The sequence below is a fragment of the Achroia grisella genome, unplaced genomic scaffold (genome assembly GCF_030625045.1).
Source record: "Achroia grisella isolate CSIRO2021 unplaced genomic scaffold, CSIRO_AGI_Agris_v1 utg780, whole genome shotgun sequence".
NCBI lineage: Eukaryota > Metazoa > Arthropoda > Insecta > Lepidoptera > Pyralidae > Achroia > Achroia grisella.
In genome coordinates this window covers 5,233,303-5,305,391 of record NW_026713020.1, presented here as the reverse complement: position 1 = coordinate 5,305,391, position 72,089 = coordinate 5,233,303, and the positions used below count along the sequence as shown (strand labels likewise).

Sequence of the window (72,089 nt, the reverse complement as noted above, 5' to 3'; positions counted from 1 at the left end):
TGTAATTACCAATTGAAGCTTCTTTACATAGTACATATAACATGAAGTCGCTACCGCTGTCTGTTCGCTTAGACCTTTTAAACTATATATTCAACGGATAAGAAAGAATATATGGGGATGTATATGTATTAGTTTATATAATACATATACATACATATAATACATATACATACATCCGGAAGAAGCCGGAGCGAGTAGCTAGTTTATTATAAAACAATTTTACGGTCATTCTAATATCAAAGATAAAATAACGTCATTACTGTTTTCGGCAAAACGAAAAAATGTTTTCTGTTATATCAAGTCTACGTTACCTACTTTTAATTTATTACTGCAATAATGATCCTTATTCACGTACATTACAGCAGTATTCTCCCACGTGAATTCCTTTAAAATTTCATAGCGCATCCACCTCGTTTCACTAATCTGAATATTACAGTTCGGTCAGCTTAGAATATTCTAGACGTAGTTGGAAACTGCTACAAGTTCCTCCATAAATTAAATCAAGATGGCAACTCGTGCTACTCCTGACACATGCTATGTTTCAACAAATTCTCACAACTTGTACAACTAACCACTGAAATGCAAATCCCATTTGCTTTCTGCGCTGCGTTGGTGTCAATCTTTAAACTTAATAATTAATACTATAAATTGTTTTAAAATAAGTTTAATACGAACATTTCATAAAATTTACTTGTACAATCTTTACTAATATGCGAAAGTAACTCTGTCTGACTTTCGCGCTTTCACGCTTAGCTATTTGAACTAGACTAGTCTAGACTATCTAGAAGGTCTAGATCCTGATAAAGGAAATAGGCTACATTTTAGTGCGAAAAAGGGTTGTAAGGAGTTGAAAGGGGAGATAAGAGGTTGTATGGGAATATCGTTACAAAGCTATATATAAATTTATATGACATTCAAAGTTTGTAAAAATTTTACCCTTAAGGAGTAAAATAAATTAGGGCATGAAAGTTTGTATGGAAATTCGGCCTTTTTAAACCTAGAATGATGTCATGCATGTACTATTTCTAAAATAATTGGCTTAACTAATTAAAAATTCCAACCAAGGACACTATTCCATGTGGAAGAAGTCGCGGACACTCTAGTTTAATAGTCGTAATCATAATTGTCACAATCATCTGGTTAAAACCTGGTTGACAACATCAAATTTATGTGTATTCTTACTGTTGTCAGACGTTCTAGTGATGGAAACATCGTACAAAACAACATCATTACATAGTACAAAACAAAGTCGCTGTCGCTGTCTGTCCGTCCCTATGTATACCTTTAAATCTATGCAACGGATTTTAAAGCGGTTTTTTTTAATAGATAGATTGATTCTGGAAGAAGGTTTATATGTATAATACATGTATATGCCCCGAAGACGGGCGAGTAGATAGTTTGTAATAAAACAAACTAATCCAAGCCAAACTACTATTAGTTTGGCTTGGATTTGACGAATTATTATAGTAAACTACTAGTACTATTACTAGTAGTTTACTATAATAATTCGTCAAATTTAGAGTAATAGTCAAATTATTACTTTAAATTTAAATACTGAAGCTAACATAACCAAGTCCATCTCTATAGAGCTAGTGCGGTTATCTCGTCTCACTTTATATTCTGCAATAACGATCTCGGCCAGCATACCTCGTAAACACGATAAATGAAGCTAGTGTATCAGACTTAGTAAGTCGGTTTGTTCGAGTCCATTCCACAGTACGTGCCCTCGAATTGTTTCAAATACTTAACTCAAGTAACCACAATACATTGCGTCTAAAGTTTAGTTGAAAGCTCCAGCTTAAATGTATTTTTCTTTATAAAATCCTTGACTAAGTTTGAAACGGGAATGTTATGGAGTCGCGTTATTGTTAGTGGTTAATCGACTATTGAAAAACGTTAGTAAAAGGTTTTTATGTAACGAAATGGTCAAGAAATCGATGGTCCTTATGATGGTAGGTGGTAACGGTAGCCTAAATACATGAATAGCATTACGATCATCACGTCATGTGACGCTCACTGTATTTGTTATAAGTTGAGGTTCTGAAGATCTAAAATTTTAAGTGTATACAATATTACAATTTTTATAGCGGCGCGCGGCGGCAACGCTGTTCTAGCTAGGTTTAACACACCGCTTTACTTATGATGGTAGCGGGTTCGATTCCTCGTACGGAACAAGCACTTGTACTAATTAGTATGACTATTTATATTGATCTGGGTGTATTCTATGTACAATATAAGTTGTTTTAATACTATAACACAAGCTCTACTTAGTTACTTTAGCACTAGATGGCGTTGGCTATTATTATTATATCCATATTACACTGAGCCGTCGTACCCCTCATGCGTGCTGAGGAAGAGAATTGCTAGGAATATACCATGATGACCTCCACGTGGCCACCCCTGAAAAGCATCGTGCTTAATTTCTGGTGAATTTGACACAATATGCTACCTAACAAACCTCTTATATATATTAAACTATAACTCATAGATATTAAACTCCACTGATGTCTATATCTCTAGCTTAATTGTTTGTTATCGATATTTCCATCACCGGAGAGTCAGTTAGTAACATAAATTATAACACATCCTTTTTTTATTTGTACTAAAAACTTTTTTATTTAAATTTATAAAACAAAGTCCACGACGCTATCCATTCATTAATGAAAAAAACTACTGTATTGTAAAGCTTACAAACATTATGGCAACATAAGGCCACTTAGAAACAGTTCAAAACCAGGTACGTATCACATTTCTGTTGCGTTCAGTTTCAACAACAGTGTCACGCTGAACGCACCAAGTGACATAGGGTTGCTAGCAGTCCTTCAGGCTGTAACATAAAATTTCAATATTTAACTTTCTTTATAGCATCGCGGAGATAAAAGAGCTTACAGTTCACCTGATGAGAAGTGATTACCGATGCCCATGAGCATCCACAATGCTAGAGAAATTGCAAGTGCTTATCCGGCAATAAGGAATAACATATTTTCTTGTCAATATCATTTCGGATAGGAAATACCATTGCTTGAAGGTGATTCCACATGTCAAATGGAAACGAAAATACGAATATTTTTATGTGTATATTTAAAATATTTATTATATTTATACAACATAAATTAAATATGTACATTGATTTTGTTTAGTTATTTATATATTATAGTATTATTATCACAAATTTTCGCCATCACTGCCCTACAATGCTTTCTAGTTCTACCCAAAGGTTATCTGGTAGACAATGCCATATGGCATTAAGCTTACCTCTTGTACACTCTTTATAGTGCAATAAAGAATTTAAAAAAACGAATCTGGCACCAGGGGCGACACATAATGACGTAATATCCATGGTACTGTTTACGTATATTTATTTATTTCAGGTTACTAATGTCCCATATTATAAATAATAATACCTATAATAATATATATAAATACCTTATAGACTAACACATATGAACAAATAATATTAATATAAATATAAATTGTCTACGTGGTGGTGGTACAGATGACGGCAATCTATGTCTGCCACATATATAGACGACGATTGTCTCTTACCATCTAGAGATCCAAGTGCATGTTTTCCTCTCCAGTAATAATAATGAAGTCCTTTATTCTGAAATTTACTATTCTTTTTAACTAAAATATATATTTTTATAGCAGATCTGCAATTTCAATATGCCTTTTGGCATATGCCTCCATCAGCGACTTTTATTGGATTCTATCTACATGCAACTCTTCTCCATATTGTGCTCACAGTTGACTTCAACTCGTCTTACCTCTTCCATTACGTAAATAGAAATCCATCTGATGGCTGCTCCCATAATAAAATATTCCTAATAATAAAATATCAATACTTCTTCAGAAGCACATCACAAAATCTCTTTACTTGTAAAATATTTGTGATTGAAACACATAAAAAAGTTCATAAGAAAGATTTTGCGATCCCGAGTAGGATCAGAAAGATTTGATGACCGGGGTATTCCAAGCTTCATATACTGCTCATAAAAGTAGCCTTTCGTTTTGAGAGATCTATATATCCACATTCATCTTATTTTTTATAGCTATTCATATATCAATATGTAATTTATTTGATAAAATAATCTGAAACGCTATTTTAACACATTGACCTTGTAAGAATAATGTAAACATTTAATAGCAATAGAAATAATCTTTATTCAAATAAACTTAGTATAAGCGTTTTTGAATAGTAATATATTTTTTTATTTTATCACTCATTCGAAACGCACATCTATCACAAGAAGAATGAGCATAACAAGAAGAACTTGTGAGTTGCTCTTTTAAGTAATATTGATAATTACCATATCTAAGCTGATGTTATCTATGATCTATGATTTTTAATTATCCCCGACAAATAGTAAATCTAAAAAAAGTAAATATGAATTAAATGAAAAACACACTAGAATCTCTCACAAAAGAGACTTAGTGACGTTAACAAACTATTCTATAGATATTTCCGAGCTAGACTATGTACAAAGTCGTTTGATACCTCTTACTCACTTATTCTCCTGTCTCACTTATTTCTACTGCCAAACTTGGCTTTGTAATCTGTAGTTTGGAAGAGTGAAATTACAGGATAAGAGACTTAACATCTTAGTCATCCGGAGTACAACACATGAGTGGTATCAAGGGCGTCACATATTAACGTGATGCCTGTAGTAGTGTTCATGTATGTGTGACGAGTACCAGTTACCATCAGAAATACAGTCATTTTGCTTGAAATTGCAAGTCTCTATTGTAATCTCATTATAGACTAACATACCTATGAATTAATATTATAAAACTAATTTGTTTATATATTTAAATTGTCTAGTTAGTCACGGCACTGATGTCGTTAATTTGCGACGGTAGCGCCAATACACCACACCCTTCGGCCAGTAGTCCTCCTTCCACACGGACCACAAACGCCTTGAAACTCGCGTTGTGACTTGACTCCAATGCGTCACCCTCATAGTTAATGCAAGCAGGTGCACCATTCCAATATCATTAATAAAAAAAATGTATTTGAATACTTTTTTAATTTCTACAGATTGTACATTTCATACATATCCTTTTTTATATAAATCGACGAGATAAGAGAAGCAATTCTCTTATTTCAAGCTGTATTACGTCCCTGAAACGTGACGCTCCAAGCAAGGCAACCCTACCAATACCTGGGGCGAACTAAATGGCTTTTGTTTTCCGAATAAATTCCACTTTGCCTGCTTAGTTTTCCCAACTTCCTGGTGTACATTTCAACAGTATTGTAGAGACAGATTAAATATTTCCGACCAATGTTGTTTCATATTATGCTTCTCTTTTTTAAGTTAAATATTATTCAATCTCATTATTGCCGAGTATGTAAAATATAAAAGTGAGGTAAAGTTTTTATGTTAACATGTAAAATTGTACTTTAACATCCTAATTATTAAATTCAGAGTATCACAAATTCAAAAATATAAATTCGTTTCAGATTACTAGACTGATATTTACATAAAAAAATTATACTTAACTTCTTGGACTTTTCAAATGTATATCAGAACTTTGCCATATATCCTTTACTAATTACTGGGTCAAATCTTTTTTGTATGTAGGTATTATATTAATATATAGCATATACGTATCTAGAATATAAGTTTATACTAAATGTATAACGGGACTGTCTATTATACATAATTACATTAAACAATTGAAGTTGCAAATTAAAAGAAACAATATTTAAATTTTAACGTTGTATACAACCTTGGTGGTCTAACGCGCACCGCCTTTTCTTCAGATGGTCCCGGCTTCGATTCCTTACATGATACAAATATTTGTATTCATGAGAATTGTTTGTATAGATCTGAGTGTTTCTGTATTACGTATATACTTACAAATAAAATGTATCGATTGTCTAGAAGCCATAATACAAGAACTACTTACCTTGAAACTAGCGCTACGCGAATTATACTCCAATATAATTTTATTATACACGCTTATTGGCTAATTGAGTCATATGTCCTTTCATTGTTCAATTAATAATAAATATTAAATTCAAATCCTTAAACCATATTGACAATAACTACCGTCTAACCCAAGTAAGCTTAACAACTAGTCGTTTAGCTTATAAGCTTTAGTCATTAATTGCGATTGCAGAGCTTAAATAGAATTGCGTCACACTGATGGCAGTTAAATAAATGTGTACTAACTATTTACATAGGCGAACCGTGCTGAGCCCAGCTAATCTATACAAATGAATAAAAGTGTCTGCTTTTAATTTTAAATTACCAGCCTTTCATTAAATAAAAGTATATACGGTACTCACATAAAAAAAAAACAATAAAAATGTTTGTCTGCTTGTTTTTGGTAATCTCTAAAACGGCGGGGAACGTTTTTTATGCGTCTTTCTCTTGCAGGTAATGAAATACTGATGTTGTAAGAAGTAACAGTAGAAGTACATAATTAAATTTTGCTATGTAAATAGACTCACGAAGACGGACATAGGCTATATTCTATACAAAAAAAGCAGACGAAGTCACGGATAATAGCTAGTATACTACTAATAAGGTTAATACAAAAATACATGCAGATAGACATACAACCAATCATTCATTTAAACTTGCATTATCGATTTTTTTTATGTAATAATAATAATACCTCTGGACAATTCACACAACGTCATCTAGTCCCAAAGTCTACTACCCATAGTCCTGTCTAGTACCCATAGCTTGCGTTATGACTAGTATGGTACTAGACAATTGATATAAATACTTAGATATTTTTTAAATAAATACATATTTCACATAGGAAACACTCAGACTAATACAAACAATCAAACTCATGAACTGTACGAGGAATCGAACCCGCGACCATCGGAAATAAAGCGGTGTTAAACCGCTAGACCAACGAGGCTTCGCACTCGAATTTATTACTTAATTGGTTTGCAACGTTTTTATTACAGGAGACCGGCAGCTACGAGTTTAAGATTAAGATCTGTATCGGAACTACTTTTACGATTCTTCGCTCAGCTCTTTTTCCGCTCTCGTCCAAATTGCTTATGTTTAGAACTAGACCCAGTTTTATTGCCTTTTTTCTGTGATTAAGCACGTGGATAAGAAAACTTTTAGGTATAATAGGTATTTATTTGTAATTCTTTCTTGCTATTTGAATAACATTAGTTTAATTATTTTAATATCAGTCAAGTATGTCCACAACTGCTTCCAGATACGTAATATTAAAAAAAAGTTAAACTAAACTAAAGTACATTCTGTATTGTGTAGTAATCTGTATCCCAATTGTGCATAATTTCAACATGTTAATGCATACGGTTTGATTTACGACAAAAGGATTGTGAAGGGCTTTGCACATATAATAAAATTATTTTATGAGAATTAAATTATGCAACCACCTAATAATTTAATGATTACAAAAAGAAAGTATTCAAAACAATTGTACAATAAATGTTTTGATCTAAGAGAGATGCAGTTGCACAAAAATCCTGCTCTATGGTCCTGAGCCTTTACCTTTTTACTTGTGATTAAAAAATACTAAGTACTGAAATATTAATCTGTGACCGAAAATTGGAATTCGAAATTCGAATAATTCAAATGAACTGCTCTACGTCGACCGAAACAAAATGAGTAGATACCGTCATATAAGTACAGTCTCAAGGAAATCCCGTAGAATTCTCTCGACTTACTGGCGAAATTACAGTCATTGGCCAAACAAAAGAAGTTCACTCAGAAGCTGCTTAAACTACAAAGGGCAAGGAAGACAAACGTCCGCTCTAATGAGATATGCCCGTGGTTTTTTTTTTTCTTTTTTTATTTCCAATTTGCGCTCCCACCGACAAAAACGTTTGAAGGTCGGAAGCAAATTTCCGTTAATTGAAATACGAGATTAAGGAGTTTAATCAGATTGACAGTAGGTTGAAAACTCAGGTGCAAATAATCCTGTGTTATCAGTTGTTACATTGATTTTTCGCATGAAGGAAAGATTTTGACGCAAATAGAAATAGACAAATCTTAAATTTATATGTTTTATGACGTTTTTATAATTTTAGCGCCCTCTAATTTAAAAACGTACCTGAACTTGTACCGGTACCAGTTAGTACTAATAGTATAAAAAAACTCATAAATACAATTAACGGTGTTGTTTGGGAATCGAACCACTACCATGGACTAGATATAGCGTTAGATCACCGAGGTCGTAAGATTAGGTAGAGACTATTTTCTTCGTGATATGATCCATTAATGTCTGTTTTGTGCACGACTGTATTTCAGAGACTCTCTGCAATGTATCTTAGATTTTATACTTTATATAATAGTGTATATATTTAAGATAAATATAGAAAATAATTCAGAAAGTAGTACAATCACATATATAAATAAACTATGGAAGTGTGAAGCCTTCTGACACAGACATATTTATGTTTAAAAAAACAACAGTATTAATTAAGTAAGAAAATTTAATACATAGTAAAAATGCTTCTTATCACTTCTCTAATGGTTTAAACACCCGCTATTTTCTCGATTACTTCTAAATTATGCAAAGGATTTTGGCGCAACTATAATTTCAAAGATTTCTTTCAAAAGGGTTTTTGTGTACAATATATGACTATAGTTATATGAGCTCTAACATATATAACTGTACAAATCCAATGTATGTTGCTAGTTACGAATAAAGCAACAGACATACGAGTAAATCCGGCACATATGTATAGTAGATATAAAGTCATTGCTTCACGCAAATGAGAACTTAATTTCCCTTGGTGTTTGAGTTTCTCAGTACAAATTTAATCACAATCACCTTTGGGGTTTGTGACACTTTGTTATTGCGTAATTATTTGACTATAATGTACATCATTACATAGTATAAAACAAAATCGCTGTGGCTGTCTGTCCATCCCTATGTATGTTTAAATCTTTAAAACTACAAAACGGATTTTAAAGAGGTTCTTTTAATAGATAGAGTTATTCAAGAGGAAGGTTTATATGTACATGTATAATACGTGTACACCCGAGCGAAGCCGGGTTGGGTAGCTAGAAACGTAATAAAATAATATATTATTGCTCACTTAAAACAAATTAAAAAAGCAATTTTCAATATGTGAGTATAACCAATCCATATTAATAACATAAATGTCAAAGTGTGAATCCATATAACAAACAACACGTTTTCCACACTGAAAACTAATTTTAAAAAGCTGTGATGAAGCTATTGACAATAAAAAAATCGCTATACGAGTACATACTAATGTAATAAATGCCAAAGTGTGTTCATTAAGGGATGATAATGGAATAGTGCACTCACTAACAGCTCTAACGGTATCCGCTGGCGGGGCACCAGTAGAAGATGACAAGGTGATTATGAGGTCAGGTCAGGTTTGCCCATCGTGGCAAATTCACCAGGAATTTAACATGATGGTACATTGCTGGCAATGGGGTTATTGATTATATTACTGACAATCCTCTTACCCTGCCTGTGTTTTTATATTAAGACTAAACCGCTGAAGAGAACATAATGAAAATTATCATAAAGAGAGATTGCTATCAATTAAAATAACAGGCTATGTAATAAATATTTTTAACATAACCTAAGCTGTCTCGGACAGTCAGTACAGTTTCAGAGGAGCTTCCTCCCGCGTACACTCAGATTGTGGAATGAACTACCTGCCGGAGTTTTCTCTAGTGACTACAGCATGGGATTTTTCAAGAAGTGTAAATAATATAATATTTCTTAAGGGCAGTAAAGCGTACAAGGCACCCCTGGTGTTTCAGGCGTCCATAGGTTATGATAACCTATTACCATCAGATGGGCCGTATGCTTCATGCCACCATAGTGGTATAAAAAAAAACTTCGGCTTTGATCGCTTGTAAATTAAGTTAATTACCATTTTATTTAAAAAACATCAAATTTTAAATAGGTATGAATACAGAGTTGTATTTTTATATTATATGTTTAAAATTATTCAGACCAGCTTATTTCCGCCATAATATTCCATTACTATATTACATAAACTTGTTTATATGTAGATACGAATATGAAGTACTATACTGTAGGTATGTGGTATCAATAACATATAGACCCTAGTAAAAATTGTATTACCTGAATAAACAATTTTGAATTTTTGAATTTGAATGGTTATCATTGACTGCTAGAAAAACAGCATGTTGTTAATATCACCAAATGTATGTACAAATGTACCTTTAGAAGTATGTACAACAAACTTGTATGAATAAAATATGTTTGCAAACTTCAGCGTAACCCAACAACAGCGAGGCTTGAAAAATGGATCACAAATGAACCGGAAATACCGACGCGACGGACGGTAAGACGTTCGCAGCACGTAAAATAAGGGTCTAAAAATCGATAAATTCATACATGCATCAACAAGATTACGTGGGTATTTCAGTTATATGAAGAAAAATTTGCGTCATTTAATGTTACAGTGTTTTGGAACTGAACAGCCTTTCATAGCTACCTATATATAATTGTAAAATTAATGTTACTAATTACCTAACTACATTAACCTATTATATATTGAAATAGAAAAAAATGTAAATATACTGTCTGATATAATGAAAACTATATAAATTAAAAACAAAAATACTTAGATGTACATCAGTTATACATTACACACATCCACACAAATAGACGCGCGCACACACACACAACTATAAATATACAAACAAATTCATCAGATGTCATATAAGATAGTAAAAATTAAAGTACGTCAAAGCTACGTAAAAATTGTGTAATTGAACCAACCATTGCGGAAGGAAATAACATCTGTAACATAGGGATTCCCTAGCACAGATGTTACGGCCTATATATTAGTGACATTGTGTAAAAATGAATAAATATATTATTATTATTATTTTTACTAAAACAAATTCTCAAGAATAGTTCAATAAATGATATATTGTATATGTACGACCTATGTGTCATAAATAAATAACTAAAACGCGATCTTTTAATTTTTTGTGAAAAGTTTAAAATTTATTTTTATATTTTCACTTTGTTTCCTGAAAATAATTGAGTTTTGTGTTGTACGTGAATAATTATAAGTTTGAAATAAAAATATTCATACATAATTCGAATCCATTAAATATAGGAGGTTGTTTTTATGGAAGATAATGGAATGGTGCCCATCGTGACAAATTCACCACGAATTTATAGCTATGGTTATTTAAAAATTCTTGGTGAATTTGTCACGATCCAGGGGAAAAGGTGGAGGTCAACCTGGCATGGTACATTGCTAGTAATGGGGTCATCGGTCCACATTACTAACAATCCCATGTCCCGTCTAGAGGGGGTTGTTAGTAATAGGGGCTAGTGACACCATTGATAACAATATACCATATTATATCGACCTACACGCGGTCCCCCTGTTAACTGTTATTCTCAACAGTTCTCAACATTCCTGGACTAATTGAAATTCGACTTTATCCTCATCCTGTCTTTGACTATAGAGCCCCGCCAGCACGGCAACATTTCGTTATCACCCATTAAAAATATACCTATATAGGTACCTAGTATAACAACTTATCACACGGTAATGTATTCACAACGATCGGAAGTAACAATCCGGATATATCCGGCTCGAGACCTCAAAATTAAGGGGTCTTATCAATGGACCCGAGACCGGATTTATTGGTACCCGGGTACCGATGCGTAATATCTTAATTACTTTATGACTCGCACTAGGTTAGGTTAGGGATTTCTGAACTGATTTATAAACCCATGGTCAAAATAGTTGACCTTGGGAATTAAATGCTGTAAACTGAACCGAGTTTCTCGTCAAACTTGGAATAGATTATAATACATAGCTAACTAATATACTTAGTTAATATTTAAATATAACTTATATATTAACACTTGTAACTATAATTATACACATAATCATACATTATTTCTAACACACAGACACACACATAAAGCTCTAATTCAGATAAAATTATCGTATTCTCATAACTCTTAAAATAATTGTTCTGTTATTTCTATATATTATGTCATTTATATTATATCATTTGTACTTCCTAAGTTTATCTCTGATGTTAATTTTGTTTGCTACAACATTTTTTTTCTTTAGCCAAGTCTCCGTAAACCCGTTAATAGGTTTCTATAGAAATGTACTATTGAATTAATGTATTGGATTATAAGCAGTTGGTTATCTAATAATTAAATATATAATGCTATCAAATAATATTATAAATAAGAAAATGTATCTTTCTGTACGTTACATTGTTACAACTTTGCAGAGCCTGTAGAAATAATATATAATAAAAATATAAATAAATAGCTAATTAAAAAAAACAAATAACCCTGCCACGCATATCTATATGTTCGCGATAGTCTCTAAAGCTACTAAATGTATTTTCGTACGGTATCTTTCCATAAACCGAGATTTCAGTGGAAGGTTTAGATGTTTAATTTATTAATATTTTGTATAAATTAGTAACAATATATGTATAGTATATGTAAATAGAAAACACCAGCAGAAGTCAGGTTATGTTAAACAGACCCACGAACCATGTAATATATGAATGAGTAATGAAAAGGGAGACAAATTAGATAAGTTTATTTACTCAAAAACTAAATGTTGCTCAAAAATTGAAGACAAACTGCCAAAGTCGAGAATTCTAATTTTGCAACATTACGTTTCACCAAGAAATTTATATACTTCCCAGCTATGTATGTATGTAGTAATATAAATTCCTTGGTTTTAAGATACTGCTGAAATACTGAGAAGTGGAGTAATATCGGGAACTCAGAATGTTAATAAATCTTCATAAGATCTTGAATTCTTTGAGGTTACATCTTATATATAAAATTCTCGTATCACAATCTTAGTTACCATACTCTCCTCTGAAACGGCTTGATCGGTCAATCTATTATATCTACATCTATACTTATATCTATACAATGTCGGCGATCTATTTTCCCTAAGTGATTTGCGTTGTCCACCCGTAACTTATTTTTTATTATTTGAACATCTTTTATTTTTATTTAATATGCCATTGAAAATACATACAACAACAACAAAATACAACCCAAAAATTTCACCCCTCTATCGCCAACCCTTATTTTTAAATAGCGATTTTTATTTTATATGGCAAATCAACGTTAAGATATAAAATAATCTACTTGGTTTTAAGCTGTCCTTAATTAAGTTTTATTATAATAAAAGTAAAGTATCTAAGTTAGGTATACTGAAAATGTTATTATTGGAGCATAAATCGTAATTTGATATTATACAGCCTATAGCCTTTCCCGATGAATGGGCTATACAAGAATAAAATACTTTTTCAATTGGAACCAGTAGGCCTTTAGATTATCTCGTTAAACCAAACAAACTCTTCAGCATTATCCATATTTAATTAAATATAATATAGCTTTAACAATAATTAAGATTGTTAAATTCTATAATAAAGTAGGTCATAAAACACGAACCCGTATAGATGTACATTCTGTAGAGTCAGAACTATGTTATTTAAATATTAATGTAATACTTTAATTTTTAATCTACATAAATATTATTGTTATATAAATATTTTCAAATAATAATTCATTTTTTAAACAAAGAGGCCATACGAAACATCATACATACGGCCCTATCTATTCAACATCATAAGCAAACCAAGTTATAATCTTTAGCTGTAAATTCTACGAGAACACAATACACGTATACCCGATACTATCATCCCTTTATGTGCTTAATGAAATATAAACACAGCACAATGGAATAGAAATACAATAGATGAACGCATCGTTAGTGGAGCGAGATTTATCCGAGAATTATTAGGGATTGGGAATCTAGCCGTAACTTACGATGTTCATCCTGCTGTCTGCAGCATATGTGAAGTGGGAGGGTAAAATGTTGCTCGCTGCATTTCGCCACTTTATACGGCAATTATGTTATCTACTTCATCTAAACAACCTACAAAATTTAGTAGAGGGCACATTAGTGCATAATACATTGGGTTTTTGGATTTATATCGTAGGATACTTTAACTACACAATGGAATTCTAATATGGAATAGCATCGCAATTTCATAACTAACACTTATACGATTATTCTTATTAGGTAAATTAACAAGTACATATAATTTCGCTGGAATGTAAATAATGAAATAATTAAAACTAGTTTAGCTAGTATTCTAACATATTCCTCTGATACTTATTCGTTTTTTAGTTCTAATAGTTATTATTTTAGTATGAGAACTTAAATAAGTACTTATCGGAGGACTAAGGAGTCTGGTAATAAACTGTAATACAGTTTGGGGGCAGAAATAGGTGAGACTGAGATACGCAGACAACTCTGTACAAAGTCAACATTAGCCATCTACTGTATTGGATACACAATGTGATAAGTGGATTCCTTAATCACATTGTGTATCTAATAATAAAATATATATTAAAAAATAATATCTCTGCTAGTATACTCATACTTAGTAATATCACAGATAACATAATGTAATATATTAACATTGCATACAGCTATGACGCGCTCGTCATCCTGCTGCGGCTACGCGCCGTGCATTATTGTGTATCTGTGGCGCTTTACATTTGAGCGGGAAAATTAAAAAGACTTCTTCTGCAGACATTACCGATTTTTTTCATTGTTGTTTCATTCTATTCTATATACTTTTTAATGTCTGTTACAAACTTAAATACTGTTTTTTTTTTCTTAGCTGAAATGTTAGTAGGTGTGAGATGTTACCTACTAAGAAAACAAAAACATCTCAGATATTTAGTGGTCCTTTTCTATAAGAACAAATGCTATATCTGCTATTGTCTCTGGTATGTGTATGTAAGTGTATATACAAGACATAGTGAAAACAATTACAAATGGTATTACACGCCATTTTAGCACCGCACCTTAGCCGCACATGTGTGCAGTCTTTATTAGTGCGGTGCCAACAAATAGCCCAGTTTACTAGTCTGCACTCGTACACGCGGTATGCCACTGTTACATTTCGAACCAACTCGGTGATTATCTTATCACATAAAAGAAATATATTTCCTTTCAGTTATACGTTTTGATGTATAACAACTACAAAAATAATATCTAAGCATAGAATTATAGGTTTAGTTTAAAAATATATTTTTCTAACAGCATAGCTGTGTGTTATGAACATACCTATTGGACTGGCGTATACTTTTAATTTGCACAAATGTCCTTAAATAAAAAAATTATATACATATATAAATAGTAATTACAAAACAAATTATATTTTTATAGGTTTAATACGTAACTTGTAAATTTAAACTATTAAATTAAAAAAGCAAATAATAATCATTTAACCTTTTTTTCTCGACTGAATTCGACTTCAATTTGTTTGTTTGTACTGGATAACATTATTTTTAATAGACATAGGATAATTCAATATGACCAGTAAAAAAATACACCGTTAATCTACCTAAAATAAATAAATATATAAAATAATACTTGACTTTGTTTTAAATATTTGACCGCAATATCTCTTATTATTCAATGAAAATATTTATTTAAGGTAATATACGCAATACTAAACAGTAAAAATCAGTTTTCTTTTCAGGCTTCAAATACTCTATGTTATAGTATTAAGAGGCGGAAAACACTAACATATTAGTTAGCTTCTAGTAGAACTAGTAGAGTTCCTTTGCTGTCTGTATAAGAAAAAGAACTTCAAAGTGCAAGTATATCAATCTAGATTATATTATATACATGCTATTTTTATACATGGACTATCTTTATATATATATAATATTGTGGAATAAAGCTAGTATGAATATATTGTTTATAGCATATAATAGCCCATCTACATCATATAGCTGGTAAGTCAAAATGAAAACTAAAGCTATTGAGTCAAAACAATATATGATTGTCCTATCCCTATCCTGACTAGAGCCCTCAGTGGTCACTGCAAATTATAACGCATAAACACAGTGCAAATCTAGGCATAAAGAAAGTATCATTTAGAAAGTACATACTCCATCCTGAGGAGATAAAAACTATCGGTCTTAAGAATATTCTTCAAATATTTTACCATAACGGGCCCAGATAGTGAACACTAAAAAAGCAATACTAAGTTCTCTTTAGCACCCAACCCTGTAATAAAAATTAAAAAAGCTAAGATTTCCATAATGACCAAATACAACACGGCCTTCTAGCTTCATGTGAAGTATTGTTACTCTACGACAAGGAATGTACAGACTCATAATATCCTTAGCAATTTGAGTGATAAACGCGTTAGCGGGTGTTGCCACCTCATCACCCATCGGCCATTTTGTTAATGCATAGCTCAAGGAACGTTCGAAACGACGTGAGCCCCTTTGTCTGCAAAACGATGGCAATTCGCGACATGCTCCATTTATGGTGGTTTACAAAACTATGTGTGTTATTCGAATGCCAACGAAAAGAGGATATTATTTTTAACATATTTCTATATTCTTTGTATATACACACACGTTTCTGTATCTGTACTTACTGTTAAAAAAAATATATAAGAAAGTTTTAGTGTCTGAAATAAGCTGAGTTTATTCCCATGTGTACGAATATATGTACGTATGTATATACATATATTATTATTGGCGACGCAAATCACGTTTAGTGTAGAGGCCATTGTAAAAATGTACACAACAATATTATTATTGAAAGGTTCCATTACTGTATGATAAAGATTTTTGATTAAATATTGTCTAATTTGGAAATGATTAATTAGTTATTTTTAAACAAATATTATTGTTATTAATTACCACTTACTGATACGTCACTATTAATTTTTCATTATGGAGTACTCAATTTACAAAAATTATTAGGAAGAAAATGCGTTAGTAACGAAACTGCTATTTCTTTTTCGTCGTTTGTACGTACATACTTACTTTTATTTACAGTCTTTTCTCTTCTATGTTTATTTTGACAATTTTGATTGAGAGAGATTAATAAAAAAGAACTATCAATATATTGTTTAAATTTAAAAATATTACAGGCAGTAGTGCGATAAAATAATAAATTGTTTACATTTTAATGCACGTAACTGTACCAGACTAGACTATTGGCGGTCAAAAGGTGACAAATAATAATTTAAGCTCCGTCTGCGAATTGTAGTAATCAATAAATAAAAGTGCTTAAACAAACAATTATATTAAGCACTTCAACAGCCAGCGGCAGATAGTTTATTTTTGAAAGTATCGTGTTTTAGTAATTTATTACCACTGACATATTGACCCTAAAGGTCACGAGATCGATAAAATGAACTTTGCGACTATATATTTATATTTCAAACTAACTACTCTTCGATGGTAAACGTTGTTAACAAACCAAATTATCTGAGAGACGCTGGGTGGCTCGATTCACAATCCGAAACCTTTACTGAAATTTAAAACATTTACCACATAAATTAATTATTTATGTATTTATATATTTACAATATTAATGTAATTATGTGTACAACTGATGATTAATGGCATTATCTACGTAGTTTCCATTTACTATATAATTGGAATTTCAAACAAGCTAACAGCTCACCTGATGGTAAATGGTAATCGTCACCTATGTACATGAACAGCACCAGCACTCATGTTAAATCATTCTAGAGGACTTATATGTTATATCATAATCTTACCCTTCAACCAAAAAACATCTTATAAAGCAATCTGGTTGGCGGCTGAAATACGTACAATGTGGGTAATTGTATTATGAATATTATGTGGGTACTGTATTGCATGTTCCTTTATTAAACAGTCTCAATCAAAACGTCTTTCTGTTAGCACCTTGGTCCTGCACCTTGACATGGCGCAGCCGGTATTAAAATAAATATATATATAAATAAAATTGGTAAAAGTGTATTTTGAAAGTATATACATACAATTGGAGAAGAAGAAAAAAGATAATAATTACGTGCAAAATGGAATCTGTTTTACAACCACCACAACCGTTTCTTTTTGAAAATGACCTTGTAAATGTCACATCTGGAAATTTAAGCAGAGAATGGGAGAAGTGGAAAAAATCATTTTTAATATACTTCGAAGCTTGTGAATTATCGAAAAAAGAAAAAAAGGTACAGATTAATATTTTGTTGCATATAATTGGAGAAAAATGTCGTGAGATATACGACCAGTTCACAGAAACATTCAAGACTATTGAGGAGGTGATTCAAAAATTTGATGATTTCTTTTTACCTAAGAAGAATCTAACAATAGAGCGACATAGATTTTTCACTCGGAACCAGCAAGATACGGAGACGGTTACGCAATATGTTTTTGAATTGAATAAAATGGCGGCTAAGTGTGAATTCAAAGATTTATGTAGCGATCTTGTACGCGATAGATTAATATGTGGAATAAAAGATGCAGCAATGAGAGAAAGATTATTGCGTGAATATAATTTAACATTAGAAAAGGCGGTAGACATATGTAGATTGGCGGAAGTTTCACATGCGCAAGCTGAGCATATTGAAACGAAAAATCCTGAATATCATGTACATGATGTGAAGAATAATAATAACGAACATTGGAGGGAACGGACTGATATTCACTGGATAAATCGTGGATCTTCAAGAACCAGAGCCAACCGGGGTGTACGGCGGATTCCTTCAGATCGTAGGTCGGGTCACGTACCGACTTCATCTCATGGCGTGAAAACGAATCGGTTTTCGTCGAACAGTGAGTGTAATAGATGTGGTCGCATCCATAATAGGTACAAATGCCCTGCATATGGACAGAAGTGTAACAAGTGTAGCCGCATGAATCATTTCTCAAGAATGTGTAGAATATTTGAGGTGCTGGAGGAGGATTCCACCGATCAGGTAATTCATAACCTTAAAACAAGTTCATTTAGTAGTGATTGGTTAGTAAAATTATATATCAGAGGTCAGCTGGTTGATTTTAAGTTAGATACAGGTGCAGACGTAAACGTTATTCCGTTAAAATTATTATCCAAATTAAGTACAAACAAAAGCGATTTGACGAGTACGAAAATTAAATTACAGGCATATTCTGGTGACAGCATTAAAGTTATTGGTAAATGTTATTATAAAGTAACTCATAAACAGAATAACTATATTTTAAAGTTCATTATTGTTGATGTTGATTCTTCGGCTATTTTAGGCAGGAATTCATGTGAGGAATTACAATTAATAAAACGAATTATGTCCGTAAGTACAGAGGATAGTAATAACAAAATTTTAAATAAATATTTGGATGTATTCACTGGATTGGGCTGTTTACCCGGTAAATACAAAATAAAATTACATAAAAATATTAGTCCTGTGGTACATGCGCCTAGAAAATTACCAATAGCCCTCAAAGAAAATGTTAAAAATACTTTATTAGAAATGGTGAACGATGGTATAATAGCGAAGGTGGAGGGGCCCACTGATTGGGTCAACAGTATGACTGTTGTCAAAAAAGCCAGTGGAGATCTACGCATCTGTTTAGATCCCCGAGATTTAAATAAGGCGATTAGGCGGGAGCATTTTAAGTTACCCACGTTTGAGGAAATTACGTCAAATTTATGTGGTGCAAAATTTTTTACCACTTTGGATGCTAAGCAAAGTTTTTGGCAAGTCATGTTACACGAGGACAGTACCGATCTATGCACGTTTAATACACCATTCGGTAGGTATAAGTTCTTACGGATGCCGTTTGGTATCTCTTCAGCGAGTGAGATATTCCACAATAGACTTTATAATCACTTTGATGATATAGAAGGTGTTATTTTGTTCGTTGACGATTTATTAGTTTATGGGGAAACCAAGGAAGTTCATGATATACGTTTAGAAAAGGTATTGCAGCGGTGTCGTGATATAAACATAAAATTAAATAGAAAAAAATGTAAAATAGGACTAACAGAAATAAAATATTTGGGACATAAAATAGCTAAAAATGGTGTGTATCCTGATGATGATCATATTAAGGCGATAAAAAATATGCCTACTCCTAAAAATAGAAAAGACATTGAGCGATTTTTGGGGTTGGTCACTTATGTAGGTAATTTTATCCCTAATTTATCGGAGAAAACGTCACTGTTACGCGAATTACTGAAGAAAGAAATTGTGTGGCACTGGGACGACAGACATGAACAGTGTTTCAGCAATATTAAACAGTGTTTAATTCGACCACCTGTACTACAATATTATAATTTAAATAAGCCAGTCACTATATCTGTAGACGCCAGTAAAAATGGTTTGGGCGCGTGTCTATTGCAAAACAATTTACCGGTATGTTATGCATCAAAATCTCTAACCAAAGCGGAACAATCATACGCACAAATAGAAAAAGAGTTGTATGCTTGTTTGTTTGCTTGCGAAAAATTCTATACATATATATACGGTAGATCAGATGTAACTATAGAAACAGATCACAAGCCGCTAGTAAGCATAATTAATAAACCTCTGTATAGTACCCCCGCACGTTTGCAACGGATGTTGTTACGTTTACAACCTTATTCATTCAATCTTGTCTATAAGCCGGGTAAGTATCTATATATAGCGGATACACTATCGCGTGCAGTAGCACCGAGTGACGGGGCGCGCGTTACACAGCGCTGTGATTACTTGGACTTGCAAGCGCAAGTGTGTGCAGTGTCTGCCAGCAACCCATTGACAGACACTCATTTTTTGCAAATACAAAAATGCACTAAATCTGATAATGAACTACAAGAATTAATAAAACTAATAAGAGAGGGATGGCCAGAACATAAACATCAGGTACAGAGTAACGTGTTAAAACCTTATTGGGATATTCGATTTGAGCTTACTGTATCATTTGGTATTATTTGGAAAGAAAATAAAGTCGTAATTCCAAAATGTATGCGTAGGGAGATGATAAAAAAAATTCATGTCGGTCACATGGGTGTAGCAAAATGTAAAATGCGTGCACGAGAAATAATGTATTGGCCTAACATGAGTGCTCAATTAGCAGATTATTTATCAAATTGCCAATCCTGTTTGACGTATAAAAAACAGAACGCCAAACAACCTTTAATTCCGCATGAATTGCCCTCCAGAGCGTGGAGTAAAGTAGGTGTCGATGTATTCCATTTCAATTCAAAATTATATTTATTAGTAGTAGATTATTATAGTAAATTTATAGAAGTGGCGAAGTTGAATTCTCTGAAGTCAAATGATGTTATTGAAAATTTAAAATTAATATTTTGTAGGCATGGTATTCCGGAGATTGTAATGTCCGACAACGGTCCTGAGTTTTCATCTAGTATTTTTAAAATTTTTTCTCGTAATTGGAATTTTCAGCATGTCACTTCGTCGCCAAGATATCCACAGTCTAATGGCCAAGTTGAAAGGTCCATTCAAACTATTAAAAATATGATGAAAAAGACAAGTCATGATCACGCTGATTTTAAATTAGCATTGTTAGAATATTTAAATACGCCTATAAGTTTCGAAATTCCTTCGCCGGCTGAGTTACTGTATAATAGAAAATTACGTAGTATATTACCTAGTTCACCAGAATTGCTGAGGCCTAAAATACATAGAAATATAGATACTAAGTTGAGAGCCCGTCAAAATATGCAAAAAATGTATTATGATCGTCAAGGATGTAGGAATTTAAAACCTTTAAGTGTAGGTCAAAAGGTTAAAATTAGAATGCAGAAACAATGGGAACCGGGCACAATAATAGATATTGCAGGTATACGTTCCTACGTTGTGCGAATGTTATCAGGGGATATTGTTAGACGCAATAGAAGACATATTATTAGCGACAGTGATCAGCGAGTCGATGACTCATTACCCTTGTGCTCGTCAAATCGTTATGATGATAGTTACAGTTCGCACACTCCAGCAACCACGTTATCAAATCAAGCCAGTGACTACAACAATGAAAATAATTCCAATGTAAATATTAATGGTCATTTTACACGTTATGGCAGGGAAGTGAGACGCCCTGATTGGTGGATAATTCCTGACAGCTGAGCAGGTGCATAGACCTACTACACAACAAACTACATACATACTATGAACCTGAATGAAAAACTGTAATTTCAAATAAAATATAATAAATTGCATGCTAGTGAAATGATATTTTGTTTTTGTATAAATGATTTTTAAGACTAATAAAATGTAAATTGATATAAAATGAATGCAATTAAATGGCAATATAAATAAATAATGTAGAATGTAATGACATTTAAATATATATGTATAACTAAGCAACATTGTTTACTAATCAATGTCATAACATTAAATTCAATTAAAACAAAATTATAAGCATCAAGTAGAGATTCTAATTGTATATGTATTCATCAATGTTGAAAATTTAAATAGCCAATGGCACTAATATGTGTTAATTAATTTATAAAGATTGTATATTATTAATATTTAATTTCTTCCATCAGTTGTGTTTATGTAATTGTGATTGGTAAGAATAAAGATGAATTTAAAAATAAATTTATATAGTAATAAAAAATAAAATATATATATATGTAGTGAAATATGGATATAAACTACTCTATTACTACTACTACTACTACTATATTACATTGTAAATACAAAATTACAAATATAAATATGTCTTAATTTTATTATGTTGAAATAATTATTAATATAATATATAAGTAAGCGTCAAAAGGTATAGATATAGATATAAATATATATGTAAATATAGATTGTGTAAATTTTTATACATACATACTTCATTTATTTTGATAAGGGGGATGTGGGTAATTGTATTATGAATATTATGTGGGTACTGTATTGCATGTTCCTTTATTAAACAGTCTCAATCAAAACGTCTTTCTGTTAGCACCTTGGTCCTGCACCTTGACATACAACAATGGTACCTGCGCTAATTACTCTGTACAAATTCTCCGTCGATATATAAATTCATAGATCATAAATTCATAGCGGTGACAATATTATCTAAGAATGTGTGCGTAGCGCTTTCCATGTTGATTATTACATGCCTCTTACTTGTTATCGTGTAATTATTTATTTAAAGTTACATTTATTCAAAAGAGCAACACACAATTTTCCTGCCTATTCTTCTTGTGATGAGTCTACGTTCCGAATGAGTGGTAGAATAAAATAAAAAATATAACTATTTAAATGTGCTTGTATTGAGTTTTTTTAATAACGATTAATTCTATTTCTATTAATGGGATAATGAAAGTAACTATGAAGAATACAACAACACACTACCCGTTGGAAATACCATAGCCAAGTACTATCCGCTTTGTTAACAAATTCATATATACTGCGAAATGGATGTAACAAGATTCCGGCATGTATTTTATAGTGTTATTGCTGCCAAGTTGCAATTACGCCAGACACCCGCCATTTTACAGCTCTATATGAATGTTTGTCGGTATTTTAGCAACTTTATGGAACACATAGAGTTCAATGCTACCCTGAAAATGAGTTCTTTTACTTTTTTAGTTGAAAAATGTAATGTGCATAAAAGAACAAACGATTCATTGGATGAGCACAGATTCTTTTACTAGCTAGCTAAAAACCTCAATATAAACATTATATAAAACCATATAAAATTCTATTTAACTATATAGTATCCGTATTGCTCTTTTATATAACTTCAATTTCAAATTCAAATTTTATATAAATTCAATCGAAATGAAAAAGTTATATTTTTTTTTTTTTTGTATAGAAAAATTCAATTTAAATAAATTGTTATCATTATTTGCATGCAATACGAGTCTTGGTTTCAATTTTAACTCAAATAAAGTTGATATTTATTGTATTAATTTATTTAATTAATTTTTAAATTACAAATAGGCATTGTTATTTTGTCTTTCTCTTAAAATTGTTTGTCATTTAGACCTTAATTAAATTACGAATATTTTGATACCCTGATCCATTCCTGTCATAAAAACTTTTTAATTTTATAATGTCTTCGAACTCAAAAGAAATCTTACATTAAGTCATACAAGTCAAAACTATTAAAATTACGCTATTATTGTTAATAAAAGTATTGAAATACACTGTATTAAATAAATTTGTTTATAAATTTACAATAATACATTTTTTTACACAAAATTTATAGCCTATGTGTTATTCTAATGTATAAGCTATATTATTGTTAAGTTTCAATAAAATCCGTTCAACAGTTTTTCATGAAAGAGTAACAAACAACCATCGATCTGTACTCACAAACTTTCGCGTTTGTAATATTAGTAAGATATGTGAACTCATAAGAAATCTTACATTAGTCTTACAAGTCAAAGCCAGCAGTAGGCAGAAATTATGCTATAAAAATAAACAAATTCGTTATATCACAGCATTATTTTTTTTAATTCTTACAGGTTAGTACACACAGGTAATAATAAATTTGTTTTCATCTCATTTTAGTTGAATTATCCTCATGATAATTCAACTAAAATGAGATGAAAACTGCTTTTATCTAAAACTATAGCATATTTAATTAACGTTTAATACGCTTAATTAATCTTGAATTGATTAATTAATCAGTATAACAATAGTACATTGCCATCAATAATCTATATTGCACAGCTTGTTATTGCGTCCTTATTCATAAGGATCCTATCCTAAACTAACAAACCCCTAGTAGAGAACCCTCTCCTTGTTATCGTTGGTTTAATTGCTGCTACCATGTGTCTAAGCAACCCTAATGTAAAGTCAGTGCTATCATAATAGACCCGTATTGGTATACTAGTTGTAGCCTACGGACCTGAATGCGTTTACAATGAGAAGTTAAATGGACGAGTGAGTTATGTTTACTTGTACAACACATAAGATAATATTACATTATTGTATATCCTAATATTATAAATGTTAAAAGGAATTTAATTAATTTAGTTACTGTTTCAAATCTAAACAGCTTAACTAAACATTATTAATAGTATCGGTGGTATAGCAATTTAACACACTGCCTCACTTCCGATGATCGCGGCTTCGATTCCTCGCATAGTGCAAACATTTGTATACATGAGTATGATCGTTTGTATTGGTCTGGATCTTTCCAATGTATAGTATTTATAATAATAATAATAATAATAATCTCAGGACAATTCACACAGCGCCATCTAGACGCAAGTTAAGCTAGCTAAAGCTTGTGTTATGGGTCCTAGACAACTGATACAAATACATAGATAATTTTTTTTTCGTAAATACTTATATATTATACATAGAAAATACCCAGACCGATACAAACAATCATACTCATGAATACAAATGTTTGTGCCGTGCGAGGAATCGAACCCGCGACCATCGGACGTAAAGCGGTGTGCTAGACCGCTAGACCACCGAGGTCGTCAAATTTATGTATTTGTATCAGTTGACTAGTACTTATAATATAGTATCTGCTTAGCTCTGGACTAGATGGCGCTATGTTAATTGTCCTGGGTTTAAACAAAAGCGGACCTACAATGGGATTCACTGATCGTTTTATATAATCACTAGCTACCCACCCCGGCTTCCCACATGTTATACATATAATGGTATTTATTATACATATAAACCTACCAATTGGATCACTCTATCTATTGCTAATTGCTTTAAAGTCCATTGCGTACTTTAAAAGATCTAAGTGAACAGACAGTGGACTACATTGGAGTACAGTTTAGATACACATATAGAAGAGGTGTTTTTTTAATATTATTGTTTTATATACACTTCTGTCACTGCACTCTATACTGCATATGTCATACAAGCATCTCTCTTATCATAAACTATAACATCTTTATTATACCAATTTATTATAACTAAAGTATAAAATGTTTCATGTTCACTGCAATATAAAATACAGTAATAAAAATATTCAGTGTAATTTTAAAATATTCACAACCGTTAGTATTGAATAGCAACGACTTAAAAATATATGAAGAATTGTATTCGTTCTCGTATATCATTATACATTACGTTACCAACGAGAGGACCAAGACATCATTTTTATGCAGCTCTCGTTCAAAAAATATGTATATTTATAAGAAATGCTCATTATTTAAACAGGATACAATCTCATCAGTGAGGCAAAAATTCCGAGCTTACTTGAGCCCAAAGTATTCGCTTAAAAATGCACCTCCGTAGCATCTTCGTAGCGCTATCGTAGCGGATTTCTACGACTTGCTACACTGATATAAATAAAGTGGTAAGACTACAATAGCGTAGACTTTAAAGTACGGCCACTGACTAGACTTTTTTTGACAAAATTGCAATAATATATACTCTATTTTCCTAAATTTTGAATTTAAAAATGATATTGTATTATTGACTTTACGGAAGTTTTATATCATAAGAGCCTGAATAGACCTATATGAATAAAAATATTTTGATTTGATTAATTTTACTATTTTTATATATGTACTAGCTGACTTAGTTCGCACTAAATTTCTGAGTGCACTACTATATACTAACCCTATTTGACAGGTACGAACAGTTTGTATGGGAAAATAAAATTGTTGTTTTTACTATTTTTCATGCCATTTCTTCATATTTTCTCAACACTTAAATCTTCCTTGTTTTAGAAATATTTTAAAACCAAAATTAGCAAAAAAGGTCCAGCTGTTCTGAAGTTATAGCGGGACTAACAAGCGTCATTTCATTTTTCTATATAAAATTAAAAATATACATATCACTTTATATGTATATAGAGCTGTAAACGAACCGAGTTCCCCAACTGATAGAAAGTGTCTGCCATTACTTATAATAACATAAATATAATAATATCCATGGACAATTCAGACAGCACCATCTAGTATCAAACTACGCAGCTTGTGTTGTGGGTATACAATAGTAGCAGTAGTACATAGCAAACACCTAGACCGATAACAAACATACTCATGAATACAAATATAGGTAAGGTAGGTAAAGTATAACCTTGCAAGGAATCGGATGCGCAACCGTCAGTAGTAAAGCAGTACGGTAAAACGCTAGACCACCAAAGTCGTCTTATATATATAAAACAATGAGCTAATGCTCATCATCCTCCACTGGCGCTCGCTAGCATACAGCGTTAGCGCTGATGCGTGCACCATTCTGTTATCAACCATAAAAACTATAAATTCTACATCGTTATTTGCAGTATTTCCACATCGATTATATCAATGTTGCCCCTCTATAGTATACTGTGTTTTGTTCTTTTGTGCCTATTGTTGCTTGCATTTCGAAAGCTCACCTAACTTGCCTTTGTAAAAACCAAGTATTATTTCTTTTACCAACTTTGTAGCCGGATACCTTTTCATTTCGTTAAAATATTTTTCATTCTTAACCCACTTCTATTTTAATTCATAATTGATATTACATCTGTAAAACGATTTTGAACTGGAAGTCTACAGCAATTTTCATGGTTTATTACTGGTTATTTAATACTTTATTTTTCCCTGAAAACTTACCAGCAGATTTCATGATTACGTTATCTAGTACTCTAAGAAATTACATATTTAATTCTATTTATGTACTAGCCAGTTTTATACTAATGTATGTAATGTAATGTAATAATATTTGTATATATGTATAATAATAATTATATCATGTATGGCAAAACTTTGACGGTTTTAAAAAAGTTGGTGATTACACTAATAAAAGCTAACGTAATATCAACAAACTAGTTTTACCAAACTGCCATTTGACGAAAGTTAGTAATTCGTTTTACGGAAATTGCGTAAGGTTTTACACCAAACTGCCAGAGTCTGTACTCAATTTGCCAGAAAAAAATACAAATGTCTTATAAAATATTTTCTTCGTAAAAAAACTTATTACAAAATTGAAGAAATTATGATAAATAAATGATAATAATGTTTTTGTAGAAAATATCTAACTTAAAATTCATAGCGCTGACAATATTATTTGATTGAACATAGATTAAATGCGTAGCGGTTTCTATGTTGATTATGGCATGCCTAATCTTTGTTAAAGTAAATATAATTGAAACAATATTTATTTAAAGAGCAGTACACAAGTTTCTTGCTCATTCTTCTTGTGATGAAACTTGACTATTCAGAAGTACTTATATTAAGTTTATTTGAATAAATATTATTTATATTTCTATGCTACAGAGGGAGAGCACAGCAACATAATTATGTAACTCAAAACCTGACGCGTACCCATAAACTGCTATATTCTAAAATTGGAATAGTTTTTTTTATTTGACTAAAAAAGCAAACAAGGTGGCGACCTACATTATGGGAACCGTCAAATATTATATACAAAAACGACACTAGGAAAACATGTCGCAGTTATTAACTTTACATTAATTTCTTTTTTTGTCATTATCTGAATTCAAATTCAGTACAAATCAGACTTTTAAAAACTTTTTATTATTCAGTAATTATTATTGATTCATATTTAATTTGATTATTTTTACTTTTATATTTAATTATTTAGATGCTTTTATACACGATAGACATATGTGTTGCACGATATTTTACATGTATGATAGAACGAATCCCCCACCATCCAGGTGCAGACAATAGCTGTGTAAACTACGAGAGTATGTAACACCTATATTGTTGTCATTAAATTCCAATACCTGTCTCCGAAATATAAAATAAATAAATTTTATATATTGCTAGCTATATATTTCAAGCTATATTACTGTAAAGTTTCATCAAAATCAATTCAGTAGTTTTTGCGTAAAATAATAACAAACATCCGTCCATACTAACAACCTTCGCATTTATAACTATATTAAAATTAGTTGTTATTATATTTCTGCATTCTGTTGATTTAAAGTACATTTTTAATTATATATTGAAGTGGTTCAAAACTTTATATACTATTTTTAGAACCTGTCTAATTATATATATATTAGTTTACAGCGTCATACAGTAAAGTTTTTATTTATACACATATATTTATAAGTAATATAATATAAGTAAGATAATTTTTAAGAATAACATATTTGGATATTTTTAAGGAGCCAAAGATTATAGATATTTGTCTATGTGTGCCGAAGGCATGGTAAGGTGTGTAATTTGTTTTCTGTTAATTCAATTTATTTTTAAGCATTGTTTAAACTTATATTAAACTTCTACACTTCTGCTTCTTATAAACTTTAGCTAAGACAAAAAATTACGTAGTAGTAAGTATTAAGTAATTTTAAAAATATCTACCTTTTAAGTTATTCCTTTATATACATAACTATACGTAGTAGTAGTATACATAATATATAGTATATAGTAATTGTATACGTTGATTAAAAATGTGTATTATTTAGGGAAAGCTGTACACAACACAATTTAGAAAATTTTATATTGAACCTCTATTTTTGCATTCAGTTACTGTATAACTATTTTCAATACGGAACCAGAAACCTAGTAAAGTGTGGAACATTAACGATATTGCGTGCCGGCAGACGCATAAAGAACAATGTAAAGGGGATTTTCTTTATTACTGGGCTGCTGCGGCCGCGTTTGCTATCTATTGAGGACCCTTGTTTAGTGTTGCCTGACCTTTACTATTTATTTGTTGGAACAAGAATGTAATACGTTTATCAACCAACATACTAAAATGTATGGTTCCTAATTCAAGTATATTTATTTACTCATATCTAGGTAATGTATGGAGTTAGTAGCCGAAACTGAAGAACTTTTCCAAAAAATCCAAGAGGAAATATGAAAATATATTTTTTTAATATTACACTTATATTCTTAGTAAAAGGGCTTATTTTCCTTATTACTCTACTTGGCTTTTAAATTGATGTAGTCTATTAGTAATCTTGTATAAAGTTGCTTTTTAACTTTTCGGAATTGATGAATATATTATAATTTACGTATGAGATAAAGCTGTGAAGTTAAACGGAATAATAATAATAATAAATAATAAACCTGTACAATTGACACAGCGCCGTCTAGTGATCTAGTCGCAGGCTAGAGCTGGTGTTATAGGTACTATACATGTAGTATGTATACTGACATAAATGTAGATACATAGAAAACATCTAGACCGATTAAAACTATCATACTTATAAAAACTTATAAATACAAATGGGAGGAATCGAACCCGCGACCATCGGAGGTTAAGGTATGCTAGCTAGCAGCTAGGCCACCGTGGCGGTCAAAGGGAAGTCGAGAAAAAAGAAAAGAGAAGAGAGGAATGGAAAGATTATACCTCTCAGGAATGTAAACGTAATGTAAGCGTCAAAATGTAGTAATATCCGTATATATTTATTTATTTTGTACACATTACATCAATGGTTGTAGACAAGACAATTAACAGCAATATGTTTATGTATATAGACCACGGTTGCTATTTATCATCTCATAGTCTGTCAGTATGTTTGTCATTCATAATATTCCAAATGGCATTTCCTTGTCTACCTATCGATAAGGATATGTAGAGACAACGGACAGACAGGTGTGTCAATATGTATATTTATTATTACTGTGGTAAACAAACAGAGATTTTAATATATCAAAATTGTTTAGAAAATGAAATATCAAATTATGTTGTTTGTTTCCCGTTCATAAATAATACTTGTTTGTTGCTAAAATAGACAAAATGTACTCTAAATTATACTGTTTTATTCAAATTAAATCTGTAAACAAACGGGACTTTTGGTTGAAATTTGTATGACAAAAAATATTATCTAATTATTCCCGGAGGAAAACATTGTTCACATACGTATGAAATAATTGGTATTGTAACGAAGGTACCTACTTAATAGGTTTTCAATATGAATTTGAATACATTATGCTCATTACAAGGGATTCATCTCAATAATTTCCCTGGACCCTGTGAGTTTTACCTGACAATACTGTTACCATTGCTAACAATGGATAAGAGGGAAGGGGGGGGGCGTACCAAAAAAATACCCCATTATCACGCATTGCCAAATCTACTTACATTTGAGACTAAAAGAAGCTATATGCACGAATTATCTACTTTATTTAAACTTACACGTGACTTCCCTGGAAACCATAATAATAATAACCCAGGACTGTTCATAGCGCTACCTAGCTCCAAGCTAAGCTAAGCAAAGCTAAAATAACGAATAGAAATTCTTGTGTACATTTTTTTTTGTAAATTTGTATAGAAAACATCCAGATTAAAAGATTGCGAATCCGTTATATTGTCGAGTTCGTCACAAAACATTCTTGCTGAATTTAAATCGATACTGTTATACTACACTTATTCTCATCCTAATGTAAGGATACTAGTTAGCGGACACCCTGGCATATTCATCTAAAAAATGCATTCTTAAACAAAAGACTTGATCTGATCGTATAGAGTGTTTGTTTAACAACATATAGATCACTTGTTCACACTTGTTTAACACCGTAGGTACTAACTAGACTCTGTAAAGCGTAACTAATCTGGAGCTTAGTTTTGCCAAGTCAATGAATATGTGGGTTAACCATAGCAATATGTCGAAACAAACCATATGTGACAGTGAATGAAGCAGGTTTCATGTCCATAAAAAAAGGTCTGTAACACCCTCCACTGTGTCCTGTTCTTTTACCAAAAATATTATATACTAGCTGACCCGCGCAACTTCGTCTGCATTACACTTACTTGGCATTTATCATTATTTCGCGCAAATTACATAATATATATTAAATTATAGCGTATGTGTTAGAAAACTTTAGACTAATATAGCTTGTACATAAGCTACATTATTGTAAAGTTTTATAAAATCCATTCAGTAGCTTTTGCATGAAAATCCATGCATCTATCCATTGATACTCAGAAACTTTTGAGTTAATAATATTAGTAAGATTATTAATATAATGCAAAACTTTGTTGAAACAAGGTCCATTTAAAAAAATGTATATACTACTAATTAATTTTATAGTTACTTAATAATTTTGTATACAAACATGTGAATTTCAACGTCACTCCTATAATGTTAATGACACTATATAATAATGTACTCTGTGGTTTTTTTAATTGGTCATAATGGAAAGGACCTCGTCTACGATTAAAGTATATACTGGCGAATCACCAGTGGAGGATGATTGGATGAGCATGTAGTCAGATCAGTTAGCCGTTTATGACAAATTTATGAGATGTACGCGTGGAAATCGACCAGCAGTGAAGCCACCAGTGTCCATTACATCCATCTTCTGCCTCCTTATACTCTATGGTAGACAACATGACCAGTCTTTATTTTTTTTAAACTGACTTTTGAGTCATCAGACAAAAATGTTACGGAAACCGTATATATGATACAGTATATTTTACAAGACCAGAGACTATATTTTGTGGTGTAAATAGTCTCTGCCATGTAAATATCAATAATAATAAAGGAAAGTAGAGAGATGCTTATAGAGACGTTTATGTAGCAAAGTGCAGTTACAGAAGTAATATAAAAAAAAAGTATATAAAGAACTCTTATATTTTAATTCTCAATATGGATAAACGAATATAAAAACTACCAGTGACTCTCATTGTACATCTAACAATATCTACTCTTATAAATCCAAAATATGATGGTATGATGAAGTCACGCAACGTACATAGTCATAGATGCTTATAGTTAGTAAATAGCACTTATACGGGACATCAAAGACTCATCATTTACCTATTAAGACGGCACAGCATTGCAATTACCATAATTATTACCTACCACTCACTGACTTATAGCTATAATTAGTAGGAATAAGTACCTATATACTAGATATAGGCTTATCCATAGAACAACTATGTACTAATAGTTCCATGGTCTGTCGCTTTTCTATAGATAACTTGTCTGTATTTACACAAAAATGTATTTAAAGATTTGAATAAGTTGTTTAGTAGGTACCTATTTGGAATTAAAACGCATAAAAACTTAAGACATTGTTTTTTAAAATATGAACATCAGTACAATATGTTTATAAATAATGTATCGTATGTCGTTGCAATAGAGCTCTTTTTCAACTTATGAGTATTATCCCTTCAATGATTATAACTAGAAAATAAGTAAAGAGATAAATACATATACTGGTTTTATTTCGATATAAATATTTTGCATGTACTCTATAAAAAATCTATAATTATTTAATCTACTTCATTTATCCAAAAGTAAACTTTACTACTTTATGTAATGATCTCTAAATTAATAAAATAAATAAATTGTGATAACGTGATGACTATTTATTTATTTTATGTAAGTATTTATTTAGTTTATTTAGTATAAGTGCTTCCATTTCCATGTTTTTCAAATTGTTTGTTGAATTTCCTTGCAAAAAGTAGCACCAAAGTTAAATTACGGCTTACAGCTATCTCGATATAAAACTACCAGCAATTTCTCCCAATTTCACCGGTTACACGCACAATTTGCAAGAGATCCCACCGAACGTAATCTCCTAATCTAAGCCAGCGAGACGGTTTAATTTTCTCCCAGAATATTCAGGAAAATGTGTACTTACCACAGACATATAGAAATAAACGATGCATTAATATAAATAATAATAATAAATAATCCTGGACAAATAACACAGCGCCATCAAGTCCCACGGTAAGCAGACTTGTGTTATGGGTACTAGACAACTGATTTAAATACTTAGATACTTCGTTTTATAAATACATACATAATATACATAAACACCCAGACCGATACAGAGAAACATATTCATGAATACAATGTTTGCACCGTGTAAGGAATCGAACCCGCGACCATCGCGATCGGAAGTAATGCGGTGTGCTAAAGCGCTAGACCCCCGAGGACGAAATATACATATACATATATACACACTAACTTCCTATTCCGCCTATGCATAGATTTTTTAAACTGTATGCGAGAAACCATCTGATACCCTATTTGATGGTAAGTGGTAAATATCTCCTCTTTTCATGAAAAGCACCAATGATATCACGTTATCATTGGTCACCCTCAGTACCCTTCTTGCGTTGCCATTCCAGAGAACTTCGGTTATGGCTTCGTACTTGTATGCTTGAATTTTTCCTGCAATACGAAGATTCAAACGATATACAAAGCAAGCTGGTAGATGAAGTAGGTAAATAAGAGGAGCCCATGCAAACGACTTTGGTCAAAGTATACTTTAGTAAAAAACAGATGCAATTAATATCTATTCACTACTACGTTAGGTTTAATAAAGTTATATTAAACCAAATGAGATAAATTCTCTAAATTATACTGAAACACATAACAAAAGTCTTTTATTTCTATTTTTTTCCACAGACAGCAGATATGTACGTGCCCTTGGTCGTTTCATCTATTCTTATTAATTTATAATATTCTATAGTATTCTGCACTATACAAATTACAACCATGACAAAATTCATTGTGTGCTTTGGAAAATAAACGAAAATAGCATTTGTTATTTAGCAACTAAGCAATGTCAATTTTATAATTACTACAATTTGATTTACATTTTGCAAATTTATGTCCGATACTAAGACCAGCTCGGAGTAATCTTGTTTTTATCAATCCTGTAATCTTTCGTAATATAATTGTTCTTATTCGAAATTCAAATTAGAATTGAATTCAAGCCAATTAGACTATACTTACTATTTTCTTATCTATGGACTCTGCAAAATACATTCGGCTGCAGCATCCATTATTTTATTTTATATCTGTGGTATTTAGCATAACAAGGAATTTATTTATAAATTAGACACAAACTTGTATGTAATACCTACGTGCAATCCACAAACGAATGTATTTTTTACTTTTTAAGTTCATCGCGATTAATATATGAATCTAAGATTATAGAACATTTACATATTAGTATTTTCGAGTTACCGATATTTCAGTAGAATTTCATTTCATGATAATTGGTAAACTTTTTACCACTGATCATAAATGAAATTGAAATAATGTGAACAATAATTTTATGAAATATCGACAACTCAAAAGTACCTATGAATAACACGTGACAATATTCCGTTTTTATTTCATATCCTAATTTATTTATTTACTTTATAACTAATATAATCAAATCTCTGTGGTTTAGAGTTAACAAGTTAGCAAAAATAAGAATTCTCTCTTCGACATCCTCAGTAGTCTAGCGGTTCCAAACACCGTTTTACTTTCTATAGCTCGATTCCTCGCACGGTGTTATCATTAATATAAGCAGGTATGTATGTATTGGTCTGGATGTTTTCTATGTATATTACGTATGCATTTAAAAAAGAATATGTATCGAAGTATTTATATTAGTTGTCTTATAATAATAAGTACTACCATCTAGTCCCAAACTAAGCACAGTTTTTTTTTATGAGTATAAAAAAAAACAAAACTGTGCTTAGTTTGGGACTAGATGGTGCACAGTATTAGTAAACTACCTTGTGTTATTCTTACATTGTTATTATTCTCTAATTTGAGACCTTTTTCAAGTATGTTGAAAAATGTTAGAAACAATGTACCTACAAACAGCTATAAATGGAAGTGTCACACATTTTGTCTTTTACTACACTCACGGTCGGCAACAAATAGAAGATTTGTATTCTAAAGACAGTTACACAATGCGTTAGTCCGAAGATGAGTCCCCGGGCAGCTAATGCGGCAGAATACTGTCGGACCTCTCCCAGGATTATGGGAACAAATCCTGCCCACTGATGATTCAATTAAAATTTGCATAGTCTCATCCGTTTTGTGTTACAAACGAAAATGTGAATAGACGTTGCTTAAAGGGATAACAAAGAGGAATGTACCTATTAAATTAAATTAATTTATGCTTAAATTAGCCTAATATATTACCTACTTTAAGAATTCCATGTCGATTGGTACTTAACCATTAAAAGCTACACTTATTCAATAACTATTTTTAAAATTTATGGAAATAATAACAATAATTACAAGCCTACTATTCACACAGAGGCATCTAGTCCTAAGTTAAGTACAGCTTGTGTTATGGGTACTAAACAACCAATAGCAATACCCTTATATACAGTTTTTTAATACATACAATATATGTAAAATACCCAGGCCAATACAAACAATCATACTCATGAATACAAAATAGCATCGTGCAATAAGTCGAACCCGCAATCGTCTGAAGTAAAGCGGTGTGTTGAACCTTTAGATCACCGAGACCGTCGTTGGCTTATAATAAGTATTATAATATCCAGTTGCCTGGAAATAAAATTAAATTACCTCTAGTTATCGTACTATAAAAATCAATACATGGTTTAGATACGTAAATAAAAATATAGTTTAAATCTTATATAATCATATGATTTAAACATATATAATCATACCATTTAGTATTAATTAATATACCAACCAATATTTACCAACGTAAACATTCTAAAAAGTAGCATTTTCACCTTTGTTTGGGCACCTCTCTCTGGTAATTTCAACCGCCAATTTGACTATATTGTTCTGCGTGTTTTCTATTCAAATTATGAACTATAACACATGTTAAAAGCTTGCTGATGGCTTGATTATGTACTGTAGATTTAGGTCTTATCTATGTATAGTTTTAGTACACTTAGATTGTTGAATGAACTACCTACCGGGGTTTTTTCAAGGGACTGCAGCATAGTTTTTCAATAACAGTATATTAGGAATCGGCAACGCGCACGTGACACCCCTGTTGTTTCAGGCATCCATAGGCTATGATTACCGTTTACAATCTAATGGCCCGTATGTTTGTTTGCCACCATTATAATATAACAAAAATGTAATATTATTTATTCAGAAAATACCTATATAAGTATTTCTATTAGTTGTTTAGTAACAATAGTATGAGCTCTGCTTAGTTTGTGACTAGATGACGCTGTTTGAATTGTCCTGAATTACTATTATTATATTACGCTGTCGGCTCCACAACTTCTCTGTCCTGTAGTGTACCTACTGTAGGTCTAATAGGTAAATATTTTATTTCAAGTTTTCCTTTCTTGCAGTGACGTATTTACTAGTCGTTGTTTTTAACTTAGTCACATATTATGTGATGTCAAAGCAAAGGTGATACATTATTAATATTAGTATATTACATCTAGGAGAATATTGTATTAAATTGTTCAACCAGAGAGATATCGCAACGAATAACTTAATTATGTGAGTACATTTATTTATTACATTTTTTTTTATTTAGTTTATAATTTTCACTAAATATTATTTTTGTTCCATTATTCACGCGTATGTCTTTGGACTGTACCTGAACAGATAGCTACTTGAAGTTGCTTTTGTAGCAAGTTCAAGTAGCAGTAGTATGGACTAAAGTGCTATTTTTATGCATAACAACCATGTATAAAGAAAAGATTATATATGTATATAATTAGTTGTCCATTTTGATTGCGTATTTATTATATTTTCGATTTATTTTACTGAACGCTGTGTATATTTAAATATATAGAGTTCTATTTACATTAATTTGAAAACTAGTATTAATTTATGCACTAATCTGTACTTCTATAGTATAATATAATATAATATTATAATAGAGGAAAGATTTGACTGTGTGTTTGTTTACATTGAATAGTCACTGGAACTACTGTACCGATTTTTAAAATTGTTTTGCCATTAGAGTTCTACATTATCTCTAATAAACACAGAACAGTTAGGGATCCATATGAAAACTAACCCACCGTGTCCAAAAATAACACAAGTAATTACGAAAACACACCAATAAATATCCAAGCGAAGCCGGGGCGAGTTGCTATTATTTTTTAACCTGAAGAAATCGAAACAAGACTGCCCGTTGGCACAGGGCCAAATTAGACTTAAATAAAAGTCGAGAGCCCCTTGAAGGAATTCGCTAGCCCTGTAGCTTAATTCGGCACTAACGTATATAATTACGTAATATACATATATTGGTATATAAAAGACAGTATTTTTGTCTTCGAGCAAAATAAGTACTTATTTAGTACTTAGAAGGCTAGGTAAGTAACGAATGTTTATGTGAAGCCCCAATTCAACCCATTGCATGTCGTGAATCGAAAAAAAACCACATCGCGTCCCTTCATTAACATTTAAAGTGCTGCAAACGTTCGCATTGTGATAAGAGATTATGCAAATGTAAATCAAATTGTTAGTGGGCAGAGATTTGTTCAGACTAATCCTACGGTATGTCCTATCTCAGGATTTATTTTAAATGGATGTCCGCTATTCCCCATTCATGAAATTCTAGACGCTATTGAATAAACAGAGAACTATTTATAACTATGTACAATTTATATCAAAATAACATTTACAGCAAAAAAATCTATCGAAAAATCAACTTTAAAACTTAAGGTTTTTAGATATGTATGTATGAATTTTATATAAATATATAAAATTATAAAAATATATATAGAATTCTAACAATTAGACGGCAATTGGACTAACACAAATTCCAATTTAAAAAAATACCAATATATTTTTTTATAGAAAGGTTCTACGGTTTTAGATACTAGATCATTGGGGCTCAGTGCTATTATTTCACTGAATTTATTAATCTCAAAGAATATTCTATTGACTATATGGTCTCCACAATTTTTCTAATATATCTAGTTGTAAATTTATTAACATATTCTTTTCTTAATATTATAAGAGGTTGCTTAAATATAAAATCCAATAAACAATGAATAAAAATAGTAAATAATAAACAATTCTAATTCAAAATATACAATTTTATTGTGCAATTTACACAGAACAACTCATAATAACATCAACATAATCTAAAATAGCACTCTACATTTTTAGCTACAGATAAAAATACAATATATCGATTTAATATTATTTTAAAAAAGGTTGGAACTTTTATAAGATTCATATCAGATCAGTCAATTTCTATCAACGGTTTGTTAAGATTTATACAATTTTCTGTGGAATTAGAATCCACTACTTTTACAATATTCGAAATGTTAAGATTTTCAGTATAGTGTTATAATTTAACTTTTGCTTGTAGATTAACAAATTCTATTTAGACTTGGTATGATACCAACAAGTCAAACCAACACACAGGTAAACATGTTGTCTTCTTAGTTGATCGATTAACCGCAAATCAAATGTTTTGCTTGAACTATTTGACTAAAACAATTTCTACCTAATTAAAAGTAATTAGGTTATTACATAAAATACAAATTCATTACAGACTGTATTTTTAAATAAGGGGCGAAAATTTAACGTATTTTTTTTTTTTTACTTTAAACTGAATATGCGTTTTAACATTCTATTTCGTATATATGATCACATATTGGATTTATTCTTCTTTTACTTCGCCAGGAGAACCGATTAGAAACCAGCGTGTTCGCGCTCGCACTGCCGAAGTGCGTACCAATCTCTTCTTATCGTCAAGAGATGGCGCTAAATCTAATAATATATCTTGTTTGTATGGAAGCAATAATATTGTACGGTATGAATTTGCTATGTCGTATAGGCACTGAAGACTTTTTATTCGAACATCCTGAAAAAAAAAACGAAATAAACATTATTTATCTACAATATTAGGCTTGCTTGGTTTAGGAGTACATGGTATAATATAATAATAATATCTCAGGACAATTTACTTACCACCATCTAGTGCCAAGCTAAGCAGTACAGTAACACATGCTGTGTTAGGGCTATTAGATACTTAAATACATTTCTTTGTAAATATATACAGAATATACGCAGAGAACACCCAAACCAATATAAACATCATAGTTTCAGGAATGGTACCCGCAACTATCGGACCATACCGCCATAAGGTAAAGTATAAATTGTCATGAGATTTTATTTTTAAAAATTATATTGTAACTTACCATTGATTTTACATATTTAGACAAGTTAACAAGCCGAGGCAATACAGTTTGTAAACTGTCTGCAATAAGGTAATGTTTCCCTTGAACAATATGACTCAATATATCTACCATTACAAGTAACAAGTCTTTATTGTCATATTCTAAAGAGTCAACTACTAAAGGTACAATCTGAAAAAAAAAACAATTTTAATAAAGTATCCAAACATTGTTGAGTTATTGTGTTGTCGCTAACCTTACAAAAAATATTTCCTGTAAGCTATACCTTTGCAACTTCATTATTAAGTACACATTTCGGCACTTTTTCAAGGACATAAGCCCAACTTAATAAATATTCTTCTTTTACGTTCTCATTTATGGGGGCCATTTTCTCTGCGAGCGTTGAGAAATTCAAGAACATTCTCTGTTTATACAGCAGACTTGTTCTACAGTGGCATTTTTGGTTTAAATACTCTCTGTCGTCTTCCATAATAAGTTGAATAGCTTTCGAGCTCTCCTTGCAGTATTCTGGGCTTGACAATGTCATCGATATCTAAAAATATAACAATTTTTACTGGTCATGTTTATTCATTTCTCATAAATAATAATATTAACAAGTTATTACATGAGACCTATGGAGTATGAACAATTACATAAAAAAGTACTTTATACCACATACCTTTTGTAACCAAAACAGGAATAAGTCACTACCTCTCATGATTAAAGACTTCGTTACCCACCCATATAATATAATCAACCTTGGACACAATTTTGGATCATCTCTGCTGCATGTAGATAAATAATTTTTCAATAATTCGTACAGAAGTTCAAACCTTTGTCCATACTCCGCCTTATTTAGAAAATGTGCAATCAAAACACAAGCCCTCGTTCTTATCAGTTCATTATCACAAACCAATGACAAATTTAGAGATAGCTGCATAACTTCTTCAAACTTAGGGTCATATACATCTTGTTTAATTGAACTATACAAACTTTCTAATACAAGATAATATATCTCATCATTTTTGCATTTTTCTGTAATATCTGCAGCATGTTTTGTTAATATTCTCAATTGTTTCTCACTTGGTAAATTGCTTATAACGCTGGATATCAAAGTAAATGCATGCAACAAAGGTTCTAAGGGTCCATTAATTTCTGTTAACACCCAAACTATTATAGAGTCTACAAGTCCATGATCACTCTCAATTTGCAGTACTTTAGTGTCTGAATATAAACTAGTATTCGATATACATTCACTCAATGCTTCAACAACTTTTGAAGCTTCTTCATCATTAGTACTTATGACTTTCAGCATGTGTTCAATAATAACTTTAGTAAAATCGTCAATACTGGCTAGACTGGATAATAAATTTAAACGTTTTTGTAAAGCTGCCTTGTCTTGTGTTAAATTATCTAAGTCACATTTACCTTTGACTACCATACTCATAATTAGTTCTGGATATGTTCTAGCTATTGCATGAACTGTTTCAACACTCACACGAAGTAATTCGTTATCCTGGGAGTGTTGTATATTATGCATTAGAATTTCAACAAATGGTAATACAAGTTCACTTTGTAAAATACTCTTTACTTTTATTAGATTTTTAAAACCAGCTATCTGATAATCTTTTACCGGTTGACTGACAGCTGTTAAGCATAACTGAGGAATCTCGTTTACTTGTGTCTCCAGTTCTCCTAATATTTCCCAATGTTTAGCTAGACCATACAAGTCTGACAAGAAATCCAAACTTGCAATTTGTAATTTAGGAGATGTTTTAAAACCATAATAAGCCACTGTAGCTGGTATCATTGATTTAGTGATGATTATGCAAGATTCTTTAGAAGCATTTGCAACAGTCAGTAATACTTTAGTAGCCTGAACGAAATGTGCAACTGTGGTTGACTCAGCTACAGCTGTTTGCATAGATATAAGGATTCCTTTATTGAAATTCTCAAATGCTTGATCTGTGTTTGCAGAAGTTGCTAAAATGGCAACTAATGCTGACAATGCTTCATGGGCAGCCATTTTAAGTTCGTCATCAGTTTTATGACATATTTCTCTATAAATTGATGACCATAAGGCTTTCAGAAAGGGTCCATAACTTTCTGCTTTGAATGTTTTACAGCTTTCTGCCTAAAAATATATATTTTATATATATTATTAATAGACCATTTAGTAAAAAGTAGGTGTTTGTGTAACAATGTAATAAATTATATAACTGATAGATTAAGGAAATCATATGAATTAACAGAAAAAAAGAATGAATAAAACTAACCAATAACTTCAATGAATCAATTTTAGCCAACCTTAAGCTGGAATCCAGCTTTTCAATCAATAATATTAAACAATGCTCTCCAAATTCAGGTATAGCACATAAACATGGACCTAATGCTGCAGCTAGATCCTGTCGTGTGACTGCTGCTGGATCATCAGGGGATGGATGAAAGTCTATTGGATAGTAACAAGATATTATATCAAACATTTCCTCTACTAAATGTCCAATTGGTATATTCTTTAAAAAGTATGGTAAAAATTTAAATAGGAACATCAAGTTGCGAGGATCTCTTTCACCATCCATTGCGGAAATTATACCATAAACAAAGTCTGGCCCCAGAACTTTCATATCTGTAATTAGAAATTAAATATTTATTAATGTAGTATTACTATCAATATTAGAATTAATAATTAAATTTTCTAATAGTTCTTTAGTCTATGTTGCAAGTTCAATATGCTATATAAATTGGCATTTCTCGTCAGTTCTTCTTAAATTGAAAACACTCCGAACTGATGGTAAATTTGACATGTCATAAGAGTATAATAGACCTACATGAATAGATTTACTATGAATGCCAAAATAGTCAATCTTTTAGAGAAATATATAATTAATTATACATAGTACTGGTGATTAAAAAGTTATTCCACTATTTAGAAAAATATTTCTAAAAGAGTACTTTTTAAATTATCTAAGTATTTTAAAATTCAATTTATTAGTGCTTTTCTCAATAGTACAACTTTTCCAGTTACATCCAGGAATACTTTCAACCAAATATAATTAATAAAACTTACAATCCAAATCTTTCTCCATTAATTTCTTTATTGTTAAATATATATTAAATCTGTCTTGCCTCACTTGTGATTGACATGCCACCTCTCTGAACAATACAGTCAGATACTCTCCTGTATTATTCATATTGTAATGTTTCATATCAATGATAACTAAATACCCCTCTAAAACAGGTGGAATTACTCGGTGATTGTCTTTAAGTCTATCTGTGTAAAATTTGGCAATGAATTTTAACTGTGCCTCTAATAAATAATCCTTTGGGAGTTCCTTTAATAATTTTGTGAAGAACCTCATTCCTTTCTCTCTGTTCTCCGGGTCTTTGTTTGTTAACACTCCCGCCATATTCTCGACAAGATGTGTGATATCTATATGGCCTGACATGATGTCTAGAATAAATAATGTTTAATTAATTTATCATTAATAGTTTGTTTAGTGGATTAAATAGGTTGTACTCACCTGCAATGGTATACACTGAAAGGGCATAAGTAATAGATTATAGGCTGAGAAAGAAGTCAGGTCAGTCAGCACATTGTGATGAATTTTTTAGGAATTAACTACAACGGTTTCTGGGGCTAAACTTTATGAACAACAATCAGATAGGGTATATTAATAGCAATTGGGTCACTGCCCTATAACCCATTACTAACAATCTTTTCCAAACTATTAATACTACTTTAAATATTAATCTATTGAAAGTCACACCAATGACAAAAGCCTAATAATACATTTTTATTAGCTCATAATGTATGAACTCATAAAAAGTTATTATTTTATAAAATTAAAAATGGAATACTTAGTATAAAAAAATTTGAACAAGAAAACAAACCTGCAATCTAGCAATTAAAAAAAAAAACCTCAATATAAATCACTCATTTTAACTAATTTTCATTGTACAACACTAAAAATTATACACTATAACCTTTAAAATATGTTTCATGTGACTTATTAAAAAATTGAACCGAACGTGAAAGAGATCATTTTTTACTTACCAGTAACCACACTTTGCGTTTCTTCAAATATATGGTCAGATTTTATTATTTCATCTGCTAAGTCCGACTTAAACCAAACAGAATCCATTTCTATTTTTTTTAAGTAGAGGCACAATTAATTTGAAACCTGTAAATTTTATTAAATTTTAAAAAACCATAACTGATTGCCCTATTTCCCTTTTATATAAAAAGAGATATTAGCAGTTTTTAGAGATATAAAAAACTGTATTTTTCTAATAAAAAACTATGTATGTTGAATACAAAACAATTTTTGGTTACTTGTAGTACTTTGTTCTGTGATCTGTGCTGTGTGCTCTGTTGATGTGCAGTTTGACAGTTGTCGTTGAAGTTCTATTACAAAAATATATAGAAAGTATCTCATAATCTGTTTTTGAAACCATGGTAAAATAAGTATAAAATGTAAATTTATAATTTGAAAATAATTTTGATGTTCCTACGTGTCGTTTGTTATTATATAGATATACATATAATAAATATGATTTTAATGTTTTGGTTTTCCTGTGGTGACACTTTGAACGATGACAACCTAAAATATAAATAATGACTGACTGACCGATGACTGGTTTGATTGACAATAACACTTGTTTACAAATTAAATTTTGATTTTAAATGTGAATCAAATTGGTTTGAGTTTCGTCAATTTTTCCGATTCTCCGTTGATCAAAATAAACCCTATAGAACTTCATTAATTATTATATTATTTCCGAAACAACATCTAATTACCTACTCATTAATATTTTGTGTAAAAAACCTCATGTTACTCCCGTCAAAAGTGAAATCAATTTAAAAGTGGTGCAATTTTGTAGTCGACGAAAATCTCTATATTATAAGCAACAAATAAACGTAATAAAACTCAGATAAATATAAAATGTTACATAAAACACTAATTGATTTCGTAGTCAAATACCACAGACCACGTTATTTGAATAACGTCATAGTTTTTCCAAGCAATGGAAACTCGTATTTTGGACGTCGACTGGTAATTTCTGCAGCTCCGCTCTCTACATCAACACCTAATGTACAATCACCAAGAAATTTCGGTACAAGCACCATCAAATTGAATGAAATCACTTTGAACACTGAACAGAAAAAGTATGAAGGAAAGTTCCAATTAATATTCACATGTAAAAAGTGTAATTCTCGGAACACCAAGTTTATTACAAAACTAGCCTATTACAAAGGAGTTGTAATTGTTACATGTGATGGTTGTCAAAATAAGCATTTAATAGCAGACAACTTAAACTGGTTCTCAGATATGAATGGCAAGAAAAACATTGAAGATATAATGGCAGAAAAAGGGGAGACAGTGCAGAAGATAATGTCAGAAGATTTAGAATTTATAGCAAAGGAAATGATTAAGAATGTTACAAATGAAGAAAAGAATTGTAATAATTTATTAAAAGAGTGAAATTAAATTTTGTGATATGGACTAATCTTTCAGTGTTATTTAATTAATTATGTGCAATAGAGTTTATACTATATGTAATTTATGTATGTTTAGTAAACATTTTAAAATGTTGGTGGTTTTTTTTTCTAAAGGACATTTGATATTAATTTGCACAATTTTCTCCTCTCCTCAATCATACTCATCTTGCGACATATTAAGGTTTCATCCCTAAGTATATAATCTATAAGTGATGTTTTTATACATATTGTCAATGCAAGAATATTCTTAATCACCAAACAGAGAAAAGAATATGAAAAGCCTCTTTACTGTAGATAACTTATAGACTTATAGTTTTATTTGTGGGTTATATGAACTTAGCCACTAAGTATATGCAATGATATCATAGACACTAAAATAGTTATTCCAAGTTTAAAACAATTTTTAAAGATTATATTGTTTATTGATAGCATATCATTAATTACAATACTATAGTTTCATAATCACAAAAATATGGCCATTTTTAGAACAAAATCGTTGTGTATATTCCCTTTAAATTACATAGGTAAATGTTATACAAAATTAAGTAAAATATTTATATAAAATAGATATTATTACATCAAAAAAGGTAACAAGCTAATTATTATTCATCCTGTTTCTCTAAAACTCAGATCATAATTATCTTATAACATTAAGTATAATAATCTGAAATCACACTAAATTTAATAGTGGGTAAGGACATTGGATATCTACTTATGTATATCTAAACAATTAATACAAAGTATACATTAAAACCATTTGCTTCATCTGGCACATGCTTCTAAACTTTAATAAACACTATATAAGGCACAATAGAATCACATTCATTCAAACATTATCCTTATTATGTACTTGTGCACAATAATATACAAATACTTGTATGTAATATCTAAAATGTAAGTAGAATATACAAAGGAATGATTACAGTCTCATTTTGGAAATGTTTTTATCTTTCTTTCTTACATACAGGCCTGAGGAATAATCAATAAATGTTTACAATTATATTCACTGATTAAAATCTAATTTACAATATTGGTAATTGAGTGATAAAATCACTACATTCAGTCTTCAATGTTCTATACCCTTTTTGGACGGCTAACAATAGCATAATCACTTCCGTTGCAAATGTTGTGGTTTACTTCTTCTAAGCCAACTTGATTTTGAAGTGCCTGAACTTGAGCAGCAGTAGGTACCTGTGGTCCTGGTGTATTAGGCTTTCTTATCATTCCATAACCTAAATGAGAGTCATCTGCCAATCTAGCAGTCTGCATTACATTTTCAACTTCATCATAATCATTCCATGTGTCTTTATTCTTTGGGTCTCCCAAAGCTAGAGTTGTGGGGCGAGCTTCCATTTTCTTATATCTTGAAGATTTATTCAATTTACTTGTAGACCCAAAGTATTGTAATCTATCATAGTTCTCATCTTCTGGATCAACCACTGGGCTTGGTATGAGGATAAGACCATGGTTGTTCAAATTGTCTTGAGACCTTGATATTAACTTTAGGCAGTTGGGATTATCCCCCAAATTAGGAGTAAATTCTGTATGATCAGGATCATCTATCCCTAAAGTTTTCCAAGCTTCACTTCGCACCTCAATCTTGTCATATGGCACAGAGGGTGGGCTTTGATCTCTCTTTACTTGATCAATAGGTTCATAGTTATCAAGTTTATTGTATCTACCAAAGTCAATACTTTCATCGGTTGAACTTGGAATATCTTTACTAATATTTTTGTTTAAGTTATGGACATTGACTATCTTCCGTGGAGGCTTTTGAGGTTTAGGTTTTAATGCTGGTTTTGGCATTAGCAAAGGTGCAGTATCTCTTTCAGTGCAAGAACTTTGTTGGCTAGAGGATACAGAAGCTGTCTTAAATGATAGAGAACTTAAGTTCAAATCATCAGGCCTTGCAGCCACTAAAGGACTCCTAGATCCAGGAAATAAGTTTGCACTAGGTTGAATATTGAACTCTGTATGTTCAGGACTATTGAGGTTGTCATTACCAATCATTTGCTTCATTGTTTTCATTTTTAATGACAAACATTTGAATATTTCAGACTGGTTTGGATGGTCAAAATGAAAAATTCCCTCTCCAGTGTCACATTTCCTTCCTGCTTCAAAAGTGAATTTACCCTGTCTATAACCATATCTTCTTATATACCTGTATGGCCATGTGGCATATAGTTTATTATCAGTTACATCTTTTAATTCAATGGCAGTTGAAGTTAGTAAGAGAAGATATCTAATTGACTCAAATCCACACCTTGTAGAAGCTTCTGAAGCACACATTTTTACTGAAAACACACCTTCTCCAGAAGAGCAGTACAAATCATTGTCTTCATCACAACTGATTGGACAAGAATCTCGACCTTTAAAGGCAACAGATTGAAGTGCTTTCACCCATTCCAAAGTTTCAGTTTCCGATTGTGTGCTCAGTTGCTGAGTATGTGACTTAGTTAGTATAGTAATAGTATTTGGACTAGAATGTGTTATTTTAATACAATTTTCAAGGGTAATAATTTTAGGTATAGCACCAGTTGTTACCTCTTCTTTATGGTCGTATATTTCGAGACGCTCAATTCCCTGCTTGCTTGCATTGAATAATATACAATACTTTTGTTGCCAAGTTTTCTGAAACGAAAATATAAATTTTCTATATTAAAAAAAACAAAGTATTTATTACTACAGATAATTTATTAAAGTTTATGCGCGGTAATATTTTTGTTTCGAAGTCTGACTCATTCTACAAAGGCACGTTTTGTAATGTTCTAATTATAATGTTACGTGTGTAGTAATTACTTTAAATGTCAGAATTACAGTACACATATTTCTAATAACACAAAATAAATGAACACTGTACCTTTTTTGGAAATTTACTAAATACATTCCCTCCGGCAGGTGGAAATAGTAAACAACCTGATTTAATTTCATCGTCTTGATCCATCTTATTTGTTTGGTTTGGGGTAGTATTCAAATAATTCCTGTAATTTAATAAAAGTACAAAACATATCACGTTTATTTACATGCACCATTAAATTACACAGTTTTTTTTTAGTTTTTTTTTATTAAATAGAATGAATAAGACAGTCGACAATGGTCAGCTCTATAGCCGCCATATTTGTTATTTGTTTTTTTTACTTTTTTATACTTTAAACTCCAGAATAAGCCGGCACAGAGTACGTAAATTAATTAGCCTAACTATAGATTTTAGTTGTCAAAATCAAATATACAATTCACACCCTATCGCCAGTGTCTGTGATGGTCTAATCTATGAATTTATTTTTCTAACTAAAGTAGTCTGTGAAACTAACACCATATCATGTTTTCGAATTTTGTATATTCAGTATTTCAATCCATCAATTTAATTACATGCAAAATATCAATCTAATTCAAATATAAACACAAATTCCCAGATCTATTGCAATTGAATATAGTATATTTATTCTGCTGGACCCTATTTGTATACTCCTCGTAGATTTTAAATTTCACAAAAAATTATAGATTAAGTATTACTATTTATTTTAAGGTCTTTTCAATAACATCTAATTGATAATTTTGGGTTAGGAATAAAAATATTAGTCATTTTAGTAATCTTTAAAAATTACACTTAAAATTTTATTTTATTTTCTGTTTTATTTTTGATCAATAATGTCTTACAACGTGAATCCTTTGGCTGGAACTGCTCATTTGCTTGATGAATTGGACAGTAAGTGTTGATAATTTTCTGTCTTAATTAATTTTATAACACTGGCTCTATTAGCTACATTAATGTTAATCCATGAATATGACATAAGTAAAGCATTTATTTTCAAAAGAATGTTGAATATTTTAAAAATTGCTGATGATATTAAACAAAATAAATATAGATTAATTTTTAAAACAATATTACAAACTGTATTAGTTTATAATCATTATTGATATTAAACTATAATAGAACTGTAGGTCTATTTTTAAGTTTATTATATGTATTGTAGAATATATATATATATTGTAGAATTATTTTAATTATAATTTTAAAAATTTAATGTTTTACTGATGTTCTTGTTCCTTGAAGAGAAACTTATGGTGCTGCTACGTGATGGAAGGACACTTATTGGGTACCTGCGCTGTGTCGACCAATTTGCAAATTTAGTCTTACACAAGACAATTGAGAGAATACATGTGGGTAAAGAGTATGGAGATATACCAAGAGGCATATTTATTGTGAGAGGTGAAAATGTTGTCCTTCTAGGTGAAATTGTAAGTTTAGTCCATAATTGGTTTATTAAGTTTAATTTATAATCTATATCTATACATATAAACAAAATTGGAGTCTCTGTTTGTAATATTGAAATAACCATTTTTTACTATATGCATATGAATACAATTATGGTACATGCATAACATTTTTTTAAAAAAATTCTGTCTGTCTCTGGCTGGACCGATTTTGACGGGACTTTTATTGGCAGATAGCTGATAAATAAGGAGTAACTTAGGCTACTTTTATTTTAGAAAAATAAAGTTAAATACCATGCATGGTATGCATGGTATTTAACTTTATTTTTCTTTTAGAAGTTGCGGGTATAGATAGTTATAAATAAATTGTATTATATATGAACTTCAATACCAATACAGCAGTATATTATTTGTGTACAAAATAAAGTCTGAGACCACTGTATCAATTTGATATTTTTTTCAATTCTTATAAGTTACACTAGTATAGTAATATATAGTAAATAATAAATAATAATGTTTATTAATTATTTTATTATAGTTTTTTTTTATTATAGTAAATAATTATGTTTATTTATTATTTAACTATGTTTATTGTATGTACCTTTTTTATCTTCACTTTCTTTATTCATACACCCATAGGTAGTCTATAAGAGATTGCTTAGTGATAAGACTGCTTTGTGTTTATGTATATTTACTATTTCAATGATTTTGTGTATTTGATGCAAAACAAGAATATAAATAAATAACTATACTCTAAATTGACACCATATAATATGATAATGTATACAAAACTTATAGTTATGAGCTCTTTGGCAAAGCTGATGTGGACCACTGGTATATAATAATTTTATATGAAACTTTTTCTTAAATGTTTGTTCCCTTGAAATTAATATTGGTATAAATTTAGCTCCTGTTTTTGGTAAAAATATTTAATTTATATAGTTTTAAACAGTCCTTTATACACACATATGGAAACTTGTTTACTATATCCCTGACAGATAAAATATAATAGTATTTTTTTATTTCCAGGATAAAGATAAAGAAGATAATTTACCTTTAACCGAAGTGTCTGTGGATGATATTCTAGATGCACAGAGAAGAGAACAAGATGCTAAAATTGACCAACAGAAATTACTGTCTAAAGCATTGAAAGAGAGAGGTCTTAACTTATTGGCTGATTTAGGGCATGATGATATGTTTTAATTAGATATCACTATTACAAGTGAAAATCCAGACAGACCACTGACTTCTATTAATGCAAAATGTTGTAAGCTTATATAGCCTATGTATGAAAAAGAGTGTAATAACTGAATATCTGACCCTGCACTAAAATATGATACAGTGAAAGTCTGATGTACTATATATTTATATTATAAACATTAAAATTACTTTGAATTTGTCTATAATAGTTAGCTAGTAATTATTCAAAACTAAAAGTGTAATTAATTTGAGTTATAATTGATTGTAATTTTTAATGTAATAAATAAGATGCGAAATTACTTATTTCGCTTAAATTAAATCAAAATTGTAGTTTGAAATTAGAAAAATTGTGAACTGAAATATAATAATCTGAAATGTATATTATGTGGTAACATATTATGTCATAATTAAAATTAAAATAATTTATATATTTGTAATAAATTAATTTGGAAAAATCTTGTAAACATTAATGTTTTTGCGGCTATGAGTTCTGTCCTTTTTGCAGCACTTAAGGGGAGAAGAATTAATCCTAACGAAACAAAAATATCTGTATTAATATGTAATGTTTTTTAGTATTTCCGATAACTACCGGTCTAATGAGATAAAAACTGATTGGGTGTTTTATTTAATATCATAAATTCAATTAAATTTCTACGTAAACAACTCGGCAGAAAAAAAATTGCTGACGAATATACTAAGGGGATCCAATATTTAATTATAACAATAGATCACACAGTATATTTTGTTAAATATCGGTGAGTGGTATTAAAGTAGTAGAAAATGGTCAGTGATCACTACGTTTTTGGTCAACAGAGTAGTATACCTTACTTTTTTTAAATCCATATTCCAACATCTAGACTTCCAGAGCCATAACAACCAACTCGTTCTGAAGTTGTAATTGGACAAAAGAAGTGTAATCAGAATTTACTTATTATTTATTATTTTTTGTACATAAGATTTTAATTTATTAATATAACATTTATTTTGATAATATTTGCAATGAAATTGAACAAGTTTTTTATTTCTTAACTAACAGTTTTTTAAAGTTTTGGTTAGACATGTGTATTATTCAGTTTCAAATCGATCCGCATTAGCCGTTGTGGTGATATGACGTTTAATTGAAAATGAAAACAAATCTTCCTCGTTTTAGTTGAAATTTTTAGTATAATATTAAATATATATACTTAACTATATGAACAAAAGCAATAAGTGGTTCGCTAAATGTCGCGGAATATTAGTGTAATTGTTGTTATCAGTTTGGTCAAATGTTTTTCTACAATAATCATGTGAAATTGAAATATCTGTCTATAGTGCGTTATCTAGTAATAATTTTATGTGGTTTATTACTTTAGTATTAATAAATATGAGTTCCACGGAGTTATCATTGATAGAAAAGCTTAGAAAAGAGAATTCCGACCAGTTTTTTACCTTAGTGCGGATGCACTTGTCCTTTCTAGTGGATATAAACACCGACGAGTGAGTTTTAATCAAATATATTCGAAATCTTGTAAAATTTTGTGTTTACATTATCAGTATTAATAAACGATAATTGTTGTTTTTAGTGTTGATTGTTCAACAGACAAACCAAAGCAATTCCGATGGAATTTTCACAAAAAAACCAAAAATGCAGGTTCCAATTCTAGTCAAAATAACACAAAGAATAGTGAGGTCTGTACTATTACTGAGGAGGGTATGCTGAGGCTTAATGAATTAATAGACTTCCTCTCCAAGACAGAAAGTAAGTGGTCACATTATTTATTTTGTATTGCACAACTTTCTGCCATTTGAATACCTATCTGAAAATGAAATGAAATGAAAAATGTTTATTTCTTTAAAAACAATTCAGTTACAATAACATAGTGTTGGGATGACCTAGTAAGCATGGAAATGCCTGTGTCAGGTACACCCCACTCTTCCATATACATTGTCAAAATCTAATGTCTATCTAATTAACTAACTATTATGTTCTGCTCCTTTTTAATTATTGTAATCTTATGTTTATACAAATAAATCATTATTATAATTTTTTTTTATATTATTATTATTATCTATATACCTTCAGTGGTTAGATAGAGTGATAATGTATAGATTTCATTACACAGTTCAGAAGTATAAGCTCATTATGAAAAAGCCATTTTTATAAGGACATAAAAATCAAAATTGTATGGCACATTACTGTATAAAATAATATAGTTGAGAACACATACAAATTAAATATTAATTACAATTAAGTATGTAAAGTATAGGTTGATGTTTAAAAAAAAATTGAGCAATATTGTTTTGTTTACAGTGCTTAATACTTTATTTTAATTACATTATATAAAATAGGGATAACTGTGCATTAACTAAATTATATCTTAGGTATTACCTACCATAATTATCTTTTTATGTTACATTATTCACAGACAGAACACAGTTATTGGATAAAATATTTTTTGTTCTTAATGGCTTACATGCTAACATAATATTATAATTACTAAATTGCAGATGTCACCCAGGAAGGTATATTTCGTCGGACAGGCTCTCTCAGTCGTCAACAAGAACTCCGTCAGTTACTCCTAACTGGCTCCAACCTTGGTCTAGATGAGGGTAGATTCTCGGTGCATGATTGTGCATCTGTATTGAAAGGGTTCCTAGCTGAATTACCGCAGCCATTACTGATGGATCAGTATTATCAGACTTATTGTACATTAGCTGGTAAGCTTCATTGGATTGCCATGAAATCATAAGGTTCTAACTCCCTCTGTCTTTGACTTTGTTAATAATTACTGAAATTGGTATTACATAATTACATTAAAACTAAACATGTAATACTGGTAGAGCTCTCTGTACCATGGGAAATAAATATACCTAAGGACAATGCAATAAAAACAAATAAATAGTATGAACTACTAAATGAATTAACATAAAATGGTATGTGATTCATTTATATGTTCTCCAAGTGGCAGTGAGACAATAACAACAGTGAAGTCTTCTAAAAGATCTTGGCCTATCTAGAACAGCAATAAGTTCTATAATAGGATGTGTTTCTAAAGCTCCATCTGCAGGCTCTTACCAGATTTGGCTGGGCAGGGAGAGAAACCAGAGCAGTGAAGGTGAGTGTTGATGTATGTTGTCAAGGGGCCCTCAAACCGTACACCCATGTCCCGGCAACTGCTCAGTGTTTCTCTCTCTGCCACATATTAGACTGGACACTGGCATGGTGAATCCTTGGAATGCTCTCAATTTCGTCTCTTGTCAACACTGTTTCTAATTTTCAGCTCAATATCCTCCAAATGCTGAATCATCGGAGACTAAACTCCTCACAGCATTACAACTGCTGCTGCTCCTCTTGTCTCCATTACACAGGAGTTTCTTGGAAAGGCTGCTGACATTGCTTCGGTTAGTCGCCGATAATGAAGCATCCAACCGCATGTCACCAGATACTCTAGCAACTATGTTCACACCACATTTACTGTGTCCAAGAAAGGTAATTTTTTTATTTCCATCTAGACCCAAGTTAAGCTAGCTAAAGCTTGTGTTATATGTACTAGATAACTGATACAAATATATATATTTTTTTCTAAATAAATACACATTATTATTTGTGTCATGAACATCGGAAGTGACTACCGAAGTCGTCAAATAAATTCTCGATAGATCGGAACACACACTTCCCAAGCGCCAAAACATCTCCACACAAAGAGCTCCTCCATAAGACCCACCAATATCCACCACAGTAAAGAGCACATCCCACTCTCCCAATTCTCTCTCTGATCGATGACTGTTGGTTGTCAGCTGTCGCCGGAGACGTTCCACACGGAGGCGGTGGCGCTGGCGCCGGTGATGTCGTTCATGATCCGGCAGGCGGCGCGGCTGTTCCTGGCGCCTGGCCGCCTCGCCACAGACGCGGCCGCCTACTGCAGCCGCCGAGAAGACCTCGCCCGTCGACGCGCCCTCTCTCCAGAACTGGATCTCGACGAGAGCATCACTGACAAGTTAGTGCACACCACTGTTCAGCCTCAATTATTGGGCATGCAAATTTAAAATATAATGTATTTAATTAACTCATATACAAAAATAATGACACATTACAAAAAAGAGGCGCCGCCCTTTCTTGCCAGAACTCGATTTCGACGAGAGCATCAAGAGAGACAAGTTAGTTCACAACACAGTTGCAAATTTTTTTTTAGCTCCTATTAATGGGCATGCAAACTTTAAATAGATTAAGATTTCATTGAAATAGAAACAGATGTAATCTTTATTCAAATAAACTTAATGTCATGCACTTTTGAATATTCACATTATTTTATTCTACGTCAGAGGAACGAACAAAAAACTTACGTGCTCTTTTACATAAATGTGTATTGAATCTTATACAACAGTAAAAACATAAAGTAATAACAATTAATAAGTTACAGTAAACGAATACATCTGCCTGCGCTATCGGTATACACGCAAATTTAAAACCATTATATTTTAGGACTGCGGCAAATACAGTATACACATTCGTGGACCGGCATCGAACCCGCGCTGAGAACGAGAGCAACCCAACAGACACGGCATTAGCGCAGCTATACGCACATATCCAGGCATTGCCTGACTCGCAACATAAGCGACGTCTTATAAAACACTTCAACAGACAGAATGGCTATGGTACGTAACAACGGTGGTTTAGCACACTGCCTTACTATCTGATAATGGTCGCGGGTTCAATTCCATGCACAATACAATAATTTGTATTGATGAGTTTGATTGTTTGTATTGGTCTATTTTTCTATGAATGAATTTACAAAAAAAAATTAAGATGTCTAGTACACATAAAAACAAGTTGTGCTTAGTTTGGAAGGAGATGACGCTGCATGAATTGTCCTTGGGTTATTATTAATTATAATACGGTCTTTTTATTTTATAGCATTGTTGCCTAGTGATTCACAATTCAAATTACCACCAAAATCAAGACGACAACACGTCCCACCTCGTTTTTTAACTCAGGAAAATATTCATAGTGGCCCACCGGCTTAGGAATTGCTGGGGAGTGCCGTATTTTTACTGTCCAAAAAGCGTGACTACTATTCCTCAAAAATATATCGTCAGGGCAAAAGAAACTTAATTATAAGATACTTTTCGATTACAGGTACTCCAATACAAATACAGAGGACGGGCAAAGCCGCCGGTTCCCGTAGTTTTGGAGACTCGATCAAACGGCATATATTCAACAAGGGATTGCTGAACAAGACTCCCAAGAAAGGGTCTGGAAGTGCCATCAATACGGTCGAAGAGGTAACAATGTTTAATTACTATACCTTATTAATATCTCCTCTTATTCATAAAAACTAACACCTAGAAATACATTTTACTATTAAGTGTTTTATCTCATTTATTTAATCAAAAAGTTTGATGGAATAAGATAGAACAGTTCAAGTTGAAGTAAGTTTATTAGATATATAATGTTTTTATGAATATGGGGTGTCATCGCTTGACCTGTAAATCTTTTGTCATTAATCTGAATTTCAGCTTTACTTCTAACAAACGGCATGATGATAAATTTTCTACCATCCACTTATATACCTATATTATATATAATTCAAATTTAAATATTTTAAATTTGAATATTGAATTCTAATTGTGTCAAAGATAAGGTTGGAACTTGGCTGGCCGGGTAGACACCTAGGGGCTATCCATTAATCACGTGAGGCTCGAAAAGGGGAAGAGGGTTCGGCAGTAATCACGATATATTAAAGGGGGGGGGGTTTAAAATGCTAAAAAAACATAACGTGATCTGTAGGGGATCATCACTGATTTACCGACGTACAATTCATGAACGATAATGTAAAACTTGTATTGCAAGAGTAAGGAGTTAAGGACAGAGTTTTTAGTCAGTTCTTTTTGTGTCTGTAATAGACCTACATAATAAAGAAATTTTGGATTTGTATAAAACTTTCAATTAGTATTTTTATAGTGTGATATGCCACTTATGAGTATAGCATTCTGTTTGTGTAAACATCTTGATGCAAGCTACCGTTTTGTTATTGCAAGATAATTGCATGTCTATTTATTATTACGAGAGCGTATATGCAATTTTTGGCGAATAAATTAGTATAGTACTTCTCTTTGCCTTGAGAATTTTTGATGCAATATTTTTCGAGTTTTGGGAATATAAATGAACGTTGAAATAGTTAATGATATAACCTTCAGCAATTAGAAGATATTGTAGAACACACAATTAACTTCTTTTTTAAATGTTATAACACTAATGCAGCACACTATTTTTCTCGGCTCCTAATAGGTGAAGCTGCATAAATGCTCTCTCTCTTTCTAATGATCTTAAACTAACTTGTGTTCATGAGAATCTTGTCTTTCTAATCATAACCTACCTAATTATCTACACCTAACTTTCTAATCACGTCCTAACGCATGCATTCATTGCAGAAGTCGAAAGTGAAATTACGCTACACAGATGACAGTAAAGTCGATGTATCACATAAAAACATTGTATTAAAGAATCTAGCGAACAAAATAGCAAGCACTGAATCATTAGACGATAATGCGGACTACGAATCGGACGCTAGCAATGAAAGTACACTTTCCGAAGGCGCTATAAATAGAACTAAGAAAATGAGCCCCAAATTTGTATCCGAACCAAACTTGAGTGTATTAGATTCACATGATGAAACACCGAAGAATACAAAGAAACGGGGGACAAGGCTGTTCCGTTCAAAAGTGCTGTCAAGCTCGCAGAATTTAAATAAGAAATATCAGAAACGTAATGTAATTAAAGGCACACCGACATCTTGTGTTTCATGCTTCGATGAACAAGATACCGGTTCAGAGAATGATGTCTCGCATCCTGAACCAAATCAGGAACAGACCACAGATGATACTCCGAAGAAGTATGAGGCAGTTGATAAGGAACGTGTGGATTTGAAATTACATTACTTAACAAGTACGCCCGGTGTCTCAGACGCAATTGTTTTCGACGAGAATTGCACTACACCGTTCACGGTAAACTTTAGGCGGGCTTCAATGTCACCTATAACAAAGTCGACGCAGAAATTATCCAAAGCGATGCAGGTTTGTTTTGCATGTGCATGTTTTCATGTTTGTCGATTGATAATAATAGCATTCATTAATGTTTGTAAACTTTAATCTTTAATATTCTTCTTCATTTAAATCATAGAATGAATATAATATCTATAAGAAGCTGTTTATTATAAAAAAAATAAGCAAATTTTTTTTTTTATAACGTATTTAACTCAGGGTATTTTTAAAATTATTTTTTTAATGGTAAACAAGATAACTGGTTACTTGATGGTAATTGGTAACCATCGCCTATAGACGTAAACAACAGTACGGACATTACCTTATAGCGTGACACTCGTACCTCACATGCGTTACCAATCTAGAGGACTAATATGTCATCTTTTATCCTGTAATTAATTTTACCCTATTAATTAGTAATCACAAGTGCTGAGTAATAAATAGGATGCTGACCCTACAAACGAATCATAGTTTACAAAGCAAGCTGCTTGGCGGCTGAAATAGATGACACTGAGGTACATAACTCTGATCATATACATCTACGAGTATTATCGAAGTACGCGCGGCTTACGCTTTATTAATGATGAATATGGAATGCACCCGCCTGCCCTAATGGTATATGCAGGCGGGGTTTCTATGAATGATAATAGGTTTTTTAAATACCTCTATAATATTCATGGAAAACACCCAAACCTATGAAAACAATCATAACTATGTCATGCAAGAATCGAACTCGCTTCTATCGGATGTGATGATAAACTTCTAAATTACTGACGCGAGTTTATATGTCATTGTAATTCCAATATGTCATTATATTACTTTCACTTGTATGACTTTTCACTTGTGGTTTAATAAAAAAATATAAATGTTTCAGGAATCCATAATGACGCCGCGTTCTCGCAAACCGTTGATTATAACATCCGAACAAAGAGACAGCCTCCCTGAAACCAATGAGAACAAGGAACCCAAACCGGAACCAGTGTACCAGTCGATATCACCAAACAATGACAGCGACTTCGTATCATCCGAGGACGAAATGATGTCACGATCATCATTCTCGTGTGACAGGTGATGACCACGAAAGTTAACGTGAGCATGATTCAAAGCTTCGAAATTTGTATTGTATTGTGTTGTTGGAAATTCTGTGTTTTGTATTGAAATTAATATATAACTGTGTACAACTAACATTGAACTAACTAAGCGGCAGCTTGTACTAATAGCTAATAATAATATATATTAGATAAGAGATAGATTTGTTAACTCAACTTTATAATTTGGACCATATCAATATCATAAATTTGAAATTATTGTTTGTCTGTTTGTAAATTATTTTAGTATTAGTTTTATTATGTCATGTCTTCAGCCATTTTTACGTAAACATTAACAAAGAGATGATCAGACAGTTTTTCTTGAGTGAGTTTCGAAGAGTACGAGTTACGAAGTACAACTTCAGTATTCAGTTTTATAAAATACTAGCTGACCCCAAACATGGTTTTGTCATATAAATTAAAATCGCTATTAAAAATTGGGGTTGGTGATAGAAGGGTGAAAATTTAGGGTGGTGTGTATTTTTAAAAATAACAAAAATTAGGGGTTGGAGAAACCTTACCACTTAGGGGTATGAAAAATTATGAAGGTAATTAAAAGGTATGAAAAAGGGGTAGGCGATTCTCAGATCTGAATATGCATATATAGTCAAATTTCATAAAAATCGGTTAAGCCGTTTAGGAGGAGTATGGTAACTAACATTGTGATTCGAGAATTTTATATATAAGATATTGTTATCTTTTACAGGTCCAACTGTACGGCAAACACTTCAAATACCCGTAAGCCTTATGATACTCGCTCAGCCTCCGTTGGTGATGTGAGCCCACTTCGTTCAGAGAACACTAGGTTTGTAATAAGCCACGACAGACCTAACATTATACAGGATTTAAATACAACACTCTCTGGGAACGAAGAAGGCGTACCGCTACCAGTGTTCAAGATATCGCAAGAAACCAGCTATGCTGAGCAAAAGTCTAAAACGCTCACAGAACCGTTCAGGGAATACCTCATGAGTAGATCTGTATTAACCGCAACGCCCGTTGACTTATCGATACTAAACAAATCGAATGACACTGAAGAGAAGATAACAGATTCACTACTGTACTGTCTCGATGGGAATGTCCCATCCGATTTGACATTATCGATCGGTAATTTAGCTGTCGATAAAGAATCGAGTTTGCGGTCACCACTAAAGAATGTTAACGGTATTGTAAATATAGAAAGTCCGAGTAGAAAACGGAGCGCGAGTGTTGTTAACGATGGTTCTGGTATCGAATGTAAGAAATCGATGGTTGAAAAGGAGAATCGAGTAACTGATACACCGTTCGAGATAAGAGAGACTGAACTATAGCGTATATATGTAGGTGTGAATACACCGATTATTGTGATCAATACTGCCTTATTATTTTATAGAATTTGAACGTGAATGTTTTATTTTTAATTTTTGGTGCGAAAATCGCCAGTGCCTTATTCATTGTAAGGCTATTTAATTCGAGCATAAGATATATAAAGTCGAACTCAAAACCATTTATTTAAATACAGTACATTATACCGTCCAGTTAAGCTGCAACTTCATTTAAAAAGGACAAATTACAAATAATTAAATAATAGTTATTTTTTAAAGTAAATTTATTAACTTTATCATTTATTTGGGAATACTTGAACGTTATGCACGTTTATCATATCAGTAATGGTTCTGTAATAGGCATTACTCAGCATATTGTAATAAGTTTTTAATCTATTAAACGGTAGTTTCAGAATCTCCTTCAGTAGAAATCTGTAATTTATATAAACAAACCAATTACAGACTAGTATTAGAGCAAATGATAAATTGTTAGCGGATATTCGTTAACTAATAAGGACCATTCTAAAGACATTTTCATGTTTATGCGTCCGAAGAGAACAGTGAATTAAACTTGTGCATACGTAGTACTTACGTACATACGTGATACTTTGTTACCTTTATAATTTTATTGTTGAAGATGTACTGACCATTTTAATATAATTATATATTAAAATGATGGAAATTTAGTGTCACAATATATTCTTAAATTTAAGCGTACACACAAAAATATTGGTATAAATAGAACAACAAATAGTATTATAATAATAATTATTTTTAATAAAATATTATTACATATCACTGGTTTTTATATTTTGATGTTTTCATTGTGATGATTAGGACAATAATAGATTTATTTCTATTTTAGTACACACATATAAGTTTAATTACAAGTATAAATTGGGTAAATCTGCATGTATGCTACAGCAATACAAAATGGATCATATATTTAAAATATTAAAATAAATAATAAATAAATATTCCTGCACAATTACGTCATATAGTACCACCGTAAGCAGAGCTTGTGTTATATGTACTAGACAAATGATATATACTACTGTAAATACATACATATTATACATAGAAAACACCCAGACCGATACAAACAATCATACTCATGAATACAAATGTTTGTACCGTGCGAGGAATAGAACCCGGAACGATCGTAGGTGAGGCAGTGTGCTAAACTAGACTACCGGGGCGTCTATATCGCACTATTCCTGGAAAAAGTAAGTGGCTTTCGCCAACTTTTCAGGAGTTTAAAAAAAATGTCCTATATTTTTTGTATGAGTTCTAGAAATCAGTTTCAAAGAGAAAATCGTAGGTCACCGTGTGAGGAATAGAACCCGTGACATAGACCCAGGAATAGAAGCGGTGAGCTTAACCACCGAAAACGTCATCAATTAAAATGAAATATACTCACGAATATATTAAGAAAGAATATTATAGAATATATTACCCATTCCTTCCCACTGCCCTATTTTTAGGACACTACATTTAAATTTGTTTTTCAACAAACTATGTAATTATACTGTAGATACTACTGAAATTTGTATTTTAAAATATTTTTTCTATTAAAATACTTTTTTTTGGTAGTAATACATATTTACGTCATTTTAATACATATTATAACTTTTTTTTAATGTATTAAGACCTTAATCCTATTACATCGACGCTTGGGAAGTAATGGTTTATATTATCTAATCTTAATCTTAATAATAATATTATAAACGCTAATGTTTGTAAGTATGGATTTTTGTTACTAAAACTACTGAACGGATTTTGATGAAACTACAGTATATAATATAGAAATATATGAATACAGAAAAATAAATATATTATTTTTCTGTATTTATCTATTTTTATATTTCAATAAAAATAAACATACTAATATATCCATATAAAATATAAGGATCTTTTCAATATGAATTTGGGTTGACATCTTCTGAGGCCAACAGGAAGTGCATTCCAAGATCGATGGCAGAAATACTGAAGGATTAAGATAAGAAATTAGAGCGATGAGGAGTATGTAGCATGAGATTAGAAGAGCACAGTTCACGACAATGTGATGAACTTAGAAATTGAATTCTTTGAGGCACTGTGGAGCTAGTGGATATATAGAATAGAAAAGACATTATTACACCATCCTTTATCCTAAATAATAAAAACGCTCGAGTTAAAATTATCTTCAGTCACGCATATAACATGCTTTAGCGTCAATTAATGGTTAAAGTTCTATATGACGACCGCGACGAATTAATACTGCGGTGACCCCAAGACCGTACACTGATACACTACGCAAATGGTCTCATTAATGACTTCACGCTCTTGCCCTTATCTAAGGACAAGACGTGAGTGATAATGTAACATATTGCTTTATTATTTTGTCTAGTAAACACTCACATACTTCAGTTATGGAAGGTCAAATTAGTATGCCCAGAGTGTTGTTACTTCGTGTAACTTAGATTGATTTAAAAGGTCAGACGGGTTATATAGCCGCAGGCTGCAAGGGATTCTATTAGCCTGAATCCGAGTTTATTCGTCGATAACAGTCCTACAACTTAAGTAGGTATGTGTACCTCCTTTTTATTCTCGGAATATGATATTGCCTGAACGGACAACAAGCCACAAATATAAATAAGAATATTCTACTCTTTTTGAAACCAATTGAAGCAGGTTAAATCTATTTTTTTTATATAATCGCCCATGAGATAGCATGACGAAAACCGAATAGAAACGAACACTAGCACTAGCTAGTGTTCGTTTCTATTCGGTTACACTAGTATGATATTTAGGTATAGTTAAAAATGGTAAAGCATGGAAAGAAACGCTCGCCATCGACACGCTGGAATCTAAGTGGTCTAGGTGGAGGAGTGCGGTTTCAGAGGAGCTTTCGGTCCGTGTACACGATTTTGGAATGAACTACCTACCGAGATTTTCTCGATAGACTACAGCATGTCAGATCAGAGGGGTCGTATGCTTGTCCATCATCGTAGTACAAAAAATATTACGTCTACTTTTATTTGACTTTTATTACACTATAATTGACGCAGTGGAAGCGTGTTATTTTTTTTTTATGGATGACAATGGAATGGTTCAACCTCCTGCGCTAACGGTTTACGCTATCTAGGCACCAATGGAGGATGATAAGATGAACATGAGGTCAGGTAAGTTAGCCCATCGTGACCAATTCACCAAGAATTTATCACGATGGTTTCCAGGGGGAACCGCGTGGAGGTCAACCTGACACGGTACATGACTAGCAATGGGGTCAACAGTCCACATTACTAACAATCCCCTTCCCCCTCGGAAGCGTGCTATTGGCATTTTATATATGTAGGCACGAGCAAATAAGAATACTATACTGTGTTTAAAAGCATCCAATAGGAATTACATGGGGTAAGCATCTTCAGTAGAGACTCAGTCCAAATTTATTATATTTCTAAATATCTTGTTATAATTAATTTTTTTGTATTAAACTACTATAAATATAGTCTTTTACACATGTATTTATCATTATCTACAATTGTATAATTGCGGTGTAGTGATTATATTTAATTGTTAGCGGAACTCTTATTTATCTTGAGCAATCGTTATTTAAATTATAAATATTGTCAATAGGGTTCATGAACTTGACATTTTAAACATTAGATATTATCTACAACTGGAGCTGACAAAATGTGAACACGTGAAGCTGTAGTTTTTATTACAGCATAATAGGTTTGTTTGAAATAATTTAATAGATTTTGTTATAAAAGATCATAGACAAAATAGTATTTATTCTATTCTAACATGCTATAGTAACAATCATATTATTGGGGCACGACATGTAGTCTTGATATTTCTCAAAATCTTAAGAACAAATTTAATAAATTCAAAGTTTAAAAAAAGAGTTAAAAAAAAACCATACAATTAAGAAGCATAAATGCATTTGGATATCATACAACTTACCTAAAACACTATTTTACCTTACTTTTCCTCTGACGTCCTTACCTATTTGTCGCTACACTAACCACAAGTTAAAATGTTATTTAAAAAATATACACTAACCGTGCTCGCGATTTCACCCGCGTGAAATTTATAGCCTACTCTTATGTATAAGCTATATTATTGTAAAGTTTCATTGAAATCCATTTAGTAGTACCATACTCACGAACTTCTGCGTTTGTAATATTAGTTAGATTATAACACATATTTGGAGTCCTAGTGATGGCATACTATGTGACATTATGATTACTACATTGTTTGTTTCTTTCTTTCCTACAAAACGTTAGTAAGTTTATTATAAGCAATAATAAGACACTATCTTAGGATACGAGTATCTCTATAGTTGTAATTGGTAGCTCGTCAAGTATCAAGTTATTAACAGGATGTAGCTTCTTGGTAACTTTTACTATGTATCCAGGACTTATCTATCTCTAGTAAGTGATTAGTGACTATACGAAAACTATCTAGATCATAATGTAAACGTGCCATCTTCATCATAGAGCGGATTCAACTTTGTACATAAGATTGAAAGTCATAAATCCTTGTGATATGATAGTGTATCATAGTGTTTTATTATTAATTAAGATTTATCGATTATTAAGTTTTAATAAACTTATAATTGTATTTATTCGACAGATAAAATGTAACTAAAACCTTCTATTATATAATGGTTTCATGACATCTTGTTTATCTATAGTAGCGGTACTACCCGCGGTATTACCCGCGCTTAGGGAATTACACTCTCAAACTAGCATCACTGTCTTGATTTTTTCATAGTATAGTCAATGAGCTTGTAATACACCCGATGGTTTGGTATACAATATTGGACTATTCCGAGTATTCCTTTTCAGGGCTTTGGGGATCGTCGGCCCTTACGATCGATGGGCCTTCTTGGCGATATTATGTATTACAAAAATGCATGGTAATTATATATATCTTTATTGTCTAGTACCCGTAATAAAAATCTGCGACTTTGAGATTAGATTGCGCTGTATTAATTATTCGGGGGACATTATTATATGTCCTTACTGCGGTACCATACTAATATCAACATAATATTAGTTTTCTTTGTCAGCGAGTTATATAAAAATTAAATTAACTCAAAAAACATTTTGGTGAGAATTGTTCGAATAGTTCATAATGCTACCAACGATTTTTTAGGCGTTATCGTTACTGGATCCATTAGCCCCTGGAGTACAATGATCAAAATTTTTGTTCATCATTATAAATAAAAGAACTCTATAATAATTACAGTATTCGACTTATCATTGGTGATATTTATAGGCACAAATAAAAAGTTAAAACTAATAAAAAGTTATCACAATTTACAATAAAAAATTATCGTATTCAGTATTTTCGATACAGTTTAATCTCTTTATATAAATTTAAATAATTACATTTTTATTTGTAGACACAATTTACATAAGAGGTCGATCTTAAATTTCGTCACACCCAGTTCAGTATTTTTAGGTTACCATTTTTGTAAGTTGTGATGTGAACCCCTTGTTAAACAATGTCACACTAGTTCAAAAAAGATTATTTTTTAGAAAAAAAATTAAGGTTTCTCATGTAAGTAAAATTAATGCGAATGTGATAATTAGTAGGCAAGATAAACAGCAGTAGAATTGACAACAGACCCGGTAGCAGCAGTTCATGCACCGGGTGCCATGTGAGTCGGTGCTTTTGCTGAAAAAAAAAATACAAGAAATTTATGATCTTAAGAGTAAAAGACTGAACGATAGACTGACTTCATGATTCAATAAAATGCAATTCTGTAATATAACTACGATCACATTATAAAATGTATATCTACTGTGAAGAACTTTCTCACTTTTTTTTACTTCTGGAATATACGTAATGGAGACCTATTGGCCAAAGGGGAGGAATGTATACTGCCGGAGCCCTATAGGCTAGAAACCTGATGGTATATACCTAGATAACCTCTCCGTTCATGCCGGGGGAGAACTCAAAAACTCAGTCTTCCGCTTCCCCGCCCTGAAGGAAGACTTGACCACGATGTGCTCGATATACTAACCTGACGACATTCTCATCCTATCGTTCTTCACTGTCACTACAGCATATACCATTACTGTAGGCAGGGGCATCATTCTATCACAAAAAAATACTCACTATCTTTTGACCGTCACATAGCGGGATTCTACTTTTGGTTTAGCACTGATTGCTTTTCCTTTTTTGAACACTTTTTCGGATTTCGTCTTCACAATTGTGGTCGACGACGGCGCGTACTTCTCTAGTAGCTTCTGCTGCTTTTTTAACTGTTCCAAAAACTCTATCTCCCTCTCTCTTCTGGCTATTTCAATATTCTTCTGTATTTTCCTTTTTTCTTCCTTTTTGTAATCTCTTAATGCCCTGCGACGTTTATACCATCTACAAATATTGAATCGTCGTGTCGAAATTTCGTATTTGGGAGAGTTTCGTTGCAATGTTCTAAATTTTTTTTTTATTTTGACTATGGTGGGTGATTTCTCTTTGTAGTGGTTGATGATTACTGATGTGGGGAGATGTCGTGGCTCTTCAATATATGTTAGAGGTCTGAAAATAAACTAATTGATGTAGAGAGTAATATATGATAAGATCAATTATGATAATTCATTCATTATAAATATGGAGTTATTTTTTATTAAAGTTAAGAAACGATGATAAATAATATCAATATGAATACATAATATTCTAAGAAACATGGATATTTAGGCTATTACAAATATATATATATATATATGTATAGCTCTATATTAATTTTTTTTTTCAAATTTTGCAAATACCTGATTATTTTGCCTCATCATTACTTTCCTTGTTTCTGAAGGGATAGGCATGAGAGGACACTCGGTCATCTCATGTCTATCCCTTAGCTAAGGGCCTTAATTAATAGATACAGTACTAGATTCCTTTATATTTATTTTACCTTTTATATTTTGCCACAATGTAAAAATACATTTGGACATCTTTACTCAAATGAAAACAATAAACCAATTACTTTATAAATTTCTTGTTCTTCTATCCTGAACATATTTTTTCTTCTTGACAATAGCACAGTTTTCCCTTCGATGACTGAAGTACTTTATGTATTGAAAAACTCACCACATTATTGTTTTATTGGGCATTTGTTGCTGTAATATTGAAGTTTTACGTATTTCATTTCATTGGCTAAGCAAATAAACACTACGTTTTGGAGAAGACACTGCCCTAATAATTTCGAATTTAATTTGTAACTATATAACCTACTACAGTGTGAAAATATAAAAAAATATTTCATTAAAATAAATGCCTTGTTATAATTGACGCACGTGTTTGTTGAGGAGAAAATCCTAAAAAACAATCTATATCTACATATAAACTTAGCCTTAGTTTGCAATAATAAAAAGGTTGTAAAGGTAAAAAATTGGTTACAACGTTTTATACAACAGCAATTTTGTTATAAGTGATGACGCCCAGATGACATTAAACCAGAAATGACTTGAGAATTATACTTAGACAGTTTTCTTTCTCTACAATTGCTTGGTTTACTTGCTTACCAGTAATTACACGTGTACATACAATATTGTTTTTTTTTTATTATATAGGCAGGCAAAATTTTCTATATTATACAGCCTTGTGTTTTTACTAAAGTTTTAATTAGACAGCTTCAATCTAAGAAGAGTTACTGACTAATATCATTTAATACAGGAGAGGATTAAAAGCCCACATTTTTTACTGATGACAAGTACGTTTTGTATGCTACGTAGCGATTTCTAAGTTTTATTTATTTATCTATTATTTGTTTGATTGTCAGATTAAGCGTATCACTTTTTAAATATTATTGAGAGCATTTATTAAAATATAGATATAAATTGCAATGAGGCATTATATAAATTGAGAAAGTATTTATTCTACCTTGAACCACACTTGAAATTTAATTTGTGCCATGTTTTATTTCAAAATAGCTTTCGTAATACCTACTTAATTAAAATTAAATTTAATAATAAAATGAGTCAATCATTTTTAGAACTACATAACAAACGATAGGGAAAATTTTATTCTTTTCCACATATTCCACATAATCGGACTCGATTTTCCATAGTATGATTTGTTATGTTCCCTACAATATCCACTCCAATACTACCCCTGATTTTAATGTCGTATGTTTCCCATTAAATTAAACAAATAGGATGTAAAATTGATTTTGAAATTGATTGCGCTGTTTTTTATTTTACATTATTTGTTGTATGTGTGTAAGTTTTCGACTTGGTAGAGAAAAAATAAAGGTAAAAAAAAGAAATTGAGCCTGTTTCTGGTGAGTTTAAAGTGACATAAAAATTACTAATTCAAGTGTTGAATTTAAGATTGTGAAAGAATCTTCTTAAGACTGAATTAGAGATGGAATTATATATAGTCAATTCGTATAGAATTACAACGCCCTGGTATACCTTTTGTTTATTTCTGTATTTGTTTTTATGAATTAGTTTACCAGTCAACGTCAGTTTCCACCTTTAATTAAAACCTATTTATAAATTGTCGTAAACATCCATAGAACTCTCTTGGGTTCGTTACTCTGACTCGCGGTTGACTATTTTTAAATGATAGATAATAAGATAAAATTACCCATTTTTATGGCGAGCAATAAGAAAAATGAAAAATCATTTCAAGTAATAAAATCCGCAGGGAAATCTTACTAATATAATAAATGCGAAGGTTTGTGAGTATGGATGGATCTTTGTTATTCTTTCACGCAAAAACAACTGAATGGATTTATTGAAACTTTACTGTAATATAGCTTACTAGTTACCTATCCCGGCTTCGCACGGGTGAACATATATATTACATATAAACCTTCCTCTTCAATCACTCTATCTACTAAAGAAAACTGCTTCAAAATCCGTTACGTAGTTTCAAACATTAATCATACATAGGGATGGACAGACGGCGAAAGCGTCTTTGTTTTATACTATGTAATGATATATCAGAATAATAGGCTATAATTTAAAAAGATATGTAAATTGGGCGATATATAACGATATGACTGGTGCAGAAGAAGTTGCGCCGGTCAGCTAGTAAAAAATTATTATAGATTACAAATTGAAACATGGGGTAGTTAAATAGCTCCTATAGGAAGTTGTCTTATAAATATGTCTCAATGTATATGTACTTAGGTATATTTGTCACAACTCTAGTGAAATCGTAACAGGCCGTTAGTAACAAGGAATATTCGTATATGACTTGACAATTAGTAATATTTACATTACTAAAGATGGAGAATACTGAAATAGTAGCTAATTAACAAGATATATGCGACATCAAAACGGTGTTGGATTATGTTCTAGGTGTAATTCATGAATAAATTGTTCGGGTATCTTTGATTCGTTAGTAAAATAGAACAGTATTGTTTACTTAGCATTTATTTATACATATTATATATGTATTAACATTAATGATAGACAAGATGAACAGTAAAAAAATATTAAATATATGACACTTCTGTGATAAAATAGTTCTTGTACTGTTATTAAAACGGCTACTGATTTATATTTTAATATGTTTAACAAATAATACTATATGTATGTTACGTGTAATAAAAGAAAGAAAGAAAAAGATATATATTTAGCGCATAGGTATAGTCTACAAAATAAACATGTAAAATATAATATAATATAACCAAATTTGTTATCAGCTTTGTGTCTAGACTGTAATGCCCAAACGCAGATTTTCATTGGTACCAAGAGTAATTTTGGTAATAATGAAGTAGTCTGAGGCTGTAATAGTTCTACATAATCTGAGCAACTATTATTATTCCTGAGGGAATTACAAGAAATTTATTCTGAGTGAATACCAACGTAACAATTACATAAGTGTTTAAAGTTTCAATATTCTAGCCATAGTTTATACCCTACGTTAATCGATCAGTTACTTCTGACAGGTCTCTTCATATATATATTAATACTTATAACCTACCACTTTATTATATTATTATATATATAGATTATATAATATATAACAGAATTAACGCAATATCTACATTAAAGTAGTTGCGTAGAATCGGTTACTGATTATTTACATATTTTGTAATCAGTGTAGATAAATTATAAAGACTACATAAATATGTTCACTGACGTCATAAACAGAACAAAAGGTACCTACGTATGTACATATAATCACCCAGGTAAAATCTCAATAACGAATTGATTTAAAAAAAAATCCTAAAAAGATAAATGCTTAAAGTCGTAATCATAGGAGTCTGTAATGGATCTACACGAATAAAGATATTATGAATAGAATTCAATATATATATACAAGTTATATTTAATAACAAGACTCAAATTATGATTTATTGAATAAACAGCTTGTTGCTTGAAAGCAAACTGTGGCGTGTAAATTTAATTTGTAAGACGCCGAGAGCGCTGCTAAAGCTAGCTAGCTAAACTACCGGAATTCTATCTTGTCTGGATTTAAGAAAACTAAATTTGGATAAGGTATAAAAATAAAAGTTTGTTCAAAATATCCACCGAATAAATTAGATATCGCCGCATCTAAATTTTATGAAATTTATGCATTTAATGTATTCTCAAAATGTTAATAACAAATACCTAATACTGATAATAACCCAGGAGAATTTACGTAGCGCAATCTAGTCCCAAGCTAGGTATTCCTTGTGTCATGAGTACAAGACAACTGATAGAAATATTTAAATACATACATGTAGGTTCCTGGACCTACATGTATTATTGCGCTATGTAAATTCTCCTGGGTTATTATCAGTATTAGGTATTTTTTATTAACATTTTGAGAATACATTAAATGCATAATTTAAATGCATAAATACCTTAAATAGCGATGACATATACATTTCGCTAGGTTTATAAGCAGCAGGGGGCGAGCATATCGCCGCTTGTCAGGTTCTTTTGTTTCAGTCGACCTCCTCGTGGTGCCCCAGGATACTATCATGGTAAATTCTTAGTGAATTGGCCACTATGGGGGTAACTGCTACCCTCCTCCACTGGTACTGCTAGCGTATATCATTTCATTCTATTATCATCATCATCAATTCAGCCCGGAAGACATCTACTGCTGAACAAAGACCTTCTTTAAGTATCTCCACAACGATCGGTCCTGCGCTACTCGCATCCAACTACTCTTTCAGCGATCTTGACCAGATCATCGGTCCACTTTTAGAGGGCTGCCCACGCTGCCCTTTGTTCCGTGGACATTCTTATTTCATTCTATATGCTTACATTAAAAAAATCTATTCATTCTGGGGGTACGCTGTGTGTCTAAAAACTGTGAAATTCTTATCCATTAATCCACGATATTCTGCTTCCTCGTTATAGTTCCGTTGTTCGTTGCTTTCGAATTCATTTAGCGTCGAGTCTGTACTCTGTATGACATATTTACAGTTCACACGTTCTGTGCCATCCAAGTAGGTACATGGTAGGGTACTGTACATGTGTATAAAGTAGAATGAAACAGCTTAAATAAAACCATAGACAAAGTTTACGGAGAAGACATTTATGAACGAAGCATTTTCATTGGGCAATTAACGTAATTTTTGTTTCTTTTCATTGACTAATTTGATAACATTTTTAAAATTACAGTACATGGGTCTAGTGATGTGAAATAAAAAAAATCTATACATTAATAACTGAATAAATAATTTCAAATTTCATAAAATCGTAAACTGAAATTAACATTTTTAGAATCGGTTACAGATGGGGTATAATCTAAGTATATTTAGAAAAGGTATACAAAGCAGTACACTGTACAAGGTTTTGTGTTATATTAATTTATTTACGAGATGCATATAAGTACCTTGGTGCTTAGTAAATAATTTAGTGAATTCAAACCACAACACCCCTGAGCACACTAATTTATAATGCTATTCATTCGGTATTATATTATCAATACCTAAGTATAGTGAACAATACAGAGTAATCTTGCTATTTGAGTTCTGTTCAATAGCACTCAGTCTTGTAGTAAATAATGCTGTTAATTTGTATTACACGTATATGGGGTTTATATATATATAATTAATATGTTTGAAGTTTAAAAAGCATGTCAATATTACAAGCCACTAAAATGCATTTTTAAAAGTAAGAATGTTTTAAAAACAGAATTCGAATTGCGCGGGAACCGCCCCGCTTTTACAATTTATGCAAACTTAAGAATATAAATTGTATATTAATCTTAGATACCTGCTTACTTTATAATTAATTATAACCAGTTTTTGCTTGTAATGGTGTATTTACATATTTTTTATTAGACTTTAACACAATAACCAAAAAATCTTAACACAATACAGCAACAATATATAGGAACT

The 72,089-nt window shown here is 31.4% G+C and overlaps 7 protein-coding genes across 7 annotated transcripts; 4 read left to right on the top strand and 3 right to left on the bottom strand.

Moving 5' to 3' along the window:
- Window positions 1-17,842: 17,842 nt before the first annotated feature.
- On the top strand, window positions 17,843-20,199 carry LOC131851041 (uncharacterized). Its single transcript, XM_059201464.1, has 2 exons — window positions 17,843-19,739; window positions 20,125-20,199. The coding sequence occupies exons 1-2, from the start codon at window positions 17,862-17,864 to the stop codon at window positions 20,197-20,199; spliced, it is 1,953 nt and encodes a 650-aa protein (XP_059057447.1). The 5' UTR covers window positions 17,843-17,861.
- Window positions 20,200-38,396: 18,197 nt separating this feature from the next.
- LOC131850920 (MMS19 nucleotide excision repair protein) lies at window positions 38,397-43,832 on the bottom strand. The gene is made up of 7 exons (XM_059201329.1): window positions 43,528-43,832; window positions 42,541-42,924; window positions 41,750-42,099; window positions 40,153-41,607; window positions 39,760-40,026; window positions 39,498-39,665; window positions 38,397-39,160 (listed from the first exon to the last, which is right to left on the bottom strand). The coding sequence occupies exons 1-7, from the start codon at window positions 43,613-43,615 to the stop codon at window positions 38,957-38,959; spliced, it is 2,916 nt and encodes a 971-aa protein (XP_059057312.1). The 5' UTR covers window positions 43,616-43,832; the 3' UTR covers window positions 38,397-38,956.
- A 197-nt stretch (window positions 43,833-44,029) lies between these two features.
- On the top strand, window positions 44,030-45,012 carry LOC131851091 (DNL-type zinc finger protein-like). The gene has a single exon (XM_059201520.1). It carries the CDS (start codon window positions 44,417-44,419, stop codon window positions 44,954-44,956), a length of 540 nt encoding a protein of 179 aa, XP_059057503.1. The 5' UTR covers window positions 44,030-44,416; the 3' UTR covers window positions 44,957-45,012.
- Window positions 45,013-45,532: 520 nt separating this feature from the next.
- On the bottom strand, window positions 45,533-48,109 carry LOC131850895 (fibroblast growth factor receptor substrate 2). Its single transcript, XM_059201280.1, has 2 exons — window positions 47,834-48,109; window positions 45,533-47,604 (listed from the first exon to the last, which is right to left on the bottom strand). The coding sequence occupies exons 1-2, from the start codon at window positions 47,915-47,917 to the stop codon at window positions 46,048-46,050; spliced, it is 1,641 nt and encodes a 546-aa protein (XP_059057263.1). The 5' UTR covers window positions 47,918-48,109; the 3' UTR covers window positions 45,533-46,047.
- A 134-nt stretch (window positions 48,110-48,243) lies between these two features.
- On the top strand, window positions 48,244-50,439 carry LOC131850896 (U6 snRNA-associated Sm-like protein LSm1). Its single transcript, XM_059201281.1, has 3 exons — window positions 48,244-48,679; window positions 49,028-49,212; window positions 50,218-50,439. Exons 1-3 carry the CDS (start codon window positions 48,622-48,624, stop codon window positions 50,389-50,391), a joined length of 417 nt encoding a protein of 138 aa, XP_059057264.1. The 5' UTR covers window positions 48,244-48,621; the 3' UTR covers window positions 50,392-50,439.
- Window positions 50,440-50,818: 379 nt separating this feature from the next.
- LOC131850897 (uncharacterized) lies at window positions 50,819-60,001 on the top strand. The gene is made up of 10 exons (XM_059201282.1): window positions 50,819-51,864; window positions 51,951-52,126; window positions 52,876-53,085; window positions 53,649-53,857; window positions 54,166-54,365; window positions 54,851-55,023; window positions 55,505-55,650; window positions 56,800-57,441; window positions 58,283-58,476; window positions 59,203-60,001. Exons 1-10 carry the CDS (start codon window positions 51,722-51,724, stop codon window positions 59,804-59,806), a joined length of 2,697 nt encoding a protein of 898 aa, XP_059057265.1. The 5' UTR covers window positions 50,819-51,721; the 3' UTR covers window positions 59,807-60,001.
- Window positions 60,002-65,296: 5,295 nt separating this feature from the next.
- On the bottom strand, window positions 65,297-67,243 carry LOC131851090 (uncharacterized). Its single transcript, XM_059201519.1, has 4 exons — window positions 67,090-67,243; window positions 66,708-66,912; window positions 65,915-66,337; window positions 65,297-65,470 (listed from the first exon to the last, which is right to left on the bottom strand). Exons 2-4 carry the CDS (start codon window positions 66,737-66,739, stop codon window positions 65,350-65,352), a joined length of 576 nt encoding a protein of 191 aa, XP_059057502.1. The 5' UTR covers window positions 66,740-66,912; window positions 67,090-67,243; the 3' UTR covers window positions 65,297-65,349.
- Window positions 67,244-72,089: the final 4,846 nt, after the last annotated feature.

Coding starts and splice junctions, on each gene's coding strand:
- LOC131850920 (XM_059201329.1), bottom strand. CDS start 43,615: ATGGATTCTGTTTGGTTTAAGTCGGACTTAGCAGATGAAATAATAAAA. Junction 42,925..43,527: donor AACGCAAAGTGTGGTTACTG/GTAAGTAAAAAA, acceptor TATTTATTCTAG/ACATCATGTCAGGCCATATA. Junction 42,100..42,540: donor AATGGAGAAAGATTTGGATT/GTAAGTTTTATT, acceptor TTCTAATTACAG/ATATGAAAGTTCTGGGGCCA.
- LOC131851091 (XM_059201520.1), top strand. CDS start 44,417: ATGTTACATAAAACACTAATTGATTTCGTAGTCAAATACCACAGACCA.
- LOC131851090 (XM_059201519.1), bottom strand. CDS start 66,739: ATGTATTTTTACATTGTGGCAAAATATAAAAG. Junction 66,338..66,707: donor ATTGTGGCAAAATATAAAAG/GTAAAATAAATA, acceptor GTTTATTTTCAG/ACCTCTAACATATATTGAAG. Junction 65,471..65,914: donor TATGTGACGGTCAAAAGATA/GTGAGTATTTTT, acceptor TTTTTTTTTCAG/CAAAAGCACCGACTCACATG.
- LOC131850897 (XM_059201282.1), top strand. CDS start 51,722: ATGTGGTTTATTACTTTAGTATTAATAAATATGAGTTCCACGGAGTTA. Junction 54,366..54,850: donor GACGAGAGCATCACTGACAA/GTTAGTGCACAC, acceptor ATTATATTTTAG/GACTGCGGCAAATACAGTAT. Junction 55,651..56,799: donor CCATCAATACGGTCGAAGAG/GTAACAATGTTT, acceptor CATTCATTGCAG/AAGTCGAAAGTGAAATTACG.
- LOC131850895 (XM_059201280.1), bottom strand. CDS start 47,917: ATGGATCAAGACGATGAAATTAAATCAGGTTGTTTACTATTTCCACCT. Junction 47,605..47,833: donor TTAGTAAATTTCCAAAAAAG/GTACAGTGTTCA, acceptor TTTTCGTTTCAG/AAAACTTGGCAACAAAAGTA.
- LOC131850896 (XM_059201281.1), top strand. CDS start 48,622: ATGTCTTACAACGTGAATCCTTTGGCTGGAACTGCTCATTTGCTTGAT. Junction 48,680..49,027: donor TTTGCTTGATGAATTGGACA/GTAAGTGTTGAT, acceptor TGTTCCTTGAAG/AGAAACTTATGGTGCTGCTA. Junction 49,213..50,217: donor TTGTCCTTCTAGGTGAAATT/GTAAGTTTAGTC, acceptor TTTTATTTCCAG/GATAAAGATAAAGAAGATAA.
- LOC131851041 (XM_059201464.1), top strand. CDS start 17,862: ATGGAATCTGTTTTACAACCACCACAACCGTTTCTTTTTGAAAATGAC. Junction 19,740..20,124: donor ATGATATACGTTTAGAAAAG/GTATTGCAGCGG, acceptor CTATATCTGTAG/ACGCCAGTAAAAATGGTTTG.